General features: G+C 45.7%; 1 protein-coding gene and 1 long non-coding RNA gene across 45 annotated transcripts; one reads left to right on the top strand and one right to left on the bottom strand.

Annotated features, from left to right (window-relative positions):
• Window positions 1-43,646: 43,646 nt before the first annotated feature.
• Window positions 43,647-68,059, top strand: LOC123060936 (protein argonaute 14). Of its 28 annotated transcripts, none has more exons than XR_006428282.1 (15): window positions 43,647-43,778; window positions 44,967-45,532; window positions 45,628-45,672; window positions 45,781-45,831; window positions 46,336-46,579; window positions 46,686-46,772; window positions 46,874-46,924; window positions 47,020-47,108; window positions 47,192-47,337; window positions 47,499-48,152; window positions 48,954-49,029; window positions 51,445-51,555; window positions 65,094-65,130; window positions 65,601-65,782; window positions 66,389-66,883. XR_006428282.1 is itself a non-coding variant. In XM_044483802.1 (4 exons), the coding sequence occupies exons 1-4, from the start codon at window positions 62,778-62,780 to the stop codon at window positions 66,419-66,421; spliced, it is 690 nt and encodes a 229-aa protein (XP_044339737.1). In that variant the 5' UTR covers window positions 59,873-62,777; the 3' UTR covers window positions 66,422-66,883. The 28 variants fall into 28 exon arrangements, 2 of the variants coding, with proteins under 2 accessions (XP_044339737.1, XP_044339738.1); XR_006428303.1 differs by lacking the exon at window positions 43,647-43,778 and adding an exon at window positions 67,606-68,059 and having other exon boundaries at window positions 43,792-45,532; window positions 65,601-65,779; window positions 66,389-66,456; XR_006428302.1 differs by lacking the exon at window positions 43,647-43,778 and adding an exon at window positions 67,603-68,059 and having other exon boundaries at window positions 43,792-45,532; window positions 65,601-65,779; window positions 66,389-66,456.
• LOC123060938 (uncharacterized) lies at window positions 52,169-59,761 on the bottom strand. 17 transcript variants are annotated; one of them, XR_006428306.1, is made up of 15 exons: window positions 59,191-59,759; window positions 58,984-59,107; window positions 58,646-58,718; window positions 57,607-57,817; window positions 57,240-57,518; window positions 56,850-56,958; window positions 56,563-56,770; window positions 56,217-56,379; window positions 55,088-55,809; window positions 54,824-54,910; window positions 54,388-54,741; window positions 54,219-54,302; window positions 53,638-53,698; window positions 53,150-53,237; window positions 52,376-52,682 (listed from the first exon to the last, which is right to left on the bottom strand). It is a non-coding gene; the product is annotated as an uncharacterized lncRNA (long non-coding RNA). The 17 variants fall into 17 exon arrangements; XR_006428314.1 differs by lacking the exon at window positions 52,376-52,682 and adding an exon at window positions 52,169-52,307 and having other exon boundaries at window positions 57,240-57,817; window positions 59,191-59,761; XR_006428322.1 differs by lacking the exon at window positions 52,376-52,682 and adding an exon at window positions 52,293-52,307 and having other exon boundaries at window positions 53,050-53,237; window positions 57,240-57,817; window positions 59,191-59,761.
• Window positions 68,060-72,089: the final 4,030 nt, after the last annotated feature.

The following is a 72,089-nucleotide window of genomic DNA, read 5'->3' as shown; positions in this document are numbered from 1 at the left end:
GTTAGTGTGACTCAGGTGAGTCCTCTGTTTGTATGAAGAATTTGGACCGTATGAAGACTTTGGTCTGAGGTTTGTCTTCTTCATGTGAGGTGTCATGAAGACATTCACAGAAGATTTTCCAGACACTTTTTCGGAACCCAAATCTTCTTCATAGGCGGTCCATTCCTGCAGTTAGTACGAATGTACCTGGCAAACACTTCACCATTCTGATTCTTAAAAAGTATATAGTTTGCATCAAAGGATTCATCAATGATAATGGGGTTAGCACAAGTGAAGCCAGACAAATTGGATGGATCTGCTGAAGGTTCCTTTGCAGCAACCCACTTGGTTTTGGGGTACTGCTCAGGTTTCCAGTAAGAGCCATCTGCATTTATTTTCCTTACGAACCCAACACCCTCTTTCCTAGGGTTTCGGTTCAGAATCTGCTTCTTGAGGACATCACATAATGTCTGATGTCCTTTAAGACTTTTGTACATCCCTGTTTCAAGCAATGTCTTCAACCTAGCATTCTCATCAGCAATAGCAGTGGTATCCTCAGCAGAGGGGTTAGTTACCACATCAACAGTTGAAGATATTGCAACAGCAGTAGCAGTGGAACATTCAACAATAGAAGTAGCATTATCACGCTCAATGCATTTAAGACATGGTGGTTCAAATCCTTCCTGAGCGGAACTGATCTGTTCGGCGCGAAGTGACTCGTTTTCCTTTTGAAGATCTTCATGAGCCGCTCTCAATTTCTCAAGTTCTTGCTTCCTTTGAAGATAATCATAGGAAAGCTTTTCATGAGTTGTTGAGAGAGTATCCTGACGATCTTCAAGTTCCTGATACTTAACGTGAAGATTTTTTATGTCTTCAATTAAGGATTCAGATCGAGTCATTTCAGCACCCAACAGATCATCGCTTCTGTCTAATAGTTTTTTAATATGTTCCATGGCTTTCTGTTGTTCAGTTGCAATTTTAGCAAGTGTTTTGTAACTGGGTTTTGAATCACAATCAGAGTCATCGTCACTAGATGTTTGATAGTGAGTAGTGCGTTTGTTTACCTTGGCACCGCGTGCCATGAAGCAGTAGGTAGGAGTGGAGTAGTCCTTGTCGTTTGCACCGGTGTCGGTGATGAAGTCATTGTCTTCAGTATTGAAGATGGACTTGGCGACGTATGTTGTAGCCAGACTTGCAATGCCAGAATCAGACTCCTCAGACTCCACCTCTGCCTCCTCAGAAGCGGACTCCTCCTCTGAATCCATTTCCTTGCCAACAAACGCACGTGCCTTGCCAGATGAGCTCTTCTTGTGTGATGAAGACTTTGAGGAAGACTTGGAAGAAGACTTTGTGTATTTCTTCTTCTTGTTGTCGTCTGAGTCATATTCCTTGCTCTTCTTCTTCTTTCTGTTCTCATTGTCCCACTGTGGACACTCAGAGATGAAGTGTCCAGTTTTCTTGCACTTGTGGCATGTTTTCTTCTTGTAGTCATGAGCAGAAGCTTCATCATTCCTTGAGCTTGATCGTGAAGACTTTCTGAAGCCTTTCTTCTTGGTGAATTTTTGGAACTTCTTCACTAGCATTGCAAGTTCCCTTCCAATGTCTTCAGGATCATCAGAACTGCTATCAGATTCTTCTTCAGATGAGGAAACAGCTTTTGCCTTCAAGGCACGAGTTCGCCCATAGTTTGGACCGTAGATATCTCTTTTCTCAGAAAGCTGAAACTCATGTGTATTGAGCCTCTCAAGTATGTCAGACGGATCGAGTGTCTTGAAATCAAGACGTTCTTGGATCATCAGGGCCAGGATGTCAAACGAACTATCAAGTGATCTCAGCAGCGTCTTGACGACTTCGTGTTTGGTAATCTCAGTGGCGCCGAGGGCTTGAAGCTCATTTGTGATGTCAGTGAGTCGGTCAAATGTGTGCTGGACATTCTCATTGTCATTTCGCTTGAAGCGGTTGAAGAGATTGCGAAGGACACTGATTATTTGATCTCTCTGGGTTGAGATGCCTTCATTAACCTTGGAGAGCCAGTCCCAGACCAGCTTGGATGTCTTCAAAGCACTCACGCGGCCATACTGTCCTTTGGTCAGATGACCACAGATGATGTTCTTGGCAGTAGAGTCCAGTTGAACGAATTTCTTGACATCAGCAGCAGTGACACCTTCTCCAGCCTTGGGAACGCCGTTCTCAACGACATACCATAGGTCGACGTCAATGGCTTCAAGATGCATACGCATCTTATTCTTCCAATAGGGATATTCAGTTCCATCGAAGATGGGGCACGCAGCGGAGACTTTGATTATCCCTGCAGTCGACATAGCTAAAACTCCAGGTGGTTAAACCGAATCACACAGAACAAGGGAGCACCCTGCTCTAATACCAATTGAAAGTGTGTTATATCGACTAGAGGGGGGTGAATAGGCGATTTTTATGAAAGTCTTCAAAACGTGGAAGTTATGAAGACAAATAGTAGAGATATGCCTATCACTATGCAGCGGAAGATAGATTACACTAGGCAAGCCATGGTCAAGTATTCAATAGAGTGAAAGCACAATGACAAGTAGCTGCAGTGTAATAAGGATCAGGTAGGAAGAAGTTATGAAGCCAAACAAATCATACAGTTGCGTTGTGAAGACAAAAGATATAGCAAGCGTGCAATGGCTTCAGTATGAGTAATAGTAAGTAAAAAGAAGTGAATATGAAACCAGTGACTCGTTGAAGACAATGATGTATTGGACCAGTTCCAGTTGCTGTGACAACTGTACGTCTGGTTGGAGCGGCTAGGTATTTAAACCTTAGGACACACAGTCCCGGACACACAGTCCTGAACACGCAGCTCAGGACACCAAGTCCTCACCGTATTCTCCTTGAGCTAAGGTCACATAGTCCTCGCCCAATCACTCTGGTAAGTCTTCAAGGTAGACTCCCAAACCTTCACAGACTTCGCTCACTGGCAATCCACAATGTCTCTTGGATGCTCAGAACGCGACGCCTAACCGTCTGGAGGATGCACAGTCCTCAAGTGTAATAAGTCTTCAGATCACTCAGACAAGAAGACTTAAGTGATGCCCAATTTACTCTGGCTCTGGGTGCTTAGGGCTTTCTCCTCGCTAGGAATTTTCTCTCAAAGGCTTCGAGGTGGGTTCCTCTCAAATGACAAAAGCCGTGCACTGAAATCTGAGCAGCCAACCGTTTATGGTTGTAGGGGGTGGGCTATTTATAGCCACTTGGCAACCCGACCTGATTTGTCCGAAATGACCCTGGGTCACTAAGGAACTGACACGTGTCTCAACGGTCAGATTTCAAACTCTCATGGCAACTTTACTTGGGCTACAAGCAAAGCTGACTTGTCCGGCTCTGGACAAGATTCACTCTCATTGTCTTCACTCAAAGACATAGGTTTTTGGTTTAGGCCTCACTTCAGTCATTCTAACTGGTTCTCCTGGACCCCACTTAACAATACGGTGGTTCCTATGACTCAACACAAAAGAAAAAGAACTACGAAAGATCTAAGTCCTCGAGCTCCATAGGCTTCATAACGTGTCTTCTTTTGTCATAGTCTTCAATGTGAATACCTTCATATACCACCTTTGACTTCAATGTGTTCATACATTTTTAGGGGTCATCTCTGGTAGTAAAACCGAATCAATGAGGGACTTCTACATGTGTTATCCTGCAATTCTCACAAACACATTAGTCCCTCAACTAGGTTTGTCATCAATACTCCAAAACCAACTAGGGGTGGTACTAGATGCACTTACACGGAGGAATCCCGAAGACTCCAGTAGGTCATCGAGTGGTTGAGCAGTCGCACACTATATCATGACAGTCAGTTTTCGGCTTTCTCTACTGAGGTGCTCGTCCGGATGAACCAGGGCACAATCACAGTAGTTCTCTTGGTGTCGCCTTAGCCGACAGAGCGGAATGTAAGGCAGCAAAACACAGGAGCCGAGCAAACCCAACATTTGACCAAAGACATGATTCAGAGTTGATGCATATAAGGCCAAACTCGCGACGCCGAACACTCCCTAAGGTATTCGGTTTTATGGTGTAAACCGGGTATAAACAGTACCCTTTGTAATAAGCCCCTGGTGTCCAGGTACGTGCATTATTCTGGCGTGGCCACATGCCAAGACGTCAGCATCCTTCTCGGTTGTACTGAGAATCCGAGGGATGTAAATCAACAAGAGACAGTAAAAAAAGGTTTATGCAGGGTCTTAATCTACAAAGAATCCTTGGAATGGGTCCCTGTTGCACGTCTGCGCCTGTGTCTCCGTTGTGCCGTATCCTAGACGGGTGTAGCATGATGGTCATCTGAAAAGAGAGAGGAACTTAACTGAAAAGTTGTCGTGCAAAAGTTAAGTTATACAATATATAGTTGAAAATGAGTAAAGGTGAGCCTTATTGCCACTTTTGCATGCGTGTTGAGCCGCTCGTATTGTAATAGGAGTGTAGCCATCAAACCTGTATTAATTGCATATAGCTGAGCCGGACTCGTCTAGCTGTGTCCGTGGTCTTAACGACCTGTCAAATGCTTGAGTTGGTGAGGTCGTTTAGTGTGCGGCGGCCAAGGCGGCCGCACCGTCTTCGGCACGCAAGGAGCGCTCAATATTTCCATATACTGTAATGATGCCGCATGGACCGGGCATCTTGAGCTTGAGGGAAGCGAAATGCGGTATTGCGTTAAAGAGAGTGAAAGCTTCGCGTCCGAGTAGTGCTTGATAGCCACTTTGGAATGGAGCGACGTGGAAAGTTAAATTTTCGCTGCGGAAGTTATCGGGGAAGCCGAATATAACCTCTAGTAGCATGGAGCCCCTAGAGTGAGCTTCCGGGCTTGGCGTTACTCCTTTAAAGGTAGCATTGTTGCGGCAAATTTTTGTTGGGTCTATCCCCATTTTGCGGGCTGTGTCCTGATATATCAGATTCAAACTGTTGCCGCCGTCCATCAGGAATTGGGTGAAGTGGTATCCCTCTATTGTTGGATCTAATACCAAGGCAGCCCATCCTGCACGCCGGATACTTGCTGAGTAATCCCGATGGTTGAAGGTGATCGGTTGGGACGACCAGTGGCGGAGCTCCGCGGTGATAGGCCCAGGGGCATGTTCCTCTAAAGGTGCCGCTTTGTTTCTCCCTTTTATCATGTGTAACATGTTTACTGTTTTGACTTCTGGTGAGAATTTCTTCTGCTCCCCTGTGCTTTGCTTGCGAGGTTCATCCTCGTCTTCACTTGGTGTATCCTGCCCCTTGTGTTCGGCTTGAGCTTGTCGGACTGTTTGAAGACCCAACCATTCTCTGTGGGTATGATTTGCAGGTTTATCAGGGGTGCTATGGATATGACATATTTGATCCAGAATTTTGTTTAGGCTGGACAGTTCGTCTCTGTTGCCTTTGGAGGGCGGCTTCTGTTGGCCTGGCCGAGAGCTTCTAAATCCGACGTTTACCACCGTGCTCTTCGGGCTGTCTTCCTTATTCCGGCACTTATTCTTGCTGCGTCGTGATTTCCCGTTTCCATCCCTGACTTCGGATGTACTTGGGTCGCTGGTGCTGCATATGGCTAACCAGTTGTCCTCGCCCGCGCAAAAACGGGTCATGAGGCTTGTTAATGCTGCCATTGTTCTTGGCTTTTCTTGACCGAGGTGTCTGGCAAGCCATTCGTCTCGGACGCTATGCTTAAAAGCTGCTAAGGCTTCGGCGTCCGGACAGTCGACTATTTGGTTCTTTTTAGTGAGGAACCTGTTCCAAAGTTTTTGGGCTGACTCACCGGGCTATTGAGTTATATGACTTAAATCGTCTGCTTCCGGTGGTCGGACATATGTCCCTTGAAAATTTGCCCGAAAGGCATCTTCGAGCTCTTCCCAGCTTCCGGTGGAGTTTTCGGGGAGGCTTTTAAGCCAGTTCCGAGCTGGCCCTTTGAGCTTGAGGGGTAAGTACTTGATGGCGTGGAGATCATCTCCTCGAGCCATATGGATATGGAGGATGTAATCCTCAATCCAAACCCCAGGGTCTGTTGTTCCATCGTACGCCTCTATGTTTACGGGTTTGAATCCCTCTGGAAATTCATGATCCAGCACCTCGTCGGTGAAACATAGAGGGTGTGCGGCACCCCTGTATTTGGGTGCACCATGGCATTCGGATGTTTGTTGTGTTGCATTGTATGCTGGAGCACGCCTGCGTGGTCCATAGATGGATCTGGTTGCGCCGTCCTTTTGATGCGAGCCCTTACATGGATCGCGTACTGGTTTATGTGCGGCGTCGATTGCCGCTTTATGTTGGCTATGAGGTCGTCTATCCGACCGGATGGCCGTTTTATTTTTTAATTGTGGAGGATCTAAGGCCTCCTCATCAAATTCAGGTAGCAGCTTTCGCTTCGGATAGCTCTTGGTGTGGCGATTACTGCCGTATTTCATTGCAGTGTTGAGTACTTCACTCCATTTGATTTTGAGTGTGTCTTGTGCAGCCTTGAGTCTTTGCTTCTGTTTTTTCAGACTCCTCGCCGTGGCAACAAGCCTTTGGTGGGCATTATGTTTCCCTTGGCGCCTGTCCGGTGTGATGTCGTCCGGACTGTTATCTTCGACAGGGTTGGGTTGTTCGGCTTGATTTTCCGTGCTGTCGTGGTCGGGCAATGGTTCACCCTGCTCTAACGTTGGGTCTATGTGCTCATTATTTCTGCCGAGGCGGGATTTGGAGCGGCGTTTACGCCGCCGCTTTGACTGCTGCTCGAGGGAACCACCCTTCGCTACGTCCTTACATTCCTCGCCGTTATTTTCTTTGGGTATGTCCACCATGTATACGTCATGTGATGAAGTGGGCGTCCAGTGCCCTGTGGGCAGTGGTTCCTCTTCGCATCCCGCATCGTCATCCATATCGTCGATGTCTTCGGGGTCGAAGTCGAGCATGTCGGTTAAGTCATCGACAATGGCTACTAAGTGGGTGGTGGGTGGGCGGCGAATTTCCTCGTCCTCCGCATCCCAATCATGCCGGACGTAGTTCGGCCAGGACTCTCCTGACAAGGAGAGAGACCTTAATGAGTTCAGTATGTCGCCAAAGGGTGAGTGCTGAAAGTATCCACGAAGGTAAACTCCATGATCGGCGCCCAATCAGATTCGACAGGAACGGGCGCAGGCGGTTCGGAGTCCGTGTCCGGAGAAGGGTCCGACAGTTTGGCAACACGGCTCTCGTGAAGGGTAAGGTTGATATTCGGCTCGATCGCCACCGAGGATACGGCCTCCATGACGGGGTCCATCCACCCGTCCATGGATGGCGCAACTGGCTCCGAATTGAGGTTGGGAGCGGCTGCGGGTGTGATCTCCTGAATATGGTCCGATGGTAGAGCTAAATCGTACTCATCGTGACCGTGCGGCGCACAAGGCAGGGGCTCGAATCCGTCGAAGATCAAGTCTCCGCGGATATCGGTCGTGTAGTTTAAGCTTCCAAACCTGACCTGGTGGCCAGGGGCGTAACTTTCAATCTGCTCCAGATGGCCAAGCGAGTTGGCCCGCAGTGCGAAGCCGCCGAACACAAAGATCTGTCCAGGGAGAAAAGTCTCACCCTGGACTGCATCGCTATCGATGATCGTAGGAGCCATCGAGCCTAACGGCGATGACACATAGGAACTCTCAATGAAAGCACCAATGTCGGTGTCAAACGAGGCGGATCTCGGGTAGGGGGTCCCGAACTGTGCGTCTAAGGTGGATGGTAACATGAGGCAGGGGACACGATGTTTTACCCAGGTTCGGGCCCTCTTGATGGAGGTAAAACCCTACGTCCTGCTTGATTTATTCTTGATGATATGAGTACTACAAGAGTTGATCTACCACGAGATCGGAGAGGCTAAACCCTAGAAGCTAGTCTATGGTATGATTGTCTGTTGTCCTACGGACTAAAACCCTCCGGTTTATATAGACACCGGAGGGGGCTAGGGTTACACAAGGTCGGTTACAAAGGAGGAGATATACATATCCATATTGCCTAGCTTGCCTTCCACGCCAAGTAGAGTCCTATCCGGACATGAGATGAAGTCTTCAATCTTGTATCTTCATAGTCCAACAGTCCGGCCAAAGGATATAGTCCGGTTGTCCGGAGACCCCCTAATCCAGGACTCCCTCAGGCTGGTATTTCTTAGAAAATATTAAATGAGCCGCATTGACGTGAAATTATGTGTTCACCCAGCCCAGCAAATGGACTGTGCATTCTAGAAAACATGGGTTAAATATATGCCACATTTTTGCAGGCTGACATGTAGGCCAATAGGTCGAAGCCTAGGCAGGGTGTTGTCAACTTGGTCAACAAATGATTATGACATCCGCGACCATTGGATTTATATCCAACGCCCGGCATGCACCTTCAATCTCTCATCTTCTTCCTCCAGCGTCGCGAGGACCGCCTGGTCCGGCCTCTGGCGGCTAGCGGCTGTGCTTAGCATGCATCGCTGCGAAGCACTACCCCACCGTCGGCCAGGCTATCCCTCCATCCCTCCACACCTCCTGTTATTCTCCACCGACTGCAGCCCCACGCCGCACCAGAGTCAGTTATAACCCATGTCCTCCTCTCAATCTGTGACTCCACTGTTGCGTCTTCCCATCTCCGGGTCGTTCCTGTCCGGGGCCTCGCCGTCGTCCACCGCCTCGCTGCGCTCGGCGTGGCGTGGACAACAAACGAGAGTCATCAAAAGAGGAATGTACGTATAGAGCCTGACGGCTGGGATCCACGAGGTCCATGGTCGCACGCAAGGAAAGTTCCTCCTTATTAAGCTGAAAAAATGTTTCCTCCCCCTGACAGCTGGGACCCACCGGTTGTATCTTCGCACGGAAGGAAGTGCCTCCTTGTTATGCAAAAAATACTATTCCTCCCATTGACAGCTGGGACCCATCAGATTTGGTGGCTGACTTGTGGGCCTACTAAGTGGGTGTACGCAGGGCTTTGTCAACTTAATCAACAAATGATTCTAGCAGCTGGACCGTTGGATGTTAATCCAACAGCCGTGCTCCTTCTTCAACCTCTATTCTTGCTCCTGTCTCCCGTGGGCGGGAGCGCTGCTGCGCACCTGAACCAGTCAAGTTTCCCACTTCGCTCCATCTGCGACTCCACTGCTGTGTCTTCCCCATCTTCGGGTCATCCAGTCAGGGGCCTCGCCATCGTCCATCGGCCTTGGTGTGCTCGACACAGTGTGGTTGATATGTCTCCGTTGTATCTACTTTTCCAAACACTTTTTCCCTTGTTTTGGACTCTAACTTGTATGATTTGAATGGAACTAACCCGGACTGACGCTGTTTTCAGCAGAATTACCATGATGTTGTTTTATGTGCAGAAAACAAATATTCTCGGAATGACCTGAAACTCCACGAGAGGTCTTAGAAAAAATAATAAAAAATCCTCGCCAAAGATGAAGACCAGGGGGCCCACACCCTTTCCACGAGGGTGGGGGGCGCCCCCCCCCCTAGGGCACGCCCTCCTATCTCGTGGCCCCCCTGGAAACCCTCCGACGCCAACTCCAACTCTATATATTCGCTTTCGGAGAGAGAGAAATCAGAGAGAAGAAATCATCGCGTTTTATGATACGGAGCCGCCGCCAAGCCCTAAAACCTCTCGGGAGGGCTGATCTGGAGTCCGTTCGGGGCTCCGGGGAGGGGGATTTGTCGCCGTCGTCATCATCAACCATCCTCCATCACCAATTTCATGATGCTCACCGCCGTGCGTGAGTAATTCCATCGTAGGATTGCTGGACGGTGATGGGTTGGATGAGATTTATCATGTAATCGAGTTATTTTTGTTAGGGTTTGATCCCTAGTATCCACTATGTTCTGAGATTGATGTTGCTGTGACTTTGCTATGCTTAATGCTTGTCACTAGGGCCCGAGTGCCATGATTTCAGATCTGAACTTATTATGTTTTCATGAATATATGTGAGTTCTAGATCCTATCTTGCAAGTCTATAGTCACCTATTATGTGTTATGATCCGTTAACCCCGAAGTGGCAATAATCGGGATACTTATCGGTGATGACCATAGTTTGAGGAGTTCATGTATTCACTATCTGCTAATGCTTTGTTCCGGTTCTCTATTAAAAGGAGGCCTTAATATCCCGTAGTTTCCAATAGGACCCCACTGCCACGGGAGGGTAGGACAAAAGATGTCATGCAAGTTCTTTTCCATAAGTACGTATGACTATATACGGAATACATGCCTACATTACATTGACGAACTGGAGCTAGTTCTGTGTCACCCTATGTTATGATTGTTACATGATGAACCGCATTCGGCATAATTATCCATCACTGATCCGGTGCCTACGAGTTTTCTATATACTGGTTTACGCTTATTTACTTTTCCGCTGCTACTGTTACAATCACTACAAAATACCAAAAACATTACTTTTGTTGTCTTTACTTTTGTTGTCATTACTACTACTATCATATTACTTTGCTACTAAACACTTTGCTGCAGATACTAAGTTTCCAGGTGTGGCTGAATTGATAACTCAGCTGCTAATACTTGAGAATATTCTTTGGCTCCCCTTGTGTTGAATCAATAAATTTGGGTTGAATACTCTACCCTCGAAAGCTGTTGCAATTCCCTATACTTGTGGGTTATCAAGACCTTTTTCTGGCGCCGTTGCCGGGGAGCATAGCTCTATTCTTTGAGTCACTTGGTATTTATATCTGCTTATCACTATGAAGAACTTGAAAGATCCAAAAACCAAGATCTATCCCTCAACTACGAGGGGAGGTAAGGAACTACCATCTAGCTCTGCACTTGATTCACCTTCTGTTATGAGTAAGTTTGCGAAACCTACACCTGCTTCTGCTATTCGTTCTGATATGTCGTATGTTATTGATGATGCCACTTCTGCTATGCATGATACTTATGATGAAACTGCTTCTATGACTGATACTACTATGCCCCTTGGTGAATTTCTTGATGAACAAATTGCTAGGGCTAGAGAAAAAGAAATTATTGAATCTGAATACGATAATGATAGTGATGATGAAAACATGCCTGTTATTCCTAAAGGTTACCTTTTTGATAAGGAATCTTCTGCCGCTATTTTCGCTTGCAAGGATAGATATGAGCTTAAGAGGTTATTAATTAAATGGAACAAGGAATCACTTAGAGATAGAATGAGACCTGACCCTGCTTTTGCTACTTCACCTATATGTGTTCCTCATAAAGATTATGAATTCTCTGTTGATCCTGATATAATTACTTTGGTTGAATCTGATCCATTTTATGGCTATGAATCTGAAACTATTGTGGCACATCTTACTAAGTTAAATGATATAGTTGCCCTGATCACTAATGATGAGAGATCACGTTACCTCTATTTACTCAAAATATTTCCGTTCTCATTAAAGGGTGATGCTAAGATATGGTTTAATTCTCTTGATCTTGGTTGTGTGCGTAGTCCCCATGATATGATTTATTACTTCTCTGCTAAATATTTCCCTGCTCATAAGAAACAAGCTGCTTTGAGGGAAATATACAACTTTGTGCAAATTAAAGAAGAGAGTCTCCCACAAGCTTGGGGGAGGCTTCTCAAGTACTTAATGCTTTGCCTGATCATCCTCTTAAGAAACCTGAAATACTTGATATCTTTTATAATGGACTAACCGATGCTTCCAGAGATTACCTGGATAGTTGTGCTGGTTCTCTTTTCAGGGAAAGAACACCGGATGAAGCTGAAATTCTATTGAATAATATGTTGACAAATGAAAATAATTGGGCACCTCCTGAGCCAGATCCAGAGCCAGCTCCTGCTCCAATTACTGAGCCTATTCCTAAACCAACTCCAAAGAAGAGAGGTGTTCTATTTCTCAGTCCCGAAGATATGCAAGAGGCAAAGAAATCTATGAAAGAAAAAGGTATTAAAGCTGAAGATGTTAAGAATTTACCTCCTATTGAAGAAATACATGGTCTTAATATACCGCCTATTGAAGAAACTTATGATCTCAATTATTTATTTGTTGAAGAACCTCCTGATCCCGATATCCCGACACAGGTAGTAAAGGTAAATTCTCTCTATAGATATGATAAAGTTGAAGTCCCTCCAACTAAAATTGCTAGTCAGTGCTTGGATGAGTTTGATAACTTTATGTATAAGCAAGACGACTTCAATGCTTATTTTGGTAGACAACTAAAAGAAAATGCTTATATGATTAGGCGCTTGGGTGATTACATGGCTGATATTAAAGGTGAACTTAAACTTGTTAGCAAACATGCTTCTATGGTTACCACGCAAGTAGAACAAGTACTTAAAGCTCAAAAAGAAGTGCGTGAAGAAATTGATAGTAAGAAAAATGATTATGTTGTTAGAGTGGCTACTAGAACTCGTAGAATGACTCAGGAACCTTTGTATCCTGAAGGCCACCCTAAGAGAATCGAGCAAGATTCTCAGAGAAATAATATTGATGTTCCTAGTTCTTCTAAAAAGGAGAGAAAAAAATGGTAGAACTATGCAAACTTCTAGTGAACCTATTGCTGAACCACCTGATAATCCAAATGATATATCTATGTCTGATGCTGAAACACAATCTGGTAATGAACATGAACCTAATGAAAATGTTAATGATGATGTTCATGATGATGCTCAACCTAGTAATGACAATGATGTAGAAATTGAACATGTTGTTGATCTTGATAACCCACAATCAAAGAATCAACATTATGATAAGGAAGACTCTGTTGCTAGGAAACATGGTAAAGAAAGGGAACCTTGGGTTCAGAAACCCATGCCTTTTCCTCCAAAACCATCCAAGAAAAAGGATGATGAGGATTTTGAGCGCTTTGCTGAAATGATTAGGCCCATCTTTTTGCGTATTCGATTAACCGATGTGCTCAAAACAAATCCTTATGCTAAATATATGAAGGAGATCATTACTAATAAAAGAAAGATACCGGAAGCTGAGATTTCCACCATGCTTGCTAATTATACTTTTAAGGGTGGAATACCAAAGAAACTTGGAGATCCCGGAGTACCTACTATACCTTGCTCCATTAAAAGAAATTCTATTAAAACTGCTTTATGTGATCTTGGAGCCGGTGTTAGTGTTATGCCTCTCTCTTTGTATCGTAGACTTGACTTGAATAAGTTGACACCTACTGAAATATCTTTGCAAATGGCTGATAAATCAACTGCTATACCTGTCGGTATTTGTGAGGATGTGCCTGTTGTGGTTGCAAACGTTACTATTTTAAAGGACTTTGTTATACTTGATATTCCCGAGGATGATAGTATGTCTATTATTCTTGGAAGACCTTTTCTTAATACTATAGGGGTTGCTATTGATTCCAACAAAGGCAATGTCACTTTTCATGTTAATGGTAATGAGCATACGGTACACTTTCCGAGGAAACAACCTCAAGTTCATAGTATCAACTCCATTGGAAAAGTTCCATCAATTATATTTGGAGGTTTTGAATTTCCTCTTCCTACTGTCAAGAAGAAATATGATATACTTATTATAGGGGATGTGCATATCCCTATTGAGGTAACTTAGTGTTATTCGAAATTTCTCCGGTTCCATGATTATCGGAATGAGTTTGTTAACAAGACTTGATCAACCTTGTTAGTGGATTCTTTTTGATGAGCATGAGATGGATGAAACTAGAAACACAAACTTCTGTACCCACTCTATATTTTCTGTTATTTATATTAAATAAAGTAAAATATAGTATTTTTCGGTCTGTTATCTGATTATCCGTGCAATATAAAAATAACCCGAAAATAAAAGTCCTCAGAATGACATGCCAATTTAATATGATTTTTTCGGGAATATTTGAGGATTTACTGTGCAAAAATCACCGCGGGAGGAGCTGCCACCTGGCCACGAGGGTGGTGGGCACCCCCCCCCCTATAGGGCGTGCCCCCCTGCCTCGTGGGCCCATAGTGGCCCTCATCCACTTATCCCAGCACCCATCTTCTTCCTCTATCTCACACAAACCCGAAAAACCAACTCAAGCACGAGTTCCAGCCACATTTGCTGTGATTTTCGATCTCCTTGCTCAAAGCACCTCTCGCAAAACTGCTTGGGGAGATTGTTCCCTGGTATGTGACTCCTCCATTGGTCCAATTAGTTTTTGTTCTAGTGCTTTATTCATTGCAAATTTGTGCTGCATAGGTGACCATGTTCTTGAGCTTGCATGTCAAATTTATATGGTTCCAAGTAGTTCTAATGCTTGATATAGGCTCTAGGCACTTGTAGGAGTAGTTACTATAAGTTTTATTGAGTTTGGTTACTTTTATTTTGAAGTTACTAAAAATTTCATAATTTTTCAGAGATAAACAATATGTTTAGGAAGATGTTCCAAGGTGGTTCCTCTAAGAAGCAAGGACCCAGAATTGCTATGCGCGATGCTGACGAGGATCCACCAAGAGACGCTCCAGTACGGCCTTGCAAATGGCCGTCGGAAAATTTTATGGACCGTGCGGGAATTAAAGAAGAATTCAAAACATTTTTACGCAATGCCGGTCTTGAGGGTTTTGAGGCTAACAAATGCCCCCAGTATCATGATCTCACAAGTTCATTTGTGAGGAGGTTTGAGTATTCATCTTCGCGTAATTCTCCTTCGGCCATGTTTGATCTTTATGACAAATCTTATACCATGGGCTTAGAGGATTTCACTTCTGCTTGCGAACTTCCATCATGGGGTAGTGTTAGGGATCCCCCTAAATCTGAATTTAGAAACTTTCTTGCTAGTATAACTGTGGGGGAATCTAGAGATATAACGCAGGCTACCATAGGGAGCATTCACTTTCTTGCTATACATTATTTTGCTCTTTTCTTTGGTAGATGCATAAATGCTAAGGATGAAGCATGTCACATGTGTGTCCCTGATCTTAGCATTCTTAGGAGTGCTGTGTTAGGAGACCAATCTTATCATATGGGAGCCATTGTAGCTCGTAGGTTGCATCATAATAGACATAATGGAGATTTCTTTGGAGGAATTTATGCAACCCGCTTAGCTCATTTTCTTGAGGTAGACATTCGTGAGGCTGATATGGAGTTGCCCCCTGCATATTTAGATTATGACTCTATGGCTTCACACCAGTTTGTCGAGAGGTCTGAATCACCTCTCTTATATCGTTTAATTTTTGATAAACGACGTGTTTTCCGTATTACTCTCCCTGCTCCTGCCTTCTTTGATTCACGGGCAAAAGGAAGATATGTTATTACCAGAGAGGAGGCAAAAGAGTACGAGAGGAGAGCAGAGGCAGCTCGGCTCCACGTTGCAGCTCAGCAGGCGATAACCGCTGCACATCAGTATGATCCCAACTATTCCTCCTCATCATAGTACGACCCCAACAACTATTATTATGGATATCCACCAGGCCAGCCGTGGCCATAGACCAACTTAGGCCAAAAGCCTAAGCTTGGAGGAGTACGTATTTCTCACCGACATTACATTTATGTTCACACACACTCATTGCTAGATGTCGGTGCTCATACTTTTTCACTCTAATATCCATGCTAGTTTATTTTCTTTTTCCTGCTTTCTTCTTGTGTGTTTGTTAAACCTTATGAAAACCAAAAAAAATAGTTGTAGCTTTTAATTAATTTACTTTCCATGCATGTAGTAGTAATAATTAAAAAGAAAACCCAAAAATATTTCCCGTTCTTCTTTTGCTTGTTGGGAGCTTTCCCGTGTAAATAGTTTTTATTTCTTTTCTTTTCTTTGGGGGTCAGTAGGAGAAGACCATAATTAAATTGTTGAAGCGGCTCTTATATGCATTATTGTTGAATTAACCCAAGAGCCCATATTGCCTTGTCTTCTCCTGTTTATTGAATGCTCGCAGATTCCAGCTTAGTCCAATGCACATGCACTCTTATTATTATTCACACCATTCGGTCGTGCAAGTGAAAGGCAATTATGATGATATATGATAGACTGACTGAGATGAGAAAAGCTGGTATGAACTCGACCTCTTTTGTTTTTGTAAATATGATGAGTCCCGCGTTCTTGATTCAGCTTATTATGAATAAACATGTTTGCAATGACAATTAGAGATCGTAGTTGCTTGTGCCATGCTTGATTAGCTATGAGTTATAATGATTTACCTTGTATGCCAACATGTTATTAAGATGGTTATGATGTGGTATGATGGGGTGGTATCCTCCTTTGAATGATTTAAGTGAGTTGACTTGGCACATGTTCACGTATGTAGTTGAAACAAATCAACATAGCCTTCATGATATTTATGTTCATGGTGGATTATATCCTACCCATGCTTGCATCCAATGTTTATTAATTTTAATGCATGTACATGGCTGTTGTCGCTCTATAGTTGGTCGCTTCCCAGTCTTTTGCTAGCCTTCACCTGTACTAAGCGGGAATACTGCTTGTGCATCCAATCCCTTAAACCCCAAAGTTATTCCAGATGAGTCCACTATACCTTCCTATACGCGGTATCTACCTGCCGTTCCAAGTAAATTTGTATGTGCCAAACTCTAAACCTTCAAATAAACATTCTGTTTTGTATGCTCGAATAGCTCATGTATCAACAAAGGTTGTCCTTATCTTCCGTGTTAGGCGGGTTATTCTCAAGAGGAGTGGACTCCGCTCCTCACTCACGAGGAAATGGCTGGTCACCGGGATGCCCAGTCCCATGCTTTATGCAAACTAAATCAAAATTAATTGCAAACAAAACTCCCCCTGGGACCTGATGTATGTTGGAGGCACTCGTTGTTTCGAGCAAGCCATGGATTGATGTTTGTTGGTGGAGGGGGAGTATAAACTTTACCATTCTGTTTGGGAACCGCCTATAATGTGTTTAGCATGGAAGATATCGCCATCTCTTAGTTGTTACGTTGACAATGAAAGTATACCGCTCAAAATACAATTTATCTCTATTTCAAAACCGAGCTCCGGCACCTCTACAAATCCCTGCTTCCCTCCGCGAAGGGCCTATCCATTTACTTTTATGTTGAGTCATCACCCTCTTATTAAAAAGCACTAGCTAGAGAGCACAACTGTCATTTGCATTCATCACTATTAATTTACATTGGGTGTGACTATGATTGGATCTCTTTTACCATGAATTACAATGTCTAGTCAGTCCTTGATCTTTAAAGGTGCTCTGCATTTATGTTTTGCGGTCTCAGAAAGGGCTAGCGAGATACCACCTTGTTATATCATATTATGATTGTTTTGAGAAAGTGTTGTCATCCGAGATTTATTATTATGACTTGCTAGCTGATTATGCTATTGATATGAGTAATTATGAGACCTGAGAATTATTGCAAATGTGGTTAGTTATGATTTATGCTGAAAACTTGAATGTTGGCTTGACATAGTTACAACAACAAGAGCAAACAGAGTTTGTAAAAGTTTTTCTTTCTTCCTTTCAGTTTGTCAACTGAATTGCTTGAGGACAAGCAAGGGTTTAAGCTTGGGGGAGTTGATACGTCTCCATCGTATCTACTTTTCCAAACACTTTTGCCCTTGTTTTGGACTCTAACTTGTATGATTTGAATGGAACTAACTCGGACTGACGCTGTTTTCAGCAGAATTACCATGATGTTGTTTTATGTGCAGAAAACAAATATTCTCGGAATGACCTGAAACTCCACGGGAGGTCTTAGAAAAAATAAAAAAAATCCTCGCCAAACATGAAGACCAGGGGGCCCACACCCTTTCCACGAGGGTGGGGGCGCCCCTCCCCTGGGGCACGCCCCCTATCTCGTGGGCCCCCTGGAAACCATCCGACACCAACTCCAACTCTATATATTCGCTTTCGGAGAGAAAAAAATCAGAGAGAAGAAATCATCGCGTTTTACGATACGGAGCCGCCGACAAGCCCTAAAACCTCTCGGGAGGGCTGATCTGGAGTCCGTTCGAGGCTCCGGAGAGGGGGATTCGTCGCCGTCGTCATCATCAACCATCCTCCATCACCAATTTCATGATGCTCACCGCCGTGCGTGAGTAATTCCATCGTAGGCTTGCTGGACGGTGATGGGTTGGATGAGATTTATCATGTAATCGAGTTAGTTTTGTTAGGGTTTGATCCCTAGTATCCACTATGTTCTGAGATTGATGTTGCTATGACTTTGCTATGATTAATGCTTGTCACTAGGGCCCGAGTGCCATGATTTCAGATCTGAACCTATTATGTTTTCATGAATATATGTGAGTTCTAGATCCTATCTTGCAAGTCTATAGTCACTTATTATGTGTTATGATCCGTTAACCCCGAAGTGACAATAATCGGGATACTTACCGGTGATGACTGTAGTTTGAGGAGTTCATGTATTCACTATGTGCTAATGCTTTGTTCCGGTTCTCTATTAAAAGGAGGCCTTAATATCCCTTAGTTTCCAATAGGACCCCGCTGCCACAGGAGGGTAGGACAAAAGATGTCATGCAGTGGTCAACATGGTCAACAAACAAGAGTCATCGGAAGATGACTGTACGTGAGAGGCTGACAGTGGGGATGCACCACGCCCATGGACACATGCATGCAATGAAGGAAATATGCCCTAGACACAATAATAAAGTTATTATTTATTTCCTTATTTCATGATAAATGTTTATTATTCATGCTAGAATTCTATTAACTGGAAACATAATACATGTGTGAATACATAGACAAACTAAGTGTCACTAGTGTGCCTCTACTTGACTAGCTCGTTGATCAAAGATGGATATGTTTCCTAACCATAGACAAGAGTTGTCATTTGATAAACGGGATCACATCATTAGGAGAATGATGTGATTGACTTGACCCATTCCGTTAGCTTAGCACTTGATCATTTTAGTTTACTGCTATTGCTTTCTTCATGACTTATACCTGTTCCTATGACTATGAAATTATCCAACTCCGATTACCGGAGGAACACTTTGTGTGCTACCAAACGTCACAACGTAACTGGGTGATTATAAAGGTGCTCTACAGATGTCTCAGATGGTACTTGTTGAGTTGGCATAGATCGAGATTAGGATTTGTCACTCCGATTGTCGGAGAGGTATCTTTGGGCCCTCTCGGTAATGCACATCACTATAAGCCTTGCAAGCAATGCAACTAATGAGTTAGTTGCAGGGTAGTGCATTACGGAACGAGTAAAGAGACTTGCCGATAAGGAGATTGAACTAGGTATTGAGATACCGACGATCGAATCTCGGGCAAGTAACATACCGATGACAAAGGGAACAACGTATGTTGTTATGCGGTTTGACAGATAAAGATCTTTGTAGAATATGTAGGAGCCAATATGAACATCCAGGTTCCGCGATTGGTTATTGACTAGAGATGTGTCTCAGTCATGTCTACATAGTTCTCGAACCCGTAGGCTCCGCACGCTTAACATTCAGTGACGATTGGTATTATGAGTTTATGTGATTTGATGTACCGAAGGTGGTTCGGAGTCCCGGATGAGATCAGGGACATGACGAGGAGTCTCGAAATGGTCGAGACATAAAGATTGATATATTGGACGACTATATTCGGACATCGGAAAGGTTCTGAGTGATTCGGATATTTTTCAGAGTACCGGGGAGTTACGGGAATACGGGGAAGAAGTATTGGGCCTCATGGGCCAAGTGGTGGAAGAGAGGAGGCAGGGTGCGCGGGCCCCTAGCCCAAACCAAATTGGACTAGGGGGCGGCCCCCCTTTCCTCCTTTCCTCCCTCTCCTTCCTTCTCCCCTTCCCCCTTCCTTTCCTCCTCCTAGTAGGAGTAGGAAAGGGGAGTCCTACTCCTACTAGGAGGAGGACTCCTCCTGGCGCGTCCTAGGAGGGCCGGCCTCCCCCTTGCTCCTTTATATACGGGGGCAGGGGCACCCTAGAACACACAAGTTGATCATTGATCCCTTAGCCGTGTGTGGTGCCCCCCTCCACCATAATCCATCTCGATTATATCATAGTTGTGCTTAGGCGAAGCCCTGCGTCAGTAGCAACATCATCATCGTCAACACACCGTCGTGCTGACGGAACTCTCCCGTGAAGCTCTGCTGGATCGGATTTCGTGGGACGTCATCGAGCTGAACATGTGCTAAACTCGGAGGTGTCGTGCGTTCGGTACTTGGATCGGTCGGATCATGAAGACGTTTGACTACATCAATCGCGTTCTCATAACGCTTCCGCTTACGGTCTACGAGGGTATGTGGATGATACTCTTCCCTCTCGTTGCTATGCATCACCATGATCTTGCGAGTGCGTAGGAATTTTTTTGAAATTACGACGTTCCCCAACAGTGGCATCCGAGCCAGGTTTATGCGTAGATATTATATGCACGAGTAGAACACAAATGAGTTGTGGATGATACAAGTCATACTGCTTACCAGCATGTCATACTTTGGTTCAGCGGTATTGTTGGATGAAGCGGCCCGGACGACATTACGCGTACGCTTACGCGAGACTAGTTCTACCGACGTGCTTTGCACACAGGTGGCTGGCGGGTGTCAGTTTCTCCAACTATAGTTGAACCGTGTGTGGCTACGCCCGGTCCTTGATAAGGTTAAAACATCACTAACTTGACAAACTATCGTTGTGGTTATGATGTGTAGGTAAGAACGGTTCTTGCTCAGCCCATAGCAGCCACATAAAACTTGCAACAACAAAGTAGAGGACATCTAACTTGTTTTTGCAGGACATGTTGTGATGTGATATGGTCAAGACATGATGCTATATTTTGTTGTATGAGATGATCATGTTTTTGTAACCGAGTTATCGGCAACTGGCAGGAGCCATATGGTTTGTCGCTTTATTGTATGCAATGCAATCGCCCTGTAATTGCTTTACTTTATCACTAAGCGGTAGCGATAGTCGTAGAAGCAATAGTTGGCGAGACGACAATGATGCTACGATGGAGATCAAGGTGTCGCGCCGGTAACGATGGTGATCATGACGGTGCTTCAGAGATGGAGATCACAAGCACAAGATGATGATGGCCATATCATATCACTTATATTGATTGCATGTGATGTTTATCTTTTATGCATCTTATTTAGCTTAGATCGACGGTAGCATTATAAGATGATCTCTCACTAAATTTCAAGGTACAAGCGTTCTCCCTGAGTATGCACCATTGCGAAAGTTCATCGTGCCGAGACACCACGTGATGATTGGGTGTGATAAGCTCTACTTTCACATACAACGGGTGCAAGCCAGTTTTGCACATGCAGAATACTCGAGTTAAACTTGACGAGCCTAGCATATGCAGATATGGCCTCGAAACACTGGAGACCGAAAGGTCGAGCGTGAATCATATAGAAGATATGATCAACATATTGATGTTCACCATTGAAAACTAATCCATCTCACATGATAATCGGACATGGTTTAGTTGATATGGATCACGTGATCACTTAGATGATTAGAGGGGTGTCTATTTAAGTGGGAGTTCTTTAATAATATGATTAATTGAACTTTAATTTATCATGAACTTAGTCCTGATAGTATTTGCATTACTATGTTGTAGATCAATAGCTCGCGTATAGCTTCCCCGTTTTATTTATGATATGTTCCTAGAGAAAACTATATTGAAAGATGTTAGTAGCAATGATACGGATTGGATCCGTGATCTGAGGATTATCCTCATTGCTGCACAAAAGAATTATGTCCTTGATGCACCGCTAGGTGACAGACCCATTGCAGGAGCAGATGCAAACGTTATGAACGTTTGGCGAGATCGATATGATGACTACTTGATAGTTTAGTGCACCATGCTTTACGGCTTAGAATTGGGGCTTCAAAAATGTTTTGAATGCTACGGAGCATATAAGATGTTCCAAGAGCTGAAATTGGTATTTCAGACTCATGCCCGAGTCGAGAGGTATGAGACCTCAGACAAGTACTTTGCCTAGAAGATGGAGGAGAATAGCTCAGCTAGTGAGCATGTGCTCAGAATGTTTGAGTACTACAATCACTTGAATCAAGTGGGAGTTAATCTTCTAGATAAGATAGTGATTGACAAAGTTCTCTAGTCACTATCACCAAGTTACTAGAAATTCATGATGAACTATAATATGCAAGGGATAACGAAAACAATTCCCAAGCTCTTCGTGATGTTGAAATCAACGAAGGTATAAATCAAGAAAAGCATCAACTGTTGATGGTTGACAAGACCGCTAGTTTCAAGAAAAGGGCAAAGGGAAGGAGGGGAACTTCAAGAAGAACGGCAAGCAAGTTGCTGCTCAAGAGAAGAAGCCCAAGTCTAGACCTAAGTCTGAGACTAAGTGCTTCTACTGTAAAGGGACTGGTCACTGGAAGCAAAACTGCCCCAAGTATTTGGCGGATAAGAAGGATGGCAAAGTGAACAAAAGTATATTTGATATACATGTTATTGATGTGTACTTTACTAGTGTTTATAGCAAACCCTCAGTATTTGATACTAGTTCAATTGTTGAGATTAGTAACTCGAAACAGGAGTTGCAGAATGAACAGATACTAGTTAAGGGTGAAGTGATGATGTGTGTTGGAAGTGGTTCCAAGATTGATATGATCATCATCGCACACTCCCTATATTTTTGGGATTAGTGTTGAACCTAAATAAATGTTATTTGGTGTTTGCGTTAAGCATGAATATGATTTGATCATGTTTATTGCAATACGGTTATTCATTTAAAGTCAGAGAATAATTGTTGTTCTATTTACATGAATAAAACCTTCAATGGTCATACACCCAAGGTGAATGGTTTATTGAATCTTGAGCGTAGTGATACACGTATTCATAATATGCCAAAAGATGCAAAGTTAATAATGATAGTGCAACTTATTTGTGGCACTGCCGTTTAGGTCATATTCGTGTAAAGCGCATGAAGAAAATCCATGCTGATGGGCTTTTGGAATCACTTGATTATGAATCAGTTGATGCTTGCGAACCATGCCTCATGGGCAAGATGACTAAGACTCCGTTCTTCGGAACAATGGAGCGAGCAACATACTTGTTGGAAATAATACATACTGATGTATGCAGTCCGATGAGTGTTGAAGCTCGCGGCAGGTATTGTTATTTTCTGACCTTCACAGATGATTTGAGTAAGATATGGGTATATCTTCTTGGTGAAACATAAATCTGAAACATTTGAAAAGTTTAAATAATTTCAGAGTGAAGTGGAAAATCATTGTAACAAGAAAATAAAGTTTCTACGATCTGATCATGGAGGAGAATATTTGAGTTACGAGTTTGGTCTTCATTTAAAACAATGTGGAATAGTTTCGCAACTCACGCCACCTGGAACACCACAGCGTAATGGTGTGTCCGAACATCGTAACCATACTTTATTAGATATGATACAATCTATGATGTCTCTTACCGATTTACCACTATTGTTTTGGGGTTATGCATTAGAGACAACTGCATTCACGTTAAATAGGGAACCATCAAAATCCGTTGAGACGACGCCTTATGAACTGTGGTTTAGCTAGAAACCAAAGTTGTCGTTTCTTAAAGTTTGGGGCTGTGATGCTTATGTGAAAAAGCTTCAACCTGATAAGCTCGAACCCAAATCGGAGAAATGTGTCTTCATAGGATACCGAAAGAAACTATTGGGTACACCTTCTATCACAGATCTGAAGGCAAGACATTTGTTGCTAAAAATGGATCCTTTCTAGAGAAGGAGTTTCTCTCGAAAGAAGTGAGTGGGAGGAAAGTAGAACTTGATGAGGTAACTGTACCTGCTCCCTTATTGGAAAGTAGTTTGTCGGTGTCAAAACCGGCGGATCTCAGGTAGGGGGTCCCGAACTATGCGTCTAGGCCGGATGGTAACAGGAGGCAGGGGACACGATGTTTTACCCAGGTTTGGGCCCTCTTGATGGAGGTAAAACCCTACGTCCTGCTTGATTAGTATTGATGATATGGGTAGTACAAGAGTAGATCTACCACGAGATCAGAGAGGCTAAACCCTAGAAGCTAGCCAATGGTATGATTGTATGTTGTGGTTGTTGTCCTACGGACTAAAAACCCTTCGGTTTATATAGACACCAGAGAGGGTTAGGGTTACACAAGGTCGGTTACAAAGGAGGAGATATCCATATCCATATTGCCTAGCTTGCCTTCCACGCCAAGTAGAGTCCCATCTGGACACGAGACGAAGTCTTCAATCTTGTATCTTCATAGTCCAACAGTCCGGCCAAAGGATATAGTCCGGCTTTCCGGGGACCCCCTAATCCAGGACTCCCTCAATAGCCCCCGAACCAGGCTTCAATGACGATGAGTCCGGCGCGCAGTATTGTCTTCGGCATTGCAAGGCGGGTTCCTCTTTGAATTCTGTGTACCTGTCGAAATAATGTCCGGTTTCTTGTGAATGTTGCACTCCTTGGCTTCCACGCCCAATAATGGCCACTTTCCACGTGTCGAGCGAATGTGAAGAGCCAGGGTGTTTTCACATTTACCCCCTAGCTGTGTGAATGAGTCGCCTATTTAAAAAGGCAAGGATTCAGATCCAAATCACACCATCCTCCCTTGGCGAGCCTTCATCGGAGCGCACCCGACAGAGATCCATTCCATCATGGCCGGTCGACGTAGCTCCTCCTCTCGCACCCCTAGCTCCAAGCCTGGAGATTGGGAGAGATGTTCCGTCCCGCACAGCAAAATAGTGATGCTTTAGTCCAAGGGATTTCTTCCCCCAGCATACCTAGTCCCGGTTCAAGCCGGGCTTGCCACCTATAATGGTGGAGAGCAAGCGGAGAGCCTTCCCAATCCCTCCAAGGGAGAGCGGGTTTGCCTTGTCCCTTATTTGGTAAGAGGGCTCGGATTCCCAATTCATCCGTTTCTCCGGGGGCTCCTGGAGTTCTACGGCCTCCAGTTGCACAATCTTACGCCTGCCTCCCTGTTGCATATCGCGGGATTCGTAGCCCTTTGCGAGTTGTTTTTGGGCTGTGAAGCTCATTTCACTCTGTGGAAGAAGCTGTTCTGCCTTGTGCCCCGTTCTCAGAAGGGGTCAATATATCAAGTGGGCGGAGCCGAGGTGTGGCGTATTGCCGGGACCGGATACCTGTCTGGGACCCCAAAGAAGACGTCCGAAGACTGGCCTTCAGAATGGTTTTATATAGAAGACGTCCCCCTTCCGGATCCTATTCGGATCAGCCTTCCTGAGTTCGATAACACCCCTTTGAAGAAGCGTCGGAGATGGCGTCCACGGAGCTCCCTGGAGGAAGATGACAGGGACATTCTTTACCTGATGAGCCGGATAAGTTTTTTAGCTCGATCCAGATTGACCATGATCGAGGTCATGGCCACATGCATCATGCGGGGGGTGCAACCGCTTCAGTATAGAGGCCACCCCATGTGGGATTTCAACGGGGAGGATGACGCCACGCGCCACGGCCGCAAAGGGCCGGGATCGGCTGCTGATCTAATAAAGATCTTATCCACTTTGTACAAGGGAGAAGAGGAGGAATTCCTTCGTGTCAACCTGCAGGGCGGATTTTCTATGTACAATCCTCCGAGCTGGGTAAGCGGAGACTTTTTCTCGCCCATCCATTTTGTATTCCTGTAGTTAAGTATTCATTCTAGCGATTTCATCGCAGGAGCTGCGCCAGGCTGTAAAGGGGATAAACAGCCCTCCTCCACAACCCGAGGACCCTGGACGGTCCCTTGATACGGCCTCCCAGGAGGATCCGGACATACCTGTGGAGCTGATCGATGGTTTTTTTACCAATCAAGTAATGACAATGCTTTGGTGGCCATTACGGTCGATTACCCTGGGCTGGTTCCAGCCTCACAGGTAACTGAGACCAAAGTCCCAGCAATTCAAAAAGGGATCCGTCCTTGCGTGTCTTTGATCGCCGTATAACAGCCGTGTTTTGCAGGGGAGGTCCTCGAAGGCCGAGCCTGTGGCGACCGGCCAACAAGGGGCCGCGAGGCTAGGCAGGCTGAAAAGACCCGCGGTCCGGATTGAGACACCGGCGCAACGGTATGGCGCGCCGTCCTTATTGCAAGACATTATTCTCAGAGGCATATTAACGCCCATGTCTTTTTTTCAGGAAAAAGAGCGCTCGCCGGACTATACCCGGAGAGGCTACCAATCGCGCCTCCACAAGCCAGGCTCCAAGGCCGGATTTGGAGGCGGGAACGAATACAAGGCGTGCGTCGGGTGCTCCTCCGACAGAGGATGCAGATAAACTGTCCGCCACCCATTCCGAGGTGGAAAGTGCCATGAACCACAGGCGTCGCCGGACTATTCTTCGTGACGCTTGTTTCTCCCAAGAGGCATTGGATGCCTTCAACTCGGGAGACGCGCACCTCCATGCTGCTCAAAATGGTCTAGCCAGAGCCACGGAGCAGTATGTAAAAGACATACGGGTGAGGAAATTTGATGATTATATATATCAGTAGCCCCTGAGACTTGAAACAGTTAGGATAACTGATTTAAGGATCATTTGTTATACAGGTTCTTACAGAAAAGAATACTCAACTGTCCCAGGAGCTGGAAGAGTGCAAAGCCCAACTTCAGGCCGCACTGGCCGCAGCAGGGGAGCCCAAAGAGACCCCCTCTGGTAACATATCTTTTGAATGATACGTATCATATACAATGCGGCGTATATGCGGATCTAACGATAAAATTGCAGATGACGCTGGAGTAAATCCGGATAAGCAACAACTCATACGCCAGCTAAAGGCCGGTGAGAACGTGCTTATGAGGGTGAGGCAGGAGAAAAATGATCTCCAAGATTCCAACACCAAGCTGGGCGTGGAACTACAAGATGTTCACGCCCAACTGTCAGACTTTGTTAAGGAAAATCGGCAGCTTCGACGCGGCATATTTAGTAAGTGCTTGAACGAACTTTGAAAAAGAGTTCGGCAAGGAAGCTGGCTGACAGAGTTATGTCTGTAGGTATGTTAACAGGTCGTCCTACCGAGGAAATGCCCGGTTCAACGGGTGACCTTCTTCCCGAGCTCTCACAGCTGCACGAACGAGTTCGGCAGGTGATGCAAGGCGTCGCCCAGGCCTTGTGGCCATCCGTCTCCATACCCGAAGGCCTTGGAGAGCTTGCAGAAAAGCTAAAGGGAGCGTGGCGGTGCTTCCGATTATGGAAGATATTGGCCTGCCGTCAGGGCGCCAGGGAAGCCTGGGCGATGGTGAAGACACGTTACACGAAGGCTGACCCGAACCACATGGCCGAAGTCGGACCTGTGGGGCCTAATAGGAAGGAGATCCCTGTGAGCTTAGTGTACGGCCAAGTAGAATTGGCCGCAAAGTATTCCCAACAGGACTGTAGACTAGACAGCCTGTTGGATGGTATTGAAGATCAATTCAACCAGTCAAATTGACTATGTAATTTTAAAGTGACATGTATAATGCCTTCTAGCCGGATTGTAGATCGTTTGTCGTGGCGGACCTTTTTGCTTCAACCTCGGGACCCGACAGTCCGGAGTGTATCCGAATACCCTCTTGGTTATGTAAGAACCGGGGCATGCGTGGAGACCAGGCGTAGGGGTCATTAGTGCTTTATCAGACAAGTGCCCAACTAGTTATGTTATATTACATGGGTAGTAAGAAACATCTTCCAGAGAGAATAGTTCCGTTAAGGGTTCCTTTCCTTGGGTAAGCATGCCCTGAAGTGCATGTCCGGACTGCGATAAGAAGCGCAGAAAAATCATCTGGGGGAAGATATGGATAATAGAAGTCATCTTTTGTTCACCGACCGGATATTCCCTTAAGAACGCTAGCTTTCGGCTTCACCCAGTCTGAGGTACACGTCCGGCTGACCCGGCGGTAACAATCATAGAGGTGCTCCCCTTATGCCCTAGCCGAATTAACGGGAACATAGGGCATAAATACAAGAGCCAGGCAACCCAGCTTGGCCAAAACTTAAGTCATATCAATGCATATAATGGTGAAAAAAGGTACATGCGGAAGTATAACACATGTGTTGGGTGTGAGGCCCAGGTAAATAACTTAAGCTTCTGTGAAAGAAGCCCCCACGTATGAAGAGTGCGGCTAGCGCATCTGTGATGTATGAGTGAGGCGCAAGGTGACCCTTGAAGGCCTAGAGAAATAAAAGAAAGAAAGGGAAACAAGACAGATGATGCATATGCAGAAAATGGACAAGAGTGAGGGGACTAACATAGAGTCCGGTGCTAGGCGTAGAATCTTCGGAGCCTGGCTGCGTTCCATGGGTTCGGCTCGAGTCGACTAGTCGATGCATCCCGCAGTTGGTACGCTCCACCGGTCAGAACTTGGTCGATAATGAAGGGACCTTCCCATGTGGGCTCGAGCTTGTTCTTTTTCTTATCCGGCAGCCGTAGAACTAGTTCACCAACATTATAAGTTTTGGCCCGTACTTCTCTGCTTTGGTATCTGCGAGCCTGTTGCTGGTAAAATGCGGAACGGGCTTTGGCTACATCACGCTCTTCCTCCAAGGTGTCCAGACTGTCCTGTCGATCGAGCTTGGCTTCTCTTTTTTCATACATGCGCACTTGAGGTGAGTCATGAATTATGTCACAGGGCAGGACTGCCTCTGCGCCGTACACCATAAAAACGGTGTATATCCGGTACTACGATTCGGCGTGGCCCGCAGCCCCCAGAGTACGGAGTCGAGCTCCTCTACCCAGTGCATGTCAGACTCTGTTAAGGAGTGCACTAATCTGTGTTTAATGCCGCTCATTATAAGACCATTTGCTCGTTCGACTTGACCGTTGGTTTGTGGGTGATAGACTGAAGCATAATCGAGCTTGATGCCCATTTTGCTGCACCAGAGTTTTACCTCGTCGGCCGTGAAGTTCGTACCATTATCAGTGATGATGCTGTGGGGGACGCCGTAACGGTGTACAACCCCGGATATGAAATCTATCACCGGTCCGGATTCGGTTGTTTTAACCGGTTTAGCCTCTATCCATTTGGTGAATTTATCCACCATGACCAATAAGTATTTTTTTTCTTGTGGGTTCCCCCTTTAAGGGGTCCAACCATGTCAAGCCCCCAGACCGCGAAGGGCCATGTAATGGGGATTGTTCGGAGGGCGGTGGGTGTCATGTGGCTTTGATTTGCAAAGAGCTAGCAACCGGCGCAACATTGGACCAAGTCATGTGCATCTGCCCGGGCCGTTGGCCATTAGAATCCTGTACGGAAGGCCTTGCTTACAAGAGCTCGGGCTGCGGCGTGATGACCGCTGACTCCGGCGTGAATTTCTGCCAAAAGGTTCCGCCCTTCCTCTTTGGAGATGCACCTTTGAAGGACTCCGGTAGCGCTTTTTTGTACAATTCTCCCTCATGGACCCTATAGGCCTTGGATCGTCGCACTATGCAGCGTGCCTCATTTTGGTCCTCCGGAAGTTCCTGCCTAGTTAGGTAGGCCAGGAATGGTTCTGTCCACGGGGCAATAATGGCCATTATTTCGTGGGTTGAATGTGTTATTTCGGTGGCAGAGCCTCCGATTGTGTCAGAGAGTTCGGTATCGGGTATTTTGGCCAGGTCTGGACTATTGTTACTGGTATCCCCTTCCCATGCTACGGATGGCTTGAAGAGCCATTCCAGAAATATGTTGGGAGGAACCGCGTCGCGTTTTGCACCGATGCGGGCGAGGATATCCGCCGCCTGATTGTTTTCCCGAGCCACATGGTGAAATTCGAGCCCCTCGAACCGAGCTAACATTTTTAGGATCCTTGGCATCGAAGTCTCCATTTATCTGGGATATCGTGAGGTTCGAATCCCCGCGCACCTCTAGGCGTTGAATGCCCATGGATACTGCCATCCGGAGACCATGTAGAAGGGCCTCATATTCAGCTGCATTGTTGGAGTCCGTATACATTATCTGTAGTACGTATTGAACGGTATCTCCTGTTGGGGATGTCAAAACGACGCCAGCCCCCAGACCAGCCAACATTTTGGAGCCGTCGAAGTGCATGATCCAGTTTGAATATGTGTCGTACTCTTTAGGGAGTTCGGCTTCCGTCCACTCAGCGACGAAGTCAGCCAAAACTTGCGACTTAATAGCTCGCCATGGCTTGTAAGTTATGTCGAACGGGAGGAGCTCAATGGCCCATTTGGCAATCCAGCCCGTCGCGTCGCGGTTGTTTATAATATTGTTAAGTGGTACTTCAGAGGCTACCGTTATCGAACACTCTTGAAAGTAGTGTCACAGCTTCCGGGATGCCATAAATACCGCGTACGCTATCTTTTGATAATGCGGGTACCGTGATTTGCATGGAGTAAGGACAGTGGACACATAGTAAACCAGCTTTTGAAGGGGGAATTTGTGTCCGTCCACTTCTCGCTCGACGACGAGCACTGCGCTTACTACTTGATGAGTTACCGCAATGTATAATAGCATTGGTTCACCAATGTTTGGCGTGGCCAGGACTGGGTTTGTTGCCAATATGGCTTTTATTTCGTTGAGTCCGGCCGAGGCGGCATCCGTCCACTCGAAGTGTTCGGTGCACCGGAGGAGGCGATAAAGGGGTAATGCCTTTTCTCCCAAGCGGGAGATAAAGCGGCTTAGAGCCGCCACACATCCAGTCAATTTTTGTATTTTCTTGAGGTCTGTTGGGGTAGCCAACTGTGACAACGCTCGGATTTTGGACGGATTAGATTCAATACCTCTACTGGAGACAATGAATCCCAGGAGCTTTCTGGCTGGTACGCCGAAAATGCATTTTTCCGGATTGAGCTTGATGTCATATGTTCGGAGGTTGTCGAATGTGAGCCTCAAGTCTTCTAGTAGAGTTTCGACATGCTTGGTTTTAACGACCACGTCATCCACGTATGCCTCCACTGTTTTGCCAATCTGGTTTGCCAGACATGTCTGAATCATGCGCTGATATGTTGCGCCGACGTTTTTGAGCCCGAAGGGCATTGTGTTGAAGCAGAATGGGTTGTATGGTGTGATGAATGCCGTTGCGGCTTGGTCTGGCTCCGCCATTTTAATTTGATGGTAGCCGGAGTATGCGTAGAGGAAACACAATGAATCGTGTCCTGCGGTAGCATCGATGATTTGATCGATGCGGGGGAGGGGGAAGGGATCCTTTGGGAAGGCCTTGTTAAGGTCCTTAAAATCAACGCACAAGCGCCAGGATTTGTCCTTCTTTGGTACCATCACCAGGTTTGCTAGCCAGTCCAGATGTTTTATGTCTCTGATGGATCCGGCCTCCAATAGCTTGGCTAGTTCCTCTCCCATGGCTTGTCTCTTAGGCTCGGAGAAACGTCGAAGAGCCTGCTTGACTGGCTTGAATCCTTTTAGGATATTTAGGCTATGCTCAGCTAGTTTGCGTGGGATTCCTGGCATGTCTGAAGGGTGCTCTCGCAGTGCGGAGTCGACATCAGGGTTTAATTGTGCCCCGATGGAAGCTGTTTTGTAGGGTCCGTTGGATGGACTTGGAATTTGACTATTTCGTCTGCTGGTTTAAAGGAGGTGGACTTGGATCTTTTATCGAGTATCACATCGTCCCTATTCACCGTGGAGCACAGCGAAGTTAGTTCCTCGGCCGCTAGGGCTTCGGATAGTGCCTCGAGGGCCAATGCGGTTGTCTTATTTTCGGCGCGGAGTGCTATGTCCGGATCACTAGTAAGAGTGATGATTCCGTTGGGCCCGGGCATTTTGAGCTTCATGTACCCGTAATGGGGTATGGCTTGGAAGATTGTAAACACCTCCCGCCCTAGTAGAGCGTGGTATCCGCTGCTGAACGGGGCCACTTGGAATGTAATTTCTTCGGACATGTAATTACCGGCGTGCCGAATACCACATCTAGTGTGATTTTCCCAGCACAGCGTGCTTCCCGACTGGGGATGATTTCTTTAAAGGTTGTGCTACTTTGCTCAATGCGGCTCCAATCTATTTCCATCTTTTGAAGAGTTTCCTCATAGATGAGGTTTAATCTGCTGCCGCCGTCCATGGGTACCTTGGTGAGTCGAAAGCCGTCCACGATTGGACTGAGGACCAGTGCGGCTGGTGCTCGGGCTGTTCAGAATTTGGGTTCGTCACTGGCATTGAAGGTAATAGCCGTGTCACTCTAAGGATTTATTTCTGCTACGTGCCAGATTTCGGCCATGCTGCGGAGTGTTCGCTTGCGTCTATTATTTGACGCGAAGGTCTCAAAGACCGTTAACACCGTATTGTTGTCCACGGGATGGTGTTCTGTGGTTTTTGGGAGGAGTAGATCCTCACCACTTTTGGCCACCTGCCGGAGTATCCAACATGCTCTAAGGCTGTGCCTTGGTATTGCATCCGCTGTACTATGAATTTTGCAGGGTCCGTTGAGCCATCCCTCCAGTATGGTTCATTTCCCCATAGAGGGTTGTTGCTTTTTAGTAGTTAACCCAGGTGTATTGTGATAATGCACCCTTTTATTTCGGACTGGGTTTGTATTCAGGGTCGGATTATCCCAAAATTCTATTTCGGTTTTCTAGGCGCTTTCCATCGCACAGTACTTTCGTACTATGGACACCAGGTCGGCAAAGCGTGTAATTTCGCGACGACTTATGGCGTTGGGGATTCCCTTGTCCGTGCAATTATTGCAGAAGAATGAAATTGCGTCTTCCTCACGGCAGTCCTTTATCCTGTTCATGACCAGGAGGAATCTGGCCCAGTAATGGTGTATTGTTTCTTCGGGCTCTTGCCTAATTTGGGATAGATCGCGTATGTTTGGGTGGGTGGGTGGAATTGAATCCGAATCCTCACCCAATCTGAGACTCAGGGGCCAAGGAGTTTCCGAACTCGAAAGTTTGGATTCTTGGATGTTTTCCAATAAATCTAGCCCGCTGCCTAATTCTAGGTTCAGGCCTTGAGTGACGTCCTCCCCTCCGCGGGTATCCGGCTTGGAGGGATCAGGAATCCGGACATAGCTAGTCCTTAAAATAGATGAAGGGTTGCCGCATTGTTCCTCCACCACTGCAACGTGATGGGTGACCTAGGGAGAGTTGATCTCTCCCAGATCGGGTTTAGGCCCAATCTGATCGTAGTCTGTAGCGACTCCCAGGGCGGCGATGCGATCCAAGAGCTCGTTTAGGGAAGAGAGCTCCATTGGATCTAACTGCTCGGCGAGTTCCGAGTTGACGTGAAGATTGCTTTCGATGACCCGAGAAGTCATCGTCGGCGCAGCGGCCGAACAGGCGGCCATAAGAAAACCACCTAGCCGGAGAGTTTGGCCGATAGCCAAAGCTCCCTCAGCGATAATGCCGTCTTTAAAGACGGGATGAGACATCCTTCCTGGTGGCGACGGCACAGAGGAACTCTCAATGAAAGCACCAATGTCGGTGTCAAAACCGACAGATCTCGGGTAGGGGGTCCCGAACTTTAGTCTTCTCCAGTGCATTGCCTTGACTCACACACATCATTTTGGTTGAGCCCATTGTCGGTGTCAAAACCGGCAGATCTCGGGTAGGGGGTCCCGAACTGTGCGTCTAGGCGGATGGTAACATGACGCAGGGGACACGAAGTTTTACCCAGGTTCGGGCCCTCTTGATGGAGGTAAAACCCTACGTCCTGCTTGATTAATATTGATGATATGGGTAGTACAAGAGTAGATCTACCATGAGATCAGAGAGGCTAAACCCTAGAAGCTAGCCTATGGTATGATTGTATGTTGTGGTTGTTGTCCTACGGACTAAAAACCCTTCGGTTTATATAGACACCGGAGAGGGTTAGGGTTACACAAGGTCGGTTACAAAGGAGGAGATATCCATATCCGTATTGCCTAGCTTGCCTTCCATGCCAAGTAGAGTCCCATCTGGACACGAGACGAAGTCTTCAATCTTGTATCTTCATAGTCCAACAGTCTGGCCAAAGGATATAGTCCGGCTGTCCGGAGACCCCCTAATCCAGGATTCCCTCATAGTTCATCACAGAAATCTGTTCCTGTGACTCCTACACCAGTTAGTGAGGAAGCTAATGATGATGATCATGTAACTCCAGATCAAGTTACTATCGAACCTCGTGGGTCAACCAGAGTGAGATCCGCACCAGAGTGGTGCGGTAATCCTGTTCTGGATGTCATGTTACTTGTCCATGACGAACCTACGAACTATGAGGAAGCGATGATGAGCCCAGATTCCGTGAAATGGCTTGAGGCCATGAAATCTGAGATGGGATCCATGTATGAGAACAAAGTATGGAGTTTGATTGAATTGCCAGATGATCGGTGAGTCATTAAGAATAAATGGATCTTCAAGAGGAAGACGGACGCTGATAGTAGTGTTACTATCTACAAAACTCGAATTGTCGCAAAATGTTTTTGGCAAGTTCAAGGTGTTGACTACGATGAGATTTTCTCATTCGTATCGATGCTTAAAAGTCTATCTGAATCATATTAGCAGTTGTCGCATTTTATGAAATCTGGCAAATGGATGTCAAAACTATATTCCTTCATGGATTTCTTAAAGAAGAGTTGTATATGATGCAACCAGAAGGTTTTGTCGATCCTAAAGGTGCTAACAAAGTGAGCAAGCTGCAACGATCCATCAATGGACTGGTGCAAGCATCTCGGAGTTGGAATATATGCTTTGATAAAGTGATCAAAGCATATGGTTTTGTACAGACTTGCGATGAAGCCTGTATTTATAAGAAAGTGAGTGAGAGCACTACAACATTTCTGATAAGTATATGTGAATGACATATTGTTGATCAGAAATAATGTAGAATTTTCTGGAAGGCATAAATGAATGTTTGAAAAGAGTTTTTTTTAAAGAAAAACCTCGATGAAGCTGCTTACACATTGAGCATCAAGATCTATAGAGATAGATCAAGACGCTTCATAAGTTTTCTCAATAAGTACATACCTTGACAAGATTTTGAATTAGTTCAAAATGGAATAGTCAAAGAAGGAGTTCTTTCCTGTATTGCAAGGTGTGAAGTTGAGTAAAGACTCAAAACCCGACCACAATAGAAAATAGAAAGAGAATGAAGATCCATTCCCTATGCCTCAGTCATAGGTTCTATAAAGTATGCTATGCTGTTTACCAGTCCTATTGTATACCTTAGCATGATTCTGGCAAAGGAGAACAATAGTGATCTAGGAGTAGATCACTAGACAACGGTCAAAATTATCCTTAGAGGACTAAGGAAATATTTCTCGGTTATGAAGGTGATAAAAGAGTTCATCGTAAAGAGTTATGTCGATGCAAGCTTTTTACATCGATCTAGATGACTCTAAGTCTCGATCTGGATACATATTGAAAGTGGGAGCAATTAGCTAGAGTAGCTTCGTGCATAGCATTGTAGACATAGAAATTTGCGAAATACATACGGATCTGAATGTTGCAGACCCGTAGACTAAACTTCTCTCACAAGCAAAACATGATCACTCTTTGGGTTTTAATCACATAGCGATGTGAACTAGATTATTGACTCTAGCAAACCTTTTGGGTGTTAGTCACATGGAGATGTGAACTAATCACATAAAGATGTGAACTATTGGTGTTAAATCACATGCCGATGTGAACTAGATTATTGACTCTAGTGCAAGTGGGAGACTAAAGAAAATATGCCCTAGAGGCAATAATAAAGTTATTATTTATTTCCTTATTTCATGATAAATTTTTATTATTCATGTTAGAATTGTATTAACCGGAAACATAATACATGTGTGAATACATAGACAAACTAAGTGTCACTAGTGTGCCTCTACTTGACTAGCTCGTTGATCAAAGATGGTTATGTTTCCTAACCATAGACATGAGTTGTCATTTGATAAACGGGATCACATCTTTAGGAGAATGTTGTGATTGACTTGACCCATTCCATTAGCTTAGCACTTGATCGTTTTAGTTTACTGCTATTGCTTTCTTCATGACTTATACATGTTCCTATGACTATGAGATTATGCAACTCCCGATTACCGGAGGAACACTTTGTGTTCTACCAAACGTCACAACGTAACTGGGTGATTATAAAGGTGCTCTACAGATGTCTCCGATGGTACTTGTTGAGTTGGCATAGATCGAGATTAGGATTTGTCACTCCGATTGTCGGAGAGGTATCTCTGGGCCCTCTCGATAATGCACATCACTATAAGCCTTGCAAGCAATGCAACTAATGAGTTAGTTGCGGGATAGTGCATTACGGAACGAGTAAAGAGACTTGCCGTTAACGAGATTGAACTAGGTATTGAGATACCGACGATCGAATCTCGGGCAAGTAACATACCGATGACAAAGGGAACAACATATGTTGTTATGCGGTTTGACCGATAAACTTCATAGAATATGTAGGAGCCAATATGAACATCCAGGTTCCGCGATTGGTTATTGACTAGAGACGTGTCTCAGTCATGTCTACATAGTTCTCGAACCCGTAGGGTCCGCACGCTTCACGTTCGATGACGGTTGGTATTACGAGTTTATGTGATTTGATGTACCGAAGGTAGTTCGGAGTCCCGAATGAGATCGGGGACATGACGAGGAGTCTCAAAATGGTCGAGACGTAAAGATCGATATATTGGACGACTATATTCAGACATCGGAAAGATTCCGAGTGATTCGGGTCTTTTTCGGAGTACCAGGGAGTGACGGAAATACGGGGAAGAAGTATTGGGCCTCATGGGCCAAGTGGCGAAAGAGAGGAGGCAGGGCGCCCCCCTAGCCCAAACCGAATTGGACTAGGGGGCCGGCCCCCCTTTCCTCCTTTCCTCCCTCTCCTTCCTTCTCCCCTTCCTCTTCCTTTCCTCCTCCTGGTAGGAGTAGGAAAGGGGCGTCCTACTCCTACTAGGAGGAGGACTCCTCCTCCTGGCACGTCCTAGGAGGGCCGGCCGGCCTCCCCCATGCTCCTTTATATACAGGGGCAGGGGGCACCCTAGAACACACAAGTTGATCATTGATCCCTTAGCCATGTGCGGTGCCCCCCTCCACCATAATCCATCTCGATTATATCATAGCGGTGCTTAGGCAAAGCCCTACGTTAGTAGCAACATCATCGTCGTCAACATGCCATCGTGCTGACGGAACTCTCCCGTGAAGCTCTGCTGGATCGGAGTTCGTGGGACGTCATCGAGCTGAACGTGTGCTGAACTCGGAGGTGCCGTGCGTTCGGTACTTGGATCAGTCGGATCGTGAAGTCGTTCGACTACATCAACCACGTTCTCATAACGCTTCCGCTTATGGTCTACGATGGTACGTGGACGATACTCTTCCCTCTCGTTGCTATGCATCACCATGATCTTGCATGTGCGTAGGATTTTTTTTGAAATTACTACGTTCCCCAACATGCAACTGCATCCTTTTTACTCTGAAAAATAATGTTTTCTCCCCCTGACTGCTGGGACCCACCAGCTACATCTTCACACGCATGGAAGTGCGTCCATATTACGGGCAAAAAAATGATTCGCTCCCTGACTGCTGGGACCCACCAGCTACATCTTCGCATGCAAGGAAGTTTCTGACAGTCGCGACCCACCTGGTCGAAGCGTACATAGCGTTGTCATTCTGGCCGCGAACATGTACGTACATACGATCGGTCTGCCTGCAGGCTGCAGCGATGAACCGTGGCCGTGTAAGAAAGGGCATGTGTCGTAGTAGAGGCGCGCACGTGTGTCGTAGTACAGGCGCGCATGTAGCATGTGCACATACGTACAACAGCCAGGGTACAAGAAAGAAAATATGGCCACGTACGTACATACGGGCGGGGTCTCGAACGCCTACTCGTGCATACGTATGGCCAGGGCTCGTGTACATGGCTGGGTCAGAACGGAGAAGTTGCACCATCGTCGTGATCATGTGGAGGCAACCAGCTGGGTCGAAATGGAATGCGTCATCGTGTTCATCGGGAGCCAACCGGCTTGCACGGAACATCCGATGGAAACGGCCTTGTGTTCGATCGGCCACGGTCGAAACGGGATCCCGTTCATCGGAAACGGACCTCCTACGGTGGAAACGGGGTCCTGTTGATCGGGAGGGGTGTGGCGTACCGCGAAACAGAGGAAACGGACTTGTGTTGGAGCGCTACGGTCGAAACGAGGGTCCTGTTCATTGGGAGGGGTGTGGCGTACCGCAAAATGGGACTCCAGGGGATACTGTTCATCTTCACCGTCGGCTGCCTCCACGGGCTACTGTTCATCCACCATCGACCTCCTCCGACCTTCACATGTGACTGTTCATCCACGGGCTTCTGTTCATCCAGCCTCCACCGCGCGCTCCTCCACCGGCTACTATTCAACCACCCCTCTCCACGGGGTCCTGTTCAACCACCCCTCCACGAGCTACTGTTCATCCAACCCTCCACCGGCTACTGTTCATCCAGCCCTCCACGGGGTCCTGTTCATCCAGCCCTCCACGGGGTCCTGTTCATCCACCGGCTCGATCGATCGGGGTACTGTTCACCCAGCGGAACGACCTCTACTACCACGGGGTCCTGTTCATCCAACCCCCCACCGGGAACTATTCATCCACCCCCCCCAACAACGCTCACTGTTCATCAGAGGCAACATCGACCGGCTTCAGTTAGCAGCAGTAGCAAAGGAATCACTCGGGCTCAGTTAACAGCAAGGGGTCGATTGATCGCTCGGGTTCAGTAATGCGTAGCCTGCAGTGCAATCACTCGGGTTCAGTTAGAGCCCAACACCTCGCTCGGGTTCAGTTAGAGCCCAACGTCTCGCACACACGCGCGTACGTACAAGAGAAACGCGCATCGCTCGGCCCCCGACCACCCACCGTAACCAGGAACTCTCCGATATTTTCCTCGCCCTCGCTTCTACCACGGCTTTTCCCGTCATGGACGGCCCAAAGAATGTCATGTAGCTGCGTCTTCGGCCCGCCCAGGACGAAAAACCCATTTTCTGTCATGATTTTTTGTCATATAAGTAGGACCCCACCACATCTAAGATGATACTGGGTTTTGTCACAATTATCGTCATAGAAGTGTCATAAGTATGACAAAAAAAATTTGTCCGGCCCAAAATGTCACGGATGTGTCTTTTTTTGTAGTGTTACTTAACTATGATTGATGACGATGTCCTAATCTTTGATGTCATCTTGCCAAGGAGGGCTTGACGACATAGTAGACTTGACGACGGTGACTAAGAGCTTTGGATGTTATGGGGTATAGTCCTCTGATGCCTCTCCCGTGATGAATGAGTTCCCTCGTTGCCCAATCCTTAATAAAAATATAATTATGATGAGTCTCAAAGAAAACATTGTTATCAGATTTTTATCGGCTTGCGGAACATGCAGGACATCTTTTAAGAGAAGATCACGTGCAAACATGGGAACTAATAGAAGTTTGACCTATGTGATGGATATTCACACCTCCACCGCTTGTGGTGTGAACTTGATCATCTCCAAGATATTTCTCACAAAGGGAGAGCTTCTCGAGCTTGCCTGTGACGTGATCTGTTGCTCTAGAATCAGCATATCAAACTGTGTCATCGTCCCCTCCTTGCTCCCAGATGGCGATGACTACATGGCGTGCATCAAGAACATAACCCTCATCATACCGGTCATGGGAGGAGTTACAAGGGGACATGGGTGTACATATGTACACCCATTAATTCTAATAAGAAAGCATATACTAGGTAGACAAAACATATACAGGAGAAACTAGCTAGAAAATTCATGAATTCTTGAACTTTGTACACCCATTTTGCTAAATCTGGCTCCGCCACTGATACTGGTGCCAACAGTCTATGACTTCATGGCTCGGTTTCTTGCACAATTGACAGCGAGGTCTTGTGTTGGAGGAGGAAGCCCATGCCTAGTTGTACCAGCCACCACCAGACCATGCGTTCTGGTTGTCGCCGTTGCCTCGCCCGCGTCCACTACTGCTGTTGCTGCGGGTTCGTCCCTGGTGATCACGCTCACGGATGCTTGCTCCACGTCCGTGAGAGATCGCGTTAGAAGAGGATTGACAGTGGTTTAGCCCATTAGGATATTGATCCGAGCGTTGAAGGAGAGGAGTTGGCTATAAATCTCTAGCACGGAGACGGACTCTACTCGAGCGGCGAGAGCGGAAAAGACCAGGCTGTAATCGAGGTCGAGTCCCGCAAGGATGTGATATGTGATCTCACCATCGAAGAGAGGAGGGCCAACACATGCAATCTCATCAATGAGGGACTTGACCTTGGTGTGGTAGTCGACCATGCTAGAGTTGCCCTTCTGGAGGTTATCGAGCGCAATCATCGTATTGATGGATTGCGCCTGCGTCTCCGCCGTGAATGTTGCGTGGATCGAAGCCCACACCTCGACCGACGTCTGGAGAGTGACGACTTGAGTAAGAATCTCACAGGAGAGGGATCCCATCAAGTATCCTTGAAGTTGCCACTGTTGATCATACCAGAGGGCACGCACCATATTGACGAACTGTTCCTCCTTCCCTTCCTTGGTGATGGTGATGGTGGCCGGTGGCACAGGGCTTGTCGGGTCGAGGAATTGTTGCATCTCTGCGCCCTTGATCTATGGCACCACAATGGCTTTCCACAGGAGGAAGTTGCTTCTGGCTGGGTTTTCTTTGGGTGGTGGACAAAGGGTCATGGCCTGAGTGGTACTGTGCAGAGGTGGAAGATGATGCGAGTTGGGTGGTGAGCACACTCATGGTGCCAGCGGCGAGGGTGGATGTGGTGGACATGATGCTAGATGTGCTTTTCTTTATCTAGGGAGGGAATTGCACGAACCACCACTTATTGGGGCTAGTGTTGCACAAAACACCTACTATGTGGGTTTGTTGCGGAAAACACCACATATTGGTGTAATACATTGCAGATAGGTCTAATTTAGTGTTTAGATACATTGCATGCACCCGCACCGGCACCGCCTGCAGCCACTGAGACATACGCGGTGGCAGCGTGTTGTGCAGCGGGGTCAGCATGCCGCCGGTGTGGCTCGGCGCGTCAGAGGAGGAGAAGGTGGCCTACCTTGAGCAATGGCGCCACCGCGCAGTAGAGGAGGAGCGGGCTGGCGAGGAGCGCTGCATACAACACGAGCGCGGGGAGGAGGAGCACTGACATCGCTGGCCGTGCGAGGAGAAGAAGAAGAGGCGGGAGCAGGAGGAGTTAGCACGAGCAGCCCCAGGCAGCCCCACCGCCGCAGCAGACGCCGGAGGAGGCCGTGCTGGCAGCCTACCAGACGGTGTTCCTCTGGGCGTAGCCGCTGGAGTTCTTCGACCTCACCCATTCCAATGACGAGGACGACACTTAGGGCCGTGGGCGAGAACGACTGGATGGACAAATGCGTAGGCCGCAGGGGGTGCACCGACCGACCCAAATAAAAAACTGGACACACATGTGTCTGCTTGGCCTACCCAAATGGACAAAAGGTAGACAAAAAATTACATTTGTTCACATCGGCCAGTTGGAATTGCCCTTACAAGCGGGACCTATTTGTCTGCAATTATGTCAATGTATCTAAACACTAGATTAAACCTATCTGCAATTATTACATCAATATATGATGTTTTTCACAACATACCTGCATAATAGGTGTTTTGTGCAACACTAGCCTCAATAAGTGGTGGTTCGTGCAACACTAGCCCTAATAAGTGATGGTTCTTGCAGTTCCCTCTTATTTTGGAGGAAGGAGCTCAATGACTATGTAAATTATCGTGGAAAGCGTATCTCCACCCGTAGGTGGCCGTGGTGTTTTCTTTGATTATATTGCGAACAGCTTGCCATAGCGTACAAATAGAGACAATCGCTAGGATGCGTCCCGTTACGTAGGAGATCGAGAGAGAGAGAGAAGTTTAACAGAAAGATTAGAGGTACAATGTTTAAACTAGAGTCTATCTCTCTACAAGCCTATCTCTATCCATTGTTTAACAAAATCGTACTCCACTAGTTTCGTATGAACAAGTAGCAACCTTTTCTAAGAAAAAAAGGGCGTGAACTGGCCGGCTGATTTGTGTACTGAATGGAAGACGAACTCTGGTGACTCTTCCGCAGACAGGAAATTGTTGCCCTGCAGAGCCGTGCGTAGCCTCGACAGACAAGATGAGGCGACAGGCAGTTAAAGCTACCCATCCATCGAAGAACTCTGCTACACATATGACACATGCTGTCCAATTTCAATAGTACGATTCTTCGTATCATACCATCCATGCCAAATGCCAAACTGCAGCACCCATTCAGATTAACTATCGTACAGTGGAATGTCGCATGTGAAGTAGTGTAGGCCAAACTGCAGCACCCATTACACTAACTATCCTACAGTGGAATGTCGCATGTGAAGTATGTTGCGATGCGCACCATAGTTTTTGTCTGATCATCATACGATACGACGCTACAAATCGAACCATTCATACGAAGGATCAAAGTGCAGGCAGGTCGTCCGATTCTTTTTGGTACCAAGCTGGGAGCAGAGTTATCGTAGTTGCGTTTTCCAACTATCAGCGGCGATCACATTTTCCGTCCCCTGTGCAAAGAAGAAAAGATACAAGCTCAGGCTGGGCTTTCATTCAAAGAGAAGCCAGGATATCACACAGAGGGAGCATTCATATATTACAGTTATACTAGTGTATACCTGAAGCTCTAACCATGCAAATGACGAGGAAGGACTATTTGAACTCGTACAGTGTCAGCTTCTTTTCGTCGGAAACGACAAAGCAACCGGCCTCCGTATGACTCCAGTCGAGGTCGAGGCAAGGGCCCGTCGTCTCCTGGGAAAGCAGCTGCAGTAACAAATGGCATTAAATCACCACGCATACTTTTCACCTAAAAGAAAGGAAATCACCACGCAGACCAACCTGCTTGTCGTCCCAAATCTCCACGCCGGATTTCGTTCCCAGCAGAATCAGATCGTTGGCAGCGCTCCATGAGAGACACCGAACTCCTTTTTTTGAACCAAGTTTGTCAGTTTAAGTAAATGAACTTTGGGGGGAGTAGTAGCAAATTACCTTGCTCACAAAACTGTCGAACAACTCCCCTTGTCATGTTCCGAATATCAAATATCTTCAGAGCAACCAATAGCTTTATTACTACGGACGCTGACTAATAACAAAAGAAATGCACGAGGAAAGATGAGTGGTTACCGTGACTGTTGGAAGGCTGGAATCATCATCATCACAAGAAACTGCCATTTGATCTGGGTTATTAGGGTTAAAGATAATGTCTGAGTAAGAGCGCCTGGACTGTATCACCGTGCTGAGATTGATGTATTATATGTCAAACACATTTATTAGTAAAACGGAAGTGAAAGCACAGCAACAGTTGATGTGTAAAACCAAGCAAAAAAGGTAACCTATCCGCAGGCTGCTTGCGCCTCAAATCCAATAGTGCTGCACGATAGACCATAACACTGTGTTGGTGCTTGCGATTGCATTTTTTTGAATATAAAACATACTCCTATAAAGGTGCGATTGCTTGCTTGCCCAGGCTATAAATGATACTACTAGAATGGAAAAGCTAAGCGGTCTGTACCCGTGGTTCCTTCAGTTGAGGTGTAGCCAATAACATTAAGCGAGGGGCTCCATGCCACACCAGATATGTTCATCTCGGGGTTGGCGTGCTGCAATATATTAGATGATTAGATCACGAAAGAAGGGAAGGCATTATATTATTATTACAAGCTAAACAGAATCGGATTCAATTTCACAAGTACTAGTACTACAACATCTCATACTACTCGGTTCCTGCCGAGGGTACTAATTACCTCCCATGAAGCGACGTGTTTCGTGCTCAGCCGGCTGACATCCAACAGGGTGAGCCACTCCCCCGCGCCTGACACAAGTAGATGCGGCTCTTCGGGACAGAAGGAACAAACATAAAACTTCAGTTTCATTCACAGAAATTCCCTCAAAAAGAAAAAAAAAAGGTTTCATTCACGGAAACGTCTCGGCGCGTTCCCCCTCGTGCCCAACCACAACCAGCCCCCCCCCCCCCCCCCCCCCAACAGAAACAGGACGCGCCTCTCACCCTGACCCCTCGCTCTCGCGCGATCCAGAGGGCGAGCGGCGGCGGCGGTGGCACGGCCCGGAGGCGACAGCGGCGGCTTCAACCGCGGCGGCCTACTGCCCGGTATATCTCGCGGGGCTTACTCCCTCCTCCTTTGTCGCACAGCGGATAATAGAAACTAGGCTTCTCCTGTGAGGGAGATCCGAACCCCAAATTGACACACACATCTTGTTCTTCGTTGCTTGATTGTTTTGGAACCAAAAGATTAGTTTTTTCAGCTACCCTCTTAGATTCTACTAGCTAACAATACATAGAGTAATATGAGCGGGCTGCACGGGGTTGGCGGCTGCGGCGGCAGGGCTACAGTTAGGGTTGTTGTGGCGGGAGCGCTTGGATGCAGGTGTTGGAAGATTACGAGGCTTGCCGCTGCGCGTTTCTGTACAAACCGATGGGAAGGGGCAGTGGCTGCCTCGGTGGAGGTGGCGTGGCTAGGAAACGATAGGCCACAGAGGAGGGAGCATCGATGGATTGACGATTGGAGAAGATCTGTCCAGGGACTGGTGATTTGTTGGTCGATTTTAGGAGCAGTGCACTGCTGTAGAGATATCCCCTTATTATTATGCAGTCAGGGTATAAATGATGGATTTTTTTATGTTCTATATGCCGTATTTTCATTATGTGTTTTCTACAAGTAGATGATTATCTCTACGTGTTGATGTTGTTGAGCATACTACAGATTTCTAAAAGTGCTGCCACTGTTGTGAATACTACGTACTGTCTGTCAGAATCTTAGACTCTGAAATTCACACCTTCTAATTGCACATGCTGAAAAAGTAAGACAATTGTGTATCTTGATGCTGTTGAGCATACTACTGACTTTAAAGAGTGCTGGTACTGTTGTGCATACTACATACTGTCTGTCACATTCTTAGATTCTCAAGTTCACGCCTTTCAATTGCACATGCTGAACAAGTAAAACAATTTTGTATGTAAACCATGGTTTTCGTTAGATGGGAAAAGTAGCTAGATGCGTTGATTCTCCAAATCTGTTTTTATTTGCCAGTTAGTTTTTTTGTATTCACTACTATGCTTTATGGTTTCGATTTTGTACTTTGGATCCCTATATACAGGGACCTGTTGGGTCAATATTTATGGGGAAAAATAATCCCTGTATAATGTTTTTTGCTTAGTTTATCATTTACTATCATACTTGTCAAGAAGGATCTACTTCATATGTGAAGTGTGCATGACTGCATGTTCATTTCTGGTATTTGACATCTTCATTTAATCGTCCGTGTCCCATTACCACAGGTAATTGTTAGAATAGTGGGGAGCAGATCTAGACCGGACAGCTCATCCGAACTGTTTGGGTTGTTGGATCTAGCCTTTGGCCTCTTGAAACTGTTGCGTCTCGCTGTAACCGATAGGAAGGACGAATAAATTGCCACGGTGAAGAAATCTCCCCGACCCCTAATGCTGCATCCTTCCATTCTCTCCCACACACAACGCGCTTTGGCGCTCACTTTTCTTCATGCCTGCATTACCGGCGCTTCCGCCTCCATGCCTCCACTCTCAGCCACCTCCGCCTATGGACCTCCTCTCCCTGCCGCCGCCGCGCCTGTTTCCTCCCTACGGCAACGATGTGTCATGCCTCCGCCTCCCCCATCTCCTCTGCACTGTGAGTGGTGCCGGCTCCTCCTCAGCCCCCATCTTTGGGTGTCCAAGACGAGGGGCAAAAGGTCCAGTAGGTGGTGCCATCTCCACCTCCACCCTCACCTCTTCAACGCTGCCTCCGCATTTGTGACCGCTTTGGTGCACCAGATGAGGACCATGACGTCCAGAGGTGGAAACACAGCCCTGGGGAGGCACCCCTTCAGGTCATCCTCACACCCCCCTTGCTTTTATTTCTCTGGCTTTCCTTCCTACCGTCCTTACTTCTTTTCCCCCTCATGACCGGTGCTCTATATTGCAGGTCTTAATTCATTACGTCATGCCTCTGGAACTATCGGGACTGAAGGTGAGATCAATTGCAATCGCTGATTCCCATCTATTCTTGGTCGTGGCCACATCTAAGTTTCTCACTGTGTAGTTTGGTGGATGGTCTTTTTTCTTTGTTCTTTTGCAGAGACTGTTCTTGGGTAGAACCTGCTGAGGCAGAGCTGCTACTAGACTTCTGGTGAGTGATTAGTGGTACATGACTTGTATTATGTATGTTCTGTACGTATATATGCAGTAAGTGCAAGGTTATAATTTGTTTGTTACCCTCAGTTGACTAGTACTCCCTCCGTTCCAAATTACTTGTCTTAGATTTGTCTAGATACGGAGGTATCTAGCACTAAAATGAGTCTAGATACATCCATATTTAGACAAATCCAAGACAAGTAATTCGGAACGGAGGGAGTATGTGTAAGTGACGTCCTTCAATCTGAAACTCATATGAAGAAAGGCTAAGAAATTAACTTGGGCATGTCAAGATATAACGTCCACAGAAAATGTCACGGATAAGAAGAGCAAATGTTGTATCACCAGTGTCAAATTTTGATGAACCCGTATCTGAAGGATCACCAATTGATGTTGCTTTTAGGCCAGCTTTAGAAACGCCTGGCCCATCTAGAATGGATAATGTTACATCTCCAGCTGGTCTATCAGAAAGTGAAGGGTCTGTTGCTACTGAACACAGGAATAAGGAAAAAGCCACAAACAGTGGCGACTTTGAGAATGAGGGGGCAAATTCAGCTCATGTGGCATCAGATTTAATTTTCTCGTCCAAGAAAAGCAGGATTCCGTTGAAAGAAGAACTTGAAGATGGTAGTATTCGTCGTCAAGGGAGGAGTGGAAGAGGCACTATTTTGCATGTTAAAGGGTGTTCATCCATACCAAAAGAGAAGTTGGACAGCACTGAAACAAGGAAGTTGGTAAAGAGTGTAAGACCTGCATCTGAAAAGAATGAAAGATGCTTAATGACTGAATTCTAGCGAACATGTGTATTGTTTTTTGTATCTGAAACTTATGGTCTTTAATTTAGTGCAGTAAGTTAGGCCGTCAAGAAAGGTTCGGACCGCAAAGCATCATCTCAGCACTCAGAAATTCTGAATTGTGGGTCAATGGATGCTACAGGTTTGCTGATAGACATTTTAATCTACCATCGAAGATCTTTGGTTTCTTTTGTCTGAAAGTTGATCCTGATGGTAAGCTGTTTGTTGTTGGTGAATCTGAAGATGACCGAGAAGAGCTTCTAGCTGCTGCAAATGCTGCCCATGGTGCCATAGGTGTGCAATTGCACATATCCTAGTTATCTATTTGCCATGCAAAGAGATGCAATTTTATATTTCATGGTTGATGAATTCCTTGTCCTTTTCTGCAGTTGGTGCGTATGCTGGTCCTTTTTGGAAGAAAATATCACCCATGCTTACTTTCATCAGCTCTGAAGATTTATCCTTCTTAAAAAACCAGGTTTGATTTTATTTTCCTTACAAGTTGGTACAATGGACCTGTTGTGTTGGGGTGAATCATCACTTACCGGAGTCTCTGGTCAGATAATATTTTTGGAAGAGCTTGAGATGGGCATGTCTAATAAGCACGAAGAAGATAAGTTAACTGCATCCACTAACTACAATGGGCCACCATCAATGGCACTTCCCCTTCTGCCACTCCCCTACTCTTATCGTGCAAGATGTTTTCAGTAAATCCTCAACTATTGTATTCCTTTATATGTCTACCCTACTCTTATCGTGCAAGATGTTTTCAATAAATCCTCAACTTCTGTATTCCTTTATTTGTCTACCCTGAACTGCAAAGATCTGAATTTGATATCCATGTTTCAAATATTATTTTCATTTGCAGGTTGAGCATTCCTCCCCAGGTTCTACCTCCATCCAATTCTTCTTTGTTGCTGGATCAAGGGGAAGCAAATGGTGTTGGACCAAGAGAATCTGTTGACATTTTGTCTTATAATGGCAAGAATCATAACAACACATCTCAAAAGGCACAGGGGCAAGGAATATTTGGTGAAATGGCTCCCTTGACAAGTACACTGCTCTGTGCTTTGATTGTAGAAGATGTTGATGACTTTCCCGAGTCCAATGGTGTCCAAGGAGATATACTTCTGGAGTTCTCCAATGACTACATTCCTCGTGCTGCCGCAGTTGAGTTTGAAGCTATGGGCTAGAATCCAGTTTTGGGATGTCCCCTGATTTCAAGCATTCATACAGTAACCCAGCATATAACTGCATGTCCAATGGTTTCTCACTTTCCAGTAATTTGAGGCGCTCATATAGTCAAATTTCAGTTTGCAGTAAGAATCTATCAGATGGGATAAATGTTATGGGGTATCCAGAAAACGGCTCTTTGCATAGATCAGTACCGCAGATTACACAGCAGTATCAAACTCCCGGAAAAGATTTATTTTTACCAATATATGGATATTACTATGCACAGATGTCTTTGCATGACAGGACTTTGGTCAAGTTGCACAGTATTGACATTTTTCCAGAGATGGTATGGTTCCTAAAAGCCTGATTCATGATAAGTTTGTCTATTTGAAGGTTATTTCTTTGTCATTTAGTTAGTTACAATTTTATACGGAAATGCTAAAAAACTGACTTCAGGATGGCAAATTATGTTGTCGCGAGGATGGCAATATCCTTTAGCAAGCATTGCAATTCCTGGCAAAAACCTGAACATTGCAAGGACTTGCCATTGCTTGCTAAAGGAAATTGCCATCCTCGCAACACCATAATTTGCCATCTCAGGCTTTCGATTTGCCATGCTAAAAAAAAAATCTGACGTTTGATTTGTAGCGTAATCCATTTTATATGCCTGGATTTCTCAAAATTCTCAAATAGTGTGAAACAGGGCTATCCAGATCATATATGTTTCTTAGTGTGAAACATATTGTTATCCACGCCTTATACGTTTCTTATGTGATTCCAATTTTTTGTTTCTTTTCATTTTCTTGGGAACTGTGAAGACAGTACATTGTTTACATGATATAAGCCAATTACTTCAACTAAGCCAGGCAAATTTTGGAATTCTGCCGTGATCAGGGCTGAAAGCAGGCTGTGAATTCGAAACCTTGAGGGGGTGTGGGTGGGTGTTGATCAGGCGTGGGAGTGTTGACCCTCGTCTTGCATCGTATGTTCCTGTAGGGTGAACCAACTGAACACATATTTTGACGATCCTTGAGAAAACAGATGCATCATAGATCATCACCTCATTGTTTTCAATAATTGTCTGTGATTCCATACGTCTCCTGATTAACTCAAATCATGGCCGTGGCGATATTTTTTCTGACTGCAGCCAGAGCTGGACGAGGGAGAGGATGAGGATATTAATAAAGTTATTTTTTGAGCCGCAGAAAAGACTCTTTGATCAGGTGGTTATATTCAGCATTCAATTTTGGTTAAACCCAACAGATCATTGGATAATAGAAATTATCATTTCATCTTCTCTAGAGTTCACATGAAGTTACTGTGACAACTTAGAGCATACTAAACTAGCGTTGGTATTAGTAGTTCTATAACTTGCATTCGAGGCTTCAAGCTTAAGTAGTAGTGAGACTAATAAGAATATTATGGTGGAATTGCTTGATATGTTGTTAAGATTGATTGTGCAAAAACTTGGTGGGTCTCATGTGACAAATTGATAGTACCTGAAACTAGTGAAATAGTATGACCTACATATACTTAATGTCCTTTTTCTCTTGAAGGTCACCGGTTCGATTAGTGTTGATTTTGGTGAAATGTGAGCCATCATGGAAAATGCAGTCATCTTCGATGGGTATAGAGACCAAGGTTTTGGGTACCGCTCGAGAAAAACGGTTACCGAGTTTCTCGCTGCGCCTCACTTGAGCCAAAAAAATCAGCCTGTTTTGAATTTTTGGCCCGGCCCAGCGAGAGCCAGCGAAGCCACGCTGCGTGTCGCTACTCACAGCCAAGCGCGAACCCTAGGAACCGAAAACGCCCAGTCTCTCTCTCGTCTCTTCTCCCCAAATCCCTTTCCCATGAAAATTTGGCGGCGGCCGGCGCGGCGGGAGTGAGGCGGCGACCAATCCACCCCTTGCCTCCCTGTCCAGCTGCAGCATGGACGTGCTCTCGCCGCTCCACGGCCTCCATCTGGGGCAGTACGGCGCTCTTCGTCATGGCGTCTGTTGCAAGGGGGATGGGGCGGGGTGATGGCGAGCTGTGAACTGTAGGGATGGCTGTCGTCACCGGCGTCCATGGCGCAGGTCATGCGTCTATCACCGTTGGTCAGGACAGAGGGGATGTGTCCATTCATGGCCTACCAAGCAGATCTGGAGGCAGAGGTCATGGCAGTGGCAGAGGGGATGTGTCCGTTCATGGCCTTCCCAATCCTTGATTCATATTCCGCCTTGTTAATACACACCTCCATTGTCTGCTGCGTCCTAGTCTTGCTATATGCCATTGTCTGCTGAACTGACACATCCCATCATGGCCTACCAAGCAGATCCGGAGGCAGAGGTCATGGCCGTGGCAGCAAGACTATGTTTCTGTTGGTCATTATGCTGATATGTGTGTTGTTGGTCTCTTAAGTATAGTTTGTGTTGCTATATATGCTGTGTAAACTGATGATATGATATAAATACAGTAGCTATGCTGTCAAAAATTCATTTTTTTAGTTTTTGGTCCAAAATATTTGAATTCAAAATTTGAAATAAAATTTTGTCCGAAATTTACTCGGAATTTCGCGGTAACCATGGTAACCGCATTTCCGAGTGACCCACGAGAAAAATGTCCTCGGTAACCAAAATCTTGATAGAGACCGCTATAGGTATTATATTTTAAATAAGGTCTTCTATTTATGTAATCTTTTCACATTTATATGACTGCTATATTTATATCAAGTTCAATTCTCTAGAAGTCAATTCTTGCTTGCACATTGTTCACTGAGAAAACTTCATTACATGAAGCTAGGAATAGAGTTCTTGGAAACAGAAAAGTTGTTGATTGCTATCAATGTGATTCCGAGTAGTGTTTGAAGCTAACATTGTAGTAGCTCCCACGAATGCTACCGAAGCTTGAATCCGTGGATATTTCCTAGCTTCAGAATTGTTTTGGCATTGAGCATTTTCTCGAACTGGCATACTATTATTGTGGCATAATTACTGTCAACTAACATAGAACGGAAGATTGCATGTCATACTAAGCTCATGCATTTGCCCTAACATATTTGAGATTTGTGCAAAAGTGATGTTATTAGAAAAATAAATCATACATGTCAGTAAAAAAGGGTGAGTTCAGTTTGCTGGGTGGAATATCACTAGGGTACTAATAAATTATGGTAAAATGTCTGATGAACGTACATATCTATATGCTTTTATGGGCACTGTTTTAATTTTGATTAGGGATACCATTGTTATAAGTAGGAGATTAAAACCCTTTTCCTAATAATTAGCTATCCATCCTGTATTACGGTGGTAGCAAATTCTTACCGTTACCATACATTTGGTGTGGCACGCAGCAGTAGTTTAAGTACATGCAGAGAATTAGCTCTCAAATTGTTCCTTTAGTAACCCAGATAGAGAATATTTCCAGTGCCTTATTGTTTATTGGTGATAAAAGAAAACAAAAGTTTGCATCGAAATGATCTAACATCTGTTTTATTGTGGATTGTGCCTAATTCTAAAATTGTTTTTTGCAGTATGATGATATTTTTGTTTACCTTTGTTTCCAAGGAAATCTTCTATAGACCTTGCTCAGCCTCCCTGGAGCTTAGGAGTGGGACGCTTTAGCTCTGGTTGCTCTCCTCTCACCCCCGATTCATGCATCAGGGCAGAAGCAGCACTGGAGGTGGCTGGCGGTGGCAGGGAGACCCCGGAGTTGAGGAGGCCAGAAGGGCTCATGTGGCTGTCAACGCCCATCATCTCCATGTCACACTAAAGGTCATCCTATATTATCTCATAATTCATAGGTCAAGAGTTCGCTACCCTTCATCGATTCAATTTGTATGCATTTTATTTTGTACATCCATACCCTGGTTAGTTTGCCGGCCATCCTCCTCATATCCAATCTGCCATGGTTGTTCAATAATTATGTTCCTTTACTTTTTTCTTGGCGCAGTGGTAAAGCTGCTGCCTTGTGACCAAGAGGTCACGGGTTCAAGTCCTGGAAACAGCCTCTTACAAAAATGTAGGGAAAGGCTGCGTACTATAGACCCAAAGTGGTCGGACCCTTCCCCGGACCCTGCGCAAGCGGGAGCTACATGCACCGGGCTGCCCTTTTTTTTACTTTTTTCTCCATCCTGTTTATGGCTACATCCTTAGATTCATTACACATTTGTATTTTCAGAATTGGTAGTATGCCTAAGGTGCTTATTAATTTTGTGCAGCAGCAAAAACTATTGAAGCTCCGTTTGAGATATCCAACAAAGTAGTCACATGGCTCATGTAATCATGATAGCATGCTATACATTAGTGGGGCAGAAGTAAAAACAATACATTGAGTGGGGCAGAAGTGTTGCAACCTTTAAATATACTAGATGACCAGTTGCGCCAATGGCGCAAAGGCCAAGGGTAAACCATGTATTGAAAGAGTGTACATTAATATTATTCAGGCACATATTGAAACATATGAGAAAAATCCACTTACTATAAATACAAGCGATGCAATACCCATATAATGTACCAGGACATATCTGTATTAATAGAACCGTTAATTAGTTAGACACAAATCCACACCCGAGAAGCACATTGCACAGGGTTAAAAAATTTAAGCCTCACATTCCCAAGCAATCTTAAGGAGGCCAACAGAATTGAAATCACTGATTGAAAGTATCAGCAGTTAGAAATATTTATACACACAACTTCTTTATTGTAGTCATATGATGATGAAATCGGTACGTAAATCAGCACCAAGGATAGCCGATCAGACAAATAAAAATCCTGCATCCCACTGAACAACAATATTATGCAGGACTCATTTTAAAAGGCCCTCAGTTCTAATTTCTATAAGAGCTTGAAGCTTTGGAGCCAAGGCTACGAACCTTCTCTATTGTGACTTCTAAATGTACCTATGAAAGTAAGGATCAGGAACATTCTCTATTAAACCAACAAACTGAACAATGAGAACTTGAAATATGTAAAAGTACTAATGAAAGTATTTAATCTGTGCATGTACAGTGGACAAAGATTACAACACACGGCATGTTGCAAACATCCTAACCAGCGTACTTTTGATGTAACATGAGAACTTGAAATGTGTTAAATAGAGAGAAAAGGCTAATGACCTGTCTACAAATTAGAAGTGAATTGAATATTTACTATAATGTAACATGAGAACTTGAAATATGTTAAATAGAGAGAAAGGGCTAATATCTGGTCTAAAGAACAGAACAAATTTGAATATCAGTTTCGCCAACCCTGGATGATCCAACTCACTTGGTATAATCCAGGAAATTAGGGAGCAAATATAAGTAATCCTTCAAGACGCTAGCAACATCTTCAGGATTCGACGGAAGGCATGTAGTGGAGTACTCACAGAGGAAATCGCTGCCGGATAGGCCCTTGGCATCGAACAGAAGACCGCACCTCGTTGCATTCTTCTCCTGCCGTTGTAGCTCCCTCTCCTGTGTCCTCTCGAAATTAAGGAAAGAGCAGTAAAGTAGTGAACAGAGGTATCTAAGACGTATAACTCAAACAACAATTTCTTTCGCCCAAACAAACTAAAAGAATTTTATGTTTGGTAGCATATATCCAAGGGAACAGACATGTTGTCTGTCTTATTTCCTTGACACACATATACCGAACAATAAAATGGATCACACCTTCTTTTATACATATAGGCAAGCCAACCATCCAAACGGTCTATGTATGTAACTAAATCAATAATCTAAAACCAGCAAGCAACATGCTTGAGGGAAACACATGCTACTCTCACAAGCACGATCTGGTTCACAGGAATTAGATACAGATTGTTTAAATAAACAAAGGGAAACACATTGTACTCTCCCAAGCAAAACCAGAAACCTGAATAAATGACCGGAGGCCAAGTTCACATATGCTCCAGCCATGATTTGCCCCCAATTTTCTGCAACCAAAATGAAAGTGTGTCATTAATTTAGCAGCGGGTACAAGCACATACTTAACAAGGGACAATCCTAACTTGGGATTCAGAGGCAAGAAACAGTTCGAACATGTGTGCGTGACTAATTTAGTAGCTGGTACAACCACTTAACAGGGGACAATTCTAACCTAGGTTTCAGAGGGAAATGGTTAAAGAGGTAGTAGGATTTAAGTCCTAAACAGTGTAGCATGTAAAATATTATGACATCACTACATAGACAGAGCTATATGCCTATGCTAAGCTTCAGTCGACTTATAAGTTTGTTATCACTTATAACTACAGAACATGTCAAAATCATAAATTAGAGTTAACTCTATCTCTACCATTATGTTTTTCATACAACTGTCAAATTTTACCAATCATGTTTATCGGAAAAAATCAAATAGTGAACATTGAAAAACGGACCCAATCATGTTTAGAAGAAGTTATGTACATGCAACCTAGAGAAACAGTTTATAAAGTACATAAATCCAATACAAATTACCTCAAGAGCAGCTTCCAACGATTCAGATGAGAGACTCAGTTCTGATTGTATATCACCAACACTAACTTTTCCTTGGTCAATTAGCTGCCAAGTAAAAGCATAAAACCCACTTAACTAATAACACCAAAACATATGTACAAAAATCTTGCTCTGTAAGATTAGCAGGTACCTTTCTAAGAAATGTAGAAACATCACCAGAATTGCTCACAAGATTCCCAGCCCATGTAGGCTGATCAACAACCATATTTGTGCATTGAACTTGTTGATTTTCCGTGCCTCTAACATCACATGTTGAGGTAACGAGCTCTGTTGTCTGTGCTTTGTTTAGGTTGGACAAACCTGAGCTCATGGGTGTGAGGTTCATGAATTTGTCTTTACTCTTGCGCTTAGATCTTATTTGAGCAGAATTTTCATCATCCAGCCCAACTTATGTGGTATCCTGTTCAGCAACACCATTGACAAGGTGTATGGAGCTAATTCCTCTGACTCCAGAATGCTTTGAGCAAAATATCCACAACTCAACCTACAAACAGATATATACAAGAAAAATATTAGCAAGCATAAACAACCAAGGTAAACAACATACACGAGAAGAAATAGCCTACCATTCTTAAGCCCAGATTTTCCCCATATCTCCACTTGATGTTTTTTCTATCTTGCGCATATAGGATGAAAGCAAGCCCAGCATGTCCCTGGAAAAAATAAGCAGTTAGTAACCAAAAAGCAACATATATCAACAAGGTTAAAGAAAGTGTTAGGTGACCTGGTGGCCAGATCCATCCCTTTGCGTTCACCAGCAGGGGAGTACATGAGAGAAGAAGAGATCTGGAAGAAGGGATGGGTGGGGAGCAGTAGAGAGGAGACAATACCAAAGAAATGACGTCGCGCATCCGCCGCGTGCCTTGTCCGGGCAGGAGGTCCGGCCCTGCCACACCCCTCTTCTCCCCTTCACGTCCCTCCTCTTATCTCTCTCCCTCTCATCTTCTCACCCCTCGCTCCTCTCCAGATGCCCCCACACTCTCCTCCTCCTCCTCCTCACCCGTCTCATCAAGCGCAAAGGGCAAGAGTGAACCAAGGACTGATAACTTGATCGAGGAAGAAACTTCATTTCCTTAATAGCATTTGGCATATTAGAATAAAAATGAAGTACCATCAGGTTGATCTCTAATTTTCACTGAACTAACAAAAACACATTTTACACTGCCCACGTACTACTATTACTGTCCATTTGGAGTAGAATTTGTAAGTGAATGTTTATCTACTGCTGCACTCAAGTTATCATATGCTTGAACTAAAACATTCCTATCTTCAACTAAATATATCATTGTGACCGAGCACACACAATCCAATAACTAAAATACTACAGTTATTTGGTTACAAAAAGAAACTTAAGTATGGAATCAACAGAAGATAAATAGTATAACTGTTTCACAAACTAATATAGCTACAACTTGTTTTCTAGTATATCTTGCAGAGTCGCATTCATGACCAGATACCACGTAAGTAAGCTCTATATTGTACTTGCCTTAACAGAGGTTGAGTGTTGCACGATGAGTTTTGTAGCGTCCGCATGATCCTTGTTCATGTGGCCCTGTGGAATACACGCAGCTAACTTGAGCATAAATACGCCAAATTAAGATCAATAATGGCCAATGCTACAGCATCAGCTTGATTAGCTGAAATTAATGAGAATGATATACACACTACGCTGACTGAACTTTGTACACACTTAAGACAGCAAAACCAATGCATGGAGTTCTACAATAATTATCTGTCCTTGTTATCTCACATCAGCTTGATTAGCTGAAATTAATCAGAATGATATACACACTACGCTGATTGAACTTTGTACACACTTAAGACAGCAAAACCAATGCATGGAGTTCTACAATAATTATCTCTCCTGCTTGTTAGCTCAGCAGTTTGTAGCTAGCAAAGCTCTAGTATTCACATGGAGTGTAAAACAAATGGCTGGAAACAACATTAACCTGGCTTTACCTAAGTTCGTAAATAGAAGGAAACTCAATTGGGAACCGACATCAAGATTTGATTGTTCCAACAGGGAATGACTGAACATTTATCCGGACAACAACAAATCTGATCTGTTGTTTATAGTGTTCAAGTGCAGCGTCTGATTTGGTGTGATCGTCAGACATAGCAACTGTGAGGAAAAATGCAGAAAAGTTCAGGTAATCCAACCCTATGCTGTAAGGAACAGATTGAGGATTTAATAACCAGCCAATGCAGCATCAAATACGGTTACTGATAAGTGGCAAGAAAACTGCATGTATAACAGTATATATCGCGGCAGACAGAGGTGATTAGCTTTCAAGGGGATAAATACCTTTGGTGTAGCCGCTGCAGGCGACACTGGACGGACCAATGTTCTTGTTCCTCCGGCAAACTCTGTGGCGACATTGGACGCTTCGTGCAAATTTCGACGGAATTTGATGGAGATTATGGCCCAAGGACGCAAATTGATGGAGATTCCGGCTGAGGACCCCTCCATCTTATAGCAGCCAAGTTAAATCCTGGTCGGGCACTCAATCGATCTGTGTTGGACAATGACACGGTCACGAATTCAGTCCAAATCAGACACCGGAGTAGGATATCAGAGATTAAGAAGCTTACCTACAGTTCACGCAGCCTAGCAGATGCGTATGGGCTTCTGCTGCCCACTGCCTCTACTTGCCACCGCTGCTGCTGCTTGCCACTGCTCCTCCCAGCTGATCTGCAGGCCCTATAAGAACTAACGGGATGACACGAGAACAGTATGGTATAGAAACAGAAGATCTGGGCAAGAAGGAATGGAAAAATACAAACCTATATTATACATACTATTACAGTTCGATATGAAGATTCTCAAGAGAAATGTGTAAACTAAAATACTAAAAAGAATCATAGCCAATTAAAAAATGGCTGCATACACATATACAGATTTTCAGGAGAAATGTGTAAACTAAAACACCTAACAAATATTTGAATCATGTATATGCAAAGCACATTGCTAGCACGACCCACCATGCAAACGATCATCATAAATACTTGTGAAGCTGTCTCAAGACCCTCTCCCATTTGAAGCCGCACCTCCCTGTCTCTCCTGCAGATCGAATCCAGCGCTGCCGCCATCGCCGGGAAGCTCGCCTCCGCACCCGGGGCAGACGAGATGCGGGGTATGGGTTTATTAGCCCCAGTAAAATGACTTGCTCCCTTAGAATTCTTCGCATAAAGTCACGAACTGTAGTTCAATATATTTTTTATTTCTCTGATACACCTCTCATTAGATAAATGGATCTGGATCTGAAAAATATATACTAATGGTCAACAAAAGTAGAGTAGTCCCTTTGGAAAGGGCAAAAGGGAATAAAAGCACGGCTAAAATATATACCATTCATGCCCTGTCTCAACAATTTCTGCATCTCATCATAATTAAAACATGATTCGCATCTAATCAGAACTAAAAACCAGTTAACAGCTCGATCAATGCCAGCATTTAAAATCTAAACACCCTACAATCCTGTAATGCAATAACAAAGAAAAACTGAATAGTGGTTGTCCCCCTTGATTCTTCAACATGTCCTCTCTTCTGCCTCCCTATCCTACAATACAACAACCAAGAAATAGAGCAATTAATCATAAGCGCATAGCAATAAGACCAAAAAGATTGGTTCAGTTGAACTATTAGTAAGCAGGAGACACGACGAAGATCAAGAATTTACAGACATCATGTGCAAACATGCAACATATCATCATTGCAGTACTGCCGCAAGTATCGATCACTAATTACAATATCATGACAGAATGCTCATGTGGCCATTCTTATCCCAAGATATGCCACCTTCTTCTATGTGGCATATTCTAATGCAAGTATGGACCAAGAATATGTTCTAATTACTTGCTAGCACTCCAAGATAATTATAGAACATGCAAGTATGGGCCAGCGAATCGATTATATGTGCAGGTACAAAAGATAAAGTGGATAACCAGCCAATTAGATAAAACTGTAAAAAAAATAAACACCTGACTGTACTTCCACTGAAGCTATTGCAGCATAGGTAGTTTTTTGCTCTTGGTCTGCACCAATGGACCCAAGGTATCATGCTCTTGTGTTAGAGAATACCATGTTTTCTTTTTTATTCTTTGTTTATATTGGCATGTGAAATGCAATTCACCACTTTGTACTCAGACTTGTTTTGCCCATACACCAGAAGCACCAGAAGGCAAACATAAACAATAAACAGGAGGCAACAATGAATTAAAAAAACAGAGGATATGCATATGCTAATGAATTAAAAGTAAACATTTGGAAATATCCCAAATGGTAAATCTATCACGAGAAGTTTCTTATGAATCTTTGTAGCAATTTTTTAGAGAGCATCAAACATGTAATCAGATAATTCTTTGTAAGCATGCATCCAAATTCATACTTGGACAGAGTGTAGAACAAGGGGCAGCAGATCAACACCCCCTTCAGTAAACAAACAGCCACCCCTGGCAGTACTGCAAAAGAAATCATGTAACTCAGATAAGCACTGATATAGCCATAGAATATATGAACAATCAGATTCAGTTGACCACTCTGTTCCTGCCAATGCCCTCCATGAGCTAATGAGAGGATCGATTCAATTGAAGGAAGCTTCCTCGTAGCAACATGGCCAAAACTATATGTGATTGCAAGCACACGGGATTGCTAGGTACAGATCAATTGAAAGAAATCTTAAGAACAAAAAACAAAATTTCCAAACATGCATCTTTTGAGCAGTACATGTATGTGTTGCTTATTCACCTTCTTTGCCATGGCTTGCTGCTCCAAGCACGTGCAGCCCCATATCCTCCATGGTTTGCTACTCCAAAACTGAGCAGCCCCCAAATCCTCCATTTTTACTGTTCTGTGTGTTTCTTCGTGTGAGAAAGGAGAAGAAATGACATAGAGAGATACATACGGGAGAAGGGAGAGAAGGGACGTGGTCACCTGTAGACTGTGGTCAAGCCGCCCTGGAAGCAAGGTCCCGCCCGACCTCGCCGGTGCAGGCCGACGCCGGCGGTGGAAGACGACGAGCCGGCGGCACTCCTTCCGGTGGTCCTCTCCTGTTGGCCGTCGACCCCCTCTCCTCTTTCCTCTCTCTTTCTCCCTCCTCTCATGTTCTTCCTTCTCTCTCTCCCTCTCATCTTCTCTATCCCGCAGATCAAATCGAGCGGCGCCGCCACCGCCCTTTGTCTGCAGGTCGTCACGCTCCTTCCGGTCACCCTCTCTCATCCGCCGTCACACCTCGCTCTCCTCTTTCCTCTATCTTTCTCCCTCCTCTCCTTCCTTGTCTCTCTCCCTCTCTCATCTTTTCTCTTCAGCAGATCGGATCGAGCGCCGCCGTTCTTTGCCGCCGCTGGAGAGGGCAGTGAAGAGGAGGAAGAGGCGGCACGGTGGAGAGCAGGGCAGAAGGGGAGGAGGCGGCGGCGGCGCCGTGGAGAGGGAGGGGAGCGGGGCGGCTAGGGTTGGAGGGGAGGGGATTGGGTGTGCGTGTGGCTCGGGGCGGACGAGGGAGGGAGGAGCGAGGGGCGCGGGGCTGTGGATTGGGGCTAGCGTTCGCACGGTGCGGTGTTTTTTGTGCTCGCGTGGTGCGCTGCAACCCCACGCGCGGCGCAATACGGTGGTCTTTTTTCCCTCGCGTGGTACCGTGCGCTCGATGCCTTCGTTGTGACTACCTACCCCTTCATCCTTTATAAGTTAGATAGCATACCCATTGGTAATATGAAGAACATGATAAAGAACAGATCGTATGACAAATGTTTGATTCATGATGATTTGCCATTTTGTATTGTGAAGTGTTGCAACCTTTAAATACATTGAGTGGAGTGTTGCAACCTTTAAATTATGTATTGTTTTTTTATCATGTTCTTAATATGTATTGTGAAGTGTTGCAACCTTTAAATATATAGCAACTTAATGAAGAAGGGATGATGGCGTTCACAATCAGCCGATCAGGAACATAGTGCAGGCAATGGAGCAGGATGATAAATTTTTTTTTGCGAAGGCCAATTTGCCATGTATTAAAAGAATCCAACCCTTTAAGGACACTCCAAAAGTAAGTAGAAAGTACAACCGGATCCTTGGGGAAGCCAACGCCATCTTCCTCTTGCACATGGCGGTGGCGCGCTGTGAGCCATGCCACAACTGGAACTCCGCATCACCTGTGGAGCCACCAAGACTTAAATCAACAGCCAGTAAGTCACCATGCTATGCCAGAACAACCATTCGAGATTGGATCGTCACTCAAGAGAAGAGGATGAGAAGGGCTGGACATGGCGAATACGACTGCCATTCCATCAACAGGGACAACGCCCCTGCCCGGATCCAACACCAACAGCAGAGAGCCACCATGTTGAGATCTGGAGAAACCTTATTCGTCTCCGGCATAGCCACAGCCAGAGCTGAAGCCATGGGCAGCCAAAACCCCTAATTGAACAAAATAAAACTACTGTTGTATGCACACGGAGCAAGGTCCTGGTCCCTCCCGCCGACCGGAGCAACCTGCGAAGGTGAGGGAACCTTGGTGCTTGGGTCTCCCTCTTATCCTTTCTCTCTAGATGGCGTGAGGTACCTTAAGTGTAGCAGAAGTACTACCTCCGCCCGGGTTTATTGGGCCCCTTCGTATTTTGCGTCAGACTTTGACATCTATAGACAACAAAAATATAAAGCATATGCTATAAAAATTGTACTGTTGGATTTGTATTTGAAAGAGCTTTCCAACAATAGAATTTTTGTGACATATAGTTTATATTTTGTTAGTTAATTTTTTAGGTCAAACTTTTGCCCAAAATAAAAGGGGGCCTAATAAACCCGGACGGTGGGAGTAGAACAAGCAGGAGGAGATGAATATGTGTCTATGATGGAGTGGGAGGAGCATCGAGGGTGAACCAGGATGAAGTGGGACAGGGTGGAGGAAGGGAGGGAGGATTGTGGAGAAAAGGTGTCGCCCCGAGACTATCCTTGGTGTATAGTTGGACATATGTATGGACCTTCTGGTAAGAGTAGCTTGGCGGTATTATGAAGTAAATCACGACTATTTAAAAAGATAATCTGTGTTACACACTTAGCATATATATATTCAAAATTTGGCTTGCAAATACAATTCGGTAGATGAGATAAAAACACCATGGGCGTGCACCATGAGTGCGGCTCCTTTCTAGTTTGTTTTAGAACTGGGTATTATATGGTCACCTATGTGTTGAACTTTCAAGTCGCTATATCCCATGACCCCTGATAGAATCATGCCCATGGGAAAGAGTTGCATGTAAGGATCGAGGTGCCCCACATCTTTCTATACATGGTCTCATTGGTCAGTGTTGCATGTTTTTCAACAACAAAGCCTTTAGTCCCAAACAAATTGGGGTAGGTTAGAGGTGAAGATCTCGCAACCAACTCATGGTTCTGGCACATGGATAGCAAGCTTCCACGCACCCCTGTCCATGGCTAGTTCTCTGATGATACTCCGGTCCTTCTGGTGGTACTCCAGTCCTTCAGATCTCTCTTTATGGAGTCTTCCCATGTCAAGTTCGGTCTACCGTGACCTCTTGACATTATTAGCATGCTTTAGCCGCTCGCTATGCACTGGCGCTTCTGGAGGCCTGCGTTGAATATGCCCAAACCATCTCAATACGATGTTGGACAAGCTTCTCTTCAATCGGTGCTACCCCAACTCTATCTCGTATATCATCATTCTGGACTCGGTCCTTGTGTGCAACATCCATCTCAACATGCGCATCTCCGCCACACCTAACTGGTCCGGCGGGGGCGGGGAGCGGGATCGGTCGCGACGACCATTGCGCCCCAGGGAGCGGCGGGGCGGAGATTGGCGATCAAGGGGGCGGAGGAGACCGGCGGGCGTCGTGAGAGGAGAGGAGGCAGCTGGCCTCCTCAAGGCGGACGTCATCAGGAGAGGGCCGCGATGGGTCACGGCGGTCGTCCATGCGATGCTTGGCCCGGGGCGCCTCATCGCCCCACTCCCTGGGCATGGCTGGCACCGCACGAGAGGGGCCAGGAGGGGTCGATGGCGGCGGCGGCGGGGGATCGGGGGGCGGCCGAGACGGTGGATGGGGCGCCGCCGACAGTAGTGTTTGTGGCGGAGAACGGGTGGGGAGGCTGGATCGGGAACCCACAGGGGGGCTAGATGAACCCCCTACCCGGCCGCAGCCCGGGGAGGCCCAGCAGACCGGCCTGAGGGGTGGGCCTGGGCCCAGGGTGCCCCCAGCCACCCAAGCACGAGCCACAGGACAGGGGCCCATCGGCGCGCGGGCCTAGCGGTGTGAGGCCCAACGGGCGGGGGGCAGCAGTCGCCGAGGGGGAAACCCTCGTCCGCGATGCCGGCGCCGCCGCCGCCGCCATCAACGCCGCTGGGGCGGCCAGGGCAAGCCATGGGCGCCTGAGGGGGGAATAACGAGCGTCAGCAGATCTGGGAGCAGCGAACTGGGCCACGAACGGCCTGAAGGGGGAGTGGCGGACGACCACGGCGGCGAGATCGGCCGGCCACCCAGGCACCAGCGAACACCGACGAGCTCGAGGGGATGGCGGCCCCGCCACACGCTAGGAGGACCTGGCGGCACCGAGGTCGGAACGCCTTGCGACGCCCCACGCCGAGGCGCCTCAAGGCGGGCCCTTTGGTCATCACCGACGGCGGGCCAAGCGGCCAGCCGACGCCCCCTGGAGGCCAGCAGCAGAGGGCCGGCACCGCGGGGGGGGGGGGGGGGGTCGCGCTGCTCCACCCGGCCTCGCGGTCGTCGCCCTCGGCCACATCAGCCCAGCGGGGCCGGAGCAGGTGGCGAGGAGGGCTGAGCGGGAGGGGCGACGGCCAAGGAGGAGGCAGGAGGGCCAGGCGGCGGGCAGGAGGTTGCCGGCGGGGAGAGGGAAGGGGCGGGCGCGGCGAGGGCGGCGGCGGGGCCGCAGTCGCCCCCAGCTTCGCGAGAGCCAAATTCAAACTCCATCCTCCACCATATGTTCACCTGGTATGTATTTTAGTCTGCGTATTAATGGAATGTATTGACTGTTCATGCTGCTATAATAAGCTCGATGATTTGCTATGGAAACAGAAAAACACTTGAGGAGCATCTTAGTTTTTATGGACTGAGATTTTAGAGGCTGTTATTGACATTGATTTCCTTTATGCTAGAGATGCTGGTAACAAATCTACATCAGAACATACTTTGGTTTAATTCTTGGTTAGCACTTATCTGTTCTTTGCATTCAAAGAGCTCATTTGTTTCAAAAAAAAAACAAGATAAGAAATATTGCAATCTTATTTGGCGCAGTTTGGCCCTTTCATCACCTGGTATATAGTATTTTGTAGATACACCAACAATGAATTTTGGTTAGGACAAGAAATTGATACAGTACAAATTGACTATTGCGGTAGATTTATGGATTTTTGTCGGGCTGTGGTATCTATCCGTAGCATCTGGAAGATGTAAAAATACAATAGGCCTTTTCCACATGGTTTTTTCGTGCTGCTCAATGCTCATTACCTCTGGTATTATTTTCTCTTTCAGTCCTCTACTACTATTATCTTGTGCTTCTAAATATTATGAAAAACGTGGGAATGAATAAAGAACTGCATATATGAGAATTTATGCAAGTTTGTTGCATTTTAGACAATATCCACACACCCCTCGCGTTTGCATAAAACTAGGACGACATACTTTGGTTTAATTCTTGGTCAGCACTTAACTCATTTGTTTCATAAAAAAAGTTAAGAAATATTGCAATCTTTAATTGGCGCAGTTTGGCCCTTTCATCACTTGGTATATAGTAATTTTTAGATACACCAACAATGAATTTTCTTAGATACACCAAATGATGAATCAGGGCCTTGGGCCATTTGGTGTATTTTGTTACTATCAATATTCTGACTACGCTGTTGGCGATGGTGGAACTGGAGAGGGTACAGATGCGGAGGCGACAATGTCGACTTCGGTGAGATGGCTGGTGGACCAAGAACCACTCCGGAATTTGCTTTGTAATATGAAGTAATGTCGATGTGTGATGTTAACATCATGGCAACTCCCCTCTCCCATGCTTAGACACCCCCAGTGCAAGCAGAATGTTCCAAATAGATGGTCAAGTGCACTACATATACTGAGGGTTTGAAAGTGGTAGCTAAGATCAGAAGAAGCAATAAATATACAGATTATTCACGGCACTTTGGGTTCAGATAATTTAATTTGTTAATCTTTAGCTATTGCAATTCTTTATTAAGATGATTATATGTATATATAATCTGCTTTGTTTTTGTTTATCCATATACAACATCATGTCTGAGTTCATCATCTTCTGATACTGGAAGAGGATGCACTAAGTTATAAAGCAAGAAAGTAAAACATGGATTTCACTTACTTGAGAGAAGATCTGGCCATGATATTGACACTGCTACGTGCCAGACTAAAAGTTCAACAAATGATCACGAGCTTAGTGTCTGCCGTTTATGATGCCAAGTTTGGAGATACTGTGTCCCGTTTTTGGAAAAATATTCTGTTCAACTACATACTAATACAGGAAGTTTTCCCATTCTTTTTTCCTTCTCCATTTGGGTAAGGCCTATATATACATATATATATATATATATATATATATATATATATATATATATATATATATATAGTGTTACCTTAGTGGCAAATTTGTATGGTATTTTTATTGCTTCTTTGCTGGATCACGGATCACATTCAGAATAATCACCATTTATAAAAGCACCCAATCACACAAGTTAAATCCATTTTCCTTTTCTTTTAAAGTGCATGATTAAATTGTATCGCCATTAAGCTACACAATTGCTATTGCCAACAAACAAGTTTCTGATTACTCAAACAATTCTCTCAACAATTGTACAGGGTGAAGAATGTGAGCATCCAGAGTATATCATTCGCGGTGAGCCCATTCCTTACTCACCATATATAAAACAACACCGCACAACACATTATTCTGTTCTGCTATTCTCCATTGAAATGAAAATGACCATATTCCAAAAAGAAATTTCATTTCATTTCTACTGTTTCCTTTAAAGATGACTCTTTCAGGCAGGATGTAATCTAACTGCTGTTATATCATTTTTCTACAATCATCTATGTTTTCCCAACTTTACGAGCTGCAGCTGATAATAATAGTTTTTATGATCTGCTATACTTCTCCGACGCCAATTTACTGCTTCAAACCCAAAAAAACCCGTATATCATTCCTATCAATAATGCTCAGCTTAATTACCTTGCTTGCTTTATTTTTCCTACCATAAGTTTACAGCTTGATTCAGCTTTTCTCTTAGTGAAAGCTTAGTCTCTTAACAATAAATAATATTCAGTCTTCTTACATATGCTCCTTCATTTGGTTCTTACCTAAATCAGGGCCACCCCCTGCTATCCAGTACTGCGGAGAGCTTGAAAAATACTGTCACTGGGGCAATGAAGTTAAGCTCTATCAGCACCATGTGAACACCTTGTTTGCCATGTTCCGCCGCAAAAAGGCAGACATCAAATACTATGTGTGCACCATCAACAAAACATTTTCAAAGCCAGGCCAGCGCGTGGTAACATCCTTCCTCCCACTTCATTGAAACAGAAAATGATCTTTGCTTATACCTCACAACTAAAGTACTTGCCTGACTGATCATGTCAAGTACAACCTACAGTGTGCTTTTTGTTCTGGAAATTGACTTTATTGCAAAATATATTAGAAAAAACTTAATACATTGCTATTAGTACCAGTGCAGCGACTCTCATTAAGTTCCTACATGTATCTGAAAAGTCAAGCATGAACATTAACGGTTAGTAACTAATATTCTAGGGTCATGTGTATGTTTTCTTCCGTCCTATATTTGTTCTCCTTCATTAGAGTGCCATACATGCAGAAACAACCAATTTACATCTTATACTGTACCTAGGAAAGAATGTAGCATGCTCTGCACTCTTCTTTTGCTTCCTGCTATTATTTACTACTCCCTTCGTTCCGAATTACTTGTCCCAAGTATGGATGTATCTATATGTATTTTAGTTCTAGATACATCCATTTCTGCGACGAGTAATTTGGAACGGAGGGAGTAATAACTATTCTCACTATCTATATTTGAACCTTCTCAATGTAAGAGTCGAACTACAGTCTGCAATACATTCAATTAATTCCTTTCTCTCACCAGTATTTTCAGGTTTACTACACTGAAAAAACCTGAAGGATTACATTGACCCAGATGATGATACACTCAAGGTGAAACTTGCAAACAGTGAACTGCACGCCAAATGTCGCATCATGCTAGGAACCGACAAGAGAGCCACCATAACCACCAACTGGTCAGAATTCCGCTACCTTGCAAACATCCATTAAGGAAACATCTGCGTCTTTCGCTTCAAGGTCACCACAAAGCAGCGCCTGGTTCTCATCGTGCATTTGCCTTTAGATGAACCATTGACAACAACACAAGTCGTATCTAAATATGATCTAGCGCTCCAAGAACTCCTAATCAGGCTCTATAACAAGATGAAACCTTCCTCTGTTTTTCAACGATGCCATGTGTTGCTTTTCAACAGCTACCACTTATGCTCTTGCCTATGTAACCTCTACTGTTGTTGCTCATGTGCTGCACATCCATCTATTAACATGCATAATGCCACCCTTATCTATAATTATCTGTTTATACTGCTCTCTCTGTTTGAAGCATCAACTACTTAACAACAACACCAAATATGCTACCCAAGGAAAACACATGCCCTACCTACTAGCGTCCACCTTCCGCTCAAGAGCTATAGCACTAACATATACCATCGAGTGTTCTAAGAGCAACAGTTATAATGAAACGTGTAATGTTCATCACTTCAAAACACCATCATCATGCCTCTCTGACTATCTACTTTCCTTCCTAATAGCATTGTAAATAATCAATCTTTAGCTTCTTAGAACACTATGTATCATTTTCAATCTGTGTCTGATTTTTTTTATACACTCTTTCAATACTTGGCTTCCTGTCGCCCTTTGCGCCATGGGCGCAACGGGTCATCTAGTGGTCATAAAGAAGGATGGGAGCTGGGGGCTCTGTGGATTACAGACTACTCAACTCTATTACAATCAAGAATAAGTTTCCTATGCTAGTGATAGAGGACTTGCTAGATGAACTACACGGGGCTACAATTTTCAGTAAATTAGACCTCAGGTCTGGATACCACCAAATCAGAATGGCAAGTGCTGACATACCAAAAACAACATTCAAAACTCACATGGTTCACTATGAATACATGGTTATGCCCTTTGGGCTAACTAATGCTCCAGCAACTTATCAAAGTTTCATGAACACCGTTTTTGCACCTTATCTCAGGAAATTCATCTTGGTCTTTTTTTTAATGATATTTTGGTCTACAGCAGGACATTAGAGGAGCATGCGACACACCTCAAGATCACATTGGAAATCCTACAATCAGTTAAGCTGCCCAAATGCATCTTTGCAACAGACAAGGTGAATACCTGGGCCATGTGATCACAGGTGCTGGTGTGACTACCAACCCCAAAACAATGAAGGACATTGTTGAATGGCCCATCCCTACTACAATCTCTAAACTAAGAGGAATCCTGGGTATTACTGGATACTACAGGAGATTCATCAAAGATTATGCTAAGATATGCAGGCCACTCCATGTTCTACTTAAGAAAGACGCCTTCCAATGGACCCAAGAACACACGGCTGTATTTGAAGTACTCAAAACAAAACTGACCCCCTGCCCTGTATTAACTCTGCCTGACTTTAGTAGGCCTTTTGTCCTGGAGACTGATGTATGTGGGACAGGTTTGGGAGCAGTTTTTATGGAAAGTGGTAAGAGCATCTCCAGCCGCGTCCCCAACAGGCCCTCTCCAGGCGTTTTTCTCGCACCGGCGCCAAAAAATCGGCCCAGTCGCGCCCTTAAGAGCCTGTTTTTCATCGGCTTGGACCGAAATTGACGCCGGCGTACCCAGGCCGAACCCGGCGCGCTGGGGGGCGGGGGCGCCGGGGCAAGCGGTTTTGGCGCGAAAGAGCCGCAGGCCAGCCGCGTCAGCGAGACGACGCCTCGTCTTCCCCCAGAGCGCCTCGGTTTCCCATGGGGAATCAATGGCAAGGTTGTCGTCGGTCAGCCTTGCCATTGATTCCTCACGGGCGGCGCGGCGACGCCTCCCCTCCCGCCACGCGTACACACGGCGTGGGCTATAAAACCCGCCGCTCCCCCTCGCCGCTGGCCACACCAGTCTGAGCCCAAACCAGCCGCCGCCGAGTCTCTGCTCTTTCCCGTCCGCGTCGTCGAGCTCTGCCATCTCCCCTGTTCTTCCCTTCCTTTCCCTCTCTAGCGATGGCCGAACGCTTCCCCGACGACGCCGCGGCGGCCAACGGCTTCGGCCGTCGGTCGCTCCAGGAGTGGGAGGCGTGGCTGCTTTTCGAGGCCAACATCCCGGCGCCGCCGGACATGCGCGCTGGGCCGATGGGGTGGAGGCTTAGCAACGGCGGCGTCCCCATCCCCTCGGTGCCCGACGTCGACGCGCGCCTCGGCGTCTTCGCCGCCGAGGTCGACCACGTGCGGTCGTCCCTCACGGAGGAGCAGCGCGCCCTCCCCCAGTACGCCGCCAACAACCACGCGGCGTGGGCGGACTACTTCCAGCGGTGGCAGGCGCATCGGCTGGCGTCCACGAACGGGGCGTCGGTGGTGGGCGGCGTTAAGAACAACGACGGCCGCCGCTCTCGTGGGGCGTCCCGGGCCATACGCTCCACGAGGTGCTGGAGTACCTCGAGGGCGGCAATAACCCGCCGCTGGCATACCGTGCCGCGGCGGCCGTCCCCCCCCTCACCGGAGCGCAGGAGGTTCGACTCCTCCTCCTCTTCCTCCTCCCACTCTTTCGGCTCGCCGGCGCTCTTTGGCGTCAAGGCCGAGCCCCCCGCGGAGACGCCGCTCGATCGGCGCACCCGCAGAGCCGGCATCGTCATCAACGAGGGCGGCCGGCGCACCTCCTCCTCGGCCCCTCCACGCTTCGTCAAGCCAAAGACGGAGCTGGGGCTCCACGTCGTGAAGACGGAGCCCGGGCTCGACGACGAAGCGACCCTCAAATGGGCGCGCGACGACTGGGCGCGCACGGAGCTGGAGCGCCAGCGCGCCGCCTACGCGCGGTTTGAAGCTCGGCGCCGTGGCCGGGACGAGGGAGGCGTCGTCGTCCTCGACGACGACACGCCGCCACCACCGGTCCGCTATGGAGACGCCGGGCAGGGGTCCAGTAGGGCGGGCGTGCCATCAAGGAGAAGGCCGCCGCCGCCGACGAGGATGACGGCGACGTCGGCGACTTCGCCGCGCTCAGCGACTTCTTCGTCCCGTAGAAGTCTGTTTTTAAAATAATTTATGTAACGCCGAACATGTTGAATATTAATATCAGGTTTGTCAAATTTAGCCGAACTTTTCTGTTCAATTTGCTGGATTTAGCCAAACTTTGCCGAATTCAGATTTAAAAAAAACCGCGTCGGGGGCGACCCTGGGGCGAGGGGCCGGGAACCCGGTCGCCCCCGCGCCGATTTTAGCACCGGCTCACCCCTAGGGGGCGCGTAAAATCGCCGCCTGGGGGGCCAACGGCTGGAGGTGCTCTAAACCCCTAGCATTCTACAACAAATGTTTAGGAGTTAAAGCAGCTGCTCAATCTATATATGAAAAAGAAGCCATGGCTATTTTGAGGCATTAAAAAGTGAAGACACTACTTTTTGGGCAATAAACTTGTCATCAAAACTGACCAACAAATCCTTCAATGCATGACAATCCAGCACAGACTACTTGTGAAGCTACTTGAGTTTAACTATTCTATTGAATACAAAAGAGGAAAAGAGAACATTGTGGCTGATGCTTTGTCCCGGGGCGACACTGTGCTATGCTACCTCTTGTGTTCCAGACTGGATTAAAGATGTTAATATGGATCGGAGGAAGTACATCAATGACCCTGGCAGCTGTAAACTGCTGAAGAAACTAGCTGATGGTGTGAGTGACCCCCATAATACACTATCCATGAAGGAATCATTAAACATGGAAACCTCAACCGCAACACAAATCTCAGAGCAACTCGGGGCGACCCATTTCATCCGCCCGCGTCCGTTTGAGTCGACGCGGACAAAAGTGGTGACCCAACGCGCCGACCCAAACCCAAATCATGTCTGCGCCGACGCATTTGCGGCCCAAATTTGCGTCCCAAATGCGTCAGTGCAGCGCCGAACGGACGCCACGCGCGCCTTCTCGTTGTCCGCGGCGTCCTCACCTGGCGGCCGTCCAACTACCCGCTGCCCACGTGGTCAGCTTAATTTATGACCACGGGCTCATGCGTCAGCGAAGGCGGTCGTCTTTTTTAAGCCGATCGTGCAGTGGGGCTGTCCTCATCCAAACTCGCCGTTCACATCTAGGCAAGCTCGCTCCCCCGTCGCCGGCAAACCCTAGCCAAACCAAAATGGGGCTCTTCTTCGGCGCCGGCAGCAGCAGTAGCAAGGCCAAGGGCAAAGCCCCCGCCGTCCCTTTCCCCTCCGAGGTCCTACCGCCTCAACTCACCGACCCCGAGGACGACGACGCCTAGAGTAGCGTGCCACCTCGTAGTTTAGTTTTTTAGTTTTATTTAATGCTAATGTGGACGCGTGGACTCTCGCCGGTCTTCCTGGCCGGCTTTAATGTTTAATTAAATTGCTTTTATTTTAAATATATATGCACAATTTTTTTTTGTTGGCGCCGTCAAAATGGATCGGGCCAGTGTTGGGCGCACGAGCCGACCCAAACACGGAAGCGAACGTCCGTGTCTGCCTGGCCGACCCAAACAGACAAAAAACGAACGAAATTACCATCCGTTTAGGTCGGCCCATTGGAGTTGCTCTCAGTTACAGAAAAACAGCAACTCCTGCAGAAACTGCAACACAACTTACAAGAAGCTCAAGCTAGAATGAAGGCACAAGCTGATAGAAACCGCATTGACCGTCAGCTGGAAGTTGGTGCTATGGTAGACATCAGAATCCAACCCTACAGACAAAACACATTTGGACTCAGGGGTTTGTTTAAGCTGCGATTAAAATACTACGACCCCTTTAAAGTTCTGGCAAAAGTGGGTCAGGTATAGTATAGTCTACAACCAGACTTGAACCCTGCTTAATTCCTGCTTAATTCCTGCTCGTCCTCGAGTAGGTAAATGATAAAAACAGAATTTTTGATGCGGAGTGCTACTTGGCATAATTTCAATGTAAATCTTCTTAATTGTGGTATCAATATTCAGATTTAAAAGATTCAAGACAAAAGTTCATGTTGACATTAAAATAATAATACTTCAAGCATACTAACAAAGCAATTATGTCTTCTCAAAATAACATGGCCAAAGAAAGCCATCCCTACAAAATCATATAGTCTGGCTATGCTCTATCTTCACCACATAAAGTATTTAAATCATGCACAACCCCGATGACAAGCCAAGCAATTGTTTCATACTTTTGACATTTTCAAAGCTTTTTCGATCTTCACGCAATACATGAGCATGAGCCATGGATATAGCACTATGTGGAATAGAATGGTGGTTGTGGAGAAGACAAAAAGGGAGAAGATAGTGTCACATCAACTAGGCGTATCAACGGGCTATGGAGATGCCCATCAATAGATATCAATGTGAGTGAGTAGGGATTGCCATGCAACGGATGCACTAGAGCTATAAGTATATGAAAGCTCAACAAAATAAACTAAGTGGGTGTGCATCTGACTCGCTTGCTCACGAAGACCCCCGTAGATAATGTCTAAAACAGTAGATAATATAGCATGGAGCAATCAAAAATTAGAGATACGTTGGAGACGTATCACCCGTGGAGGGCAGGATGAACAGGACCACCCCGT

The sequence above is a fragment of the Triticum aestivum genome, chromosome 3A (assembly GCF_018294505.1).
Source record: "Triticum aestivum cultivar Chinese Spring chromosome 3A, IWGSC CS RefSeq v2.1, whole genome shotgun sequence".
Taxonomy (NCBI): Eukaryota; Viridiplantae; Streptophyta; class Magnoliopsida; order Poales; family Poaceae; genus Triticum; species Triticum aestivum.
This window is presented reverse-complemented; position numbering and strand designations above follow the sequence as displayed.

Excerpts from the sequence above, each read along its gene's own strand:
- LOC123060936 (XM_044483802.1), top strand. The coding sequence starts at position 62,778 with ATGGCGGCCCCGCCACACGCTAGGAGGACCTGGCGGCACCGAGGTCGG. Across the intron at positions 63,216-65,093 it reads CTCCACCATATGTTCACCTG|GGTGAAGAATGTGAGCATCC; the intron begins GTATGTATTTTA and ends ACAATTGTACAG. Across the intron at positions 65,131-65,600 it reads TCCAGAGTATATCATTCGCG|GGCCACCCCCTGCTATCCAG; the intron begins GTGAGCCCATTC and ends TACCTAAATCAG.